The sequence below is a fragment of the Humulus lupulus genome, chromosome 3, assembly GCF_963169125.1.
Source record: "Humulus lupulus chromosome 3, drHumLupu1.1, whole genome shotgun sequence".
Classification (NCBI taxonomy): Eukaryota; Viridiplantae; Streptophyta; class Magnoliopsida; order Rosales; family Cannabaceae; genus Humulus; species Humulus lupulus.
Window position 1 is genome coordinate 233,932,661 of NC_084795.1, and position 72,089 is coordinate 234,004,749.

The following is a 72,089-nucleotide window of genomic DNA, read 5'->3' on the forward strand; positions in this document are numbered from 1 at the left end:
GGTCCCGTTGTGACTTTCCCGCTAACTAGCTCCCTAGGATCGCCTCAAGTCGCATACTACAAATATATTCACATAATAATGTGGTCTCCACAATTATAACATATAATCACATTTATGCCCTCAACGGGCTAAATTTATAGATATACCCCTTTAAGCTAAACAGGGCCTACACGCATACTAATACTCTTAGACATGCATTTCATATATCCGTATACTCATACAAGCATGCTTATCACAGAATCATGCATTAAACTATTTAATTCACACATAAACCAATCGTGCCCTCCCGTCACACTAATCAAGGCCCTTAAGCCTTATTAGTGATTTTTTGGGTCGTTACACTGTTCTTCAGGCGCTGCAGCCCATGTGTGTCGAAGAGGCTGGAAGCCTCTGTCTACCAAGCGTGCCGTGGCCCAAGGATGGGAATGTCGTGGCCCGTGTCTCTCATCAAGGAGGCTTTATGCCTTTGATTTAGGGCACACGTGCGGCCCTTAAGGGGCTGGGCCGCGGCTCAAGGTCTAAATGTTGGCTGATTGAAGGTTTTTGGCTCGAGAACCCAATAGTTAAGGCTCGGGAAGGATTTTACCACTTGGATTGGTAGAATCCAAGGTTGTGGGGGCTAGAATTATATCTCATAGTTATTTATTGAATTAGAGCTTAATGGATGGCTATTGTTGATGCGTTGTGACTAGGTTTTCAACGAGGCTTGGGTTAGAGGACTGTGCTCGGGATTTTGGTGCTCAGGAAGCTTGGGACACAGGTAAGAAAACTGTTGTATCCATAGAGTTGGGCGTAGCCCTATCGTTTATATGCAGGGCATGACCCTTTGGGATTAAATTGCAGGGCATAGCCCTATTGATTGTGTTTGGTATATGCTTATATATTTGTTGATATTATGCTATGTATTGCATTTTTGTGAATGAACGGTGAAGGCCAGGAAAGGTGAAGGTCGAGAACGGCAGGAAGCCGAGTACGGCTAGCGGCCGGGAACAACGTTAAGCACATGGAGTGCAAAGCCGAGTACGACAAAGGCCGGGAATGGCGCTAGCACGCAAAGTGCAAAGCCGAGTACGGCAAGGGGCCGGGAGCGGCGTTGAGCACGTGGAGTGCAAGCCGCTAGGGCGAGACCCCTCTCAGATGCTGGAGTCATCCTCACGGTGAAGACCGCAAACCCAGGGCCTGGTAAAGCGCCTAGGACGGCATGACCGCTATGTGTTTAGCCTGTTGGTTGTTTTGTTATATGCTGATTGATAGATATGCATATGTTGATTGTTTGTGTTGAGTTTTCTTGCTGGGTTTCGGCTCACGGGTGCTCTATGGTGCAGGTAGGGGCAAAGGAAAGGTTGACCAACCATGAGTACGGAGAGTGTGGAGCGATGGTACATGTTCGGCCTACTTGGTTGCCATGGCCAGGGGTATTTTTGGGAAATGTTGCGTATTAACCTGAATTTTGTCGCCTAGTCGACCCTAAATGTATTTGGAGTTGTAAATATTTTCTAAACAGTATTTTCGAATCTCAAATGTTTAACTTTTAGTGTTTTCAATGAATGACTACATTTTCATATTTAATGCCTTAAAACGACCTTCAACACATTTTAGCTATACTTTGAATCTAAAACCTCGATTAGCGAGTGATTAGTACGTTTTAAACTCACTTAATAACAACTCTAATGAAGTAGGGCGTTGCAATCATATTCCTTAAGATATGTTGAGTATTACCCAAAAAGAAAATATGTTGAGTATTGTTTGGTATAAAATACAAAGATTGTATTTTTGTATTAAAAAACTTAAAAATCCTAATTTTGAAAATTTGTATTTTTTTAAAGCCTTTCAAAGACTGAAAAAAAAAATCAACCTTTATTAAAAAAAAACATGCTAGGTTACCTTTCAAAAAATAATTGTAAAATTTACACCTATTTTTAGAAGTGTTCATCTAATTCAATATGCATTATTTTGATCATAATCAATTCAATCTGTACTATGTGTGTGTTGACTGCGTTTTTGGCCAACGACATGTAGACGTCCAAACGACAAAAACCTTCAAGAGAAATAAATGACACAGATGATTTTTATAGTGGTTCAGCCCTAATGTGTTGGTAATAGCCTAATCCACTTAGAGTTGTGATTATAGATCTGCACTCAAGATCAGATGAACCTGAGTCAACTGAGTTTCTTCTGTGCAGATTACAAGAATACAAGAATTCTCTCAAATACAAGTACTCTCTCTCTAGAAAATTAGAATTCAATCAAAAGTCCAAAAAAGTCCCCTTTAGGATGCCATAAGCCTTGTATTTATAGGCTTAGGATCGTACAGATGATATCCCCCATAATCAGGATATTTTGTTATTCTCATTATATTTAATTTACAATAATATTCAAAATATAACGATACACTATATTCATGGGATAAACTGAGAGATTCCTACACAAGCCAAGACCGATTCTTACTGAAGCCGTTTCTGAGATCTTTGCGTAGCCCTACTCTGTCTAGTCGATCCATATCACATTCAAGCTGGTCAGCCAAACCTTCACCGGGCGGACACGCACCTGACTAGGTAGACATGCACTTGGCTGGGCAGACATGCACCTGACTGGGCAGACATGCACTTGGCTGGGCAGACATGCACTTGATTGGGTAGACATGCACTTGACTGGGCAGACATGCACTTGGCTGGTCGGACATGGTCATGCCCGGTCGGCCAAGGTCATGCCTAGTCGGCCAAGGTCATGCCTAGGCAAACAAACATGTGACTGGTCAGACAAGGTCATGCCTGGTCGGTCATGACACTTCTCTGGCCAATCAAAATTCTTCACTGGTCTACCGGGCCACTCCTAAGCCAGGTCACCCAACCATTCCTTGCCATTTGTCATTTCTATTGCCACGTCATCGTTTTCAAATTTTGGGGATAACATTTGCCCCCAAGTTTATTATATGATGTCTCACATAATAAACTTTTTTCTCCACAGCTGACGTCACTATTAAAAAAAAAATCAACTGTTCATCTTCCCACCATGCAACAGACCACGACTCCACAAACCACGATCACTGCAATTAACTGCTCATAGTCATGGGGAGAAAAAATATTTAAGGAATTCCAAGGGTCCAAAAATAAGTGGCCATTCCCACTTTTTTTTCCTTTAAATAGACCCTTATACTCCCACACTTCCACACACACAAGAAAGCAAAACCAAAAATTTCCCTCATCTTTTTTTTCTTCTTTGGCCGAAATCCCACAAGCCTTCTCCTTGGCTGAAACTTCAAGGATTCTCAAGGAAAAGCTTCTCATTTCTTCAAGCATTCTCCAAGGTCTCTTCAAGATTGGGTAAGTCTTCTTGGTTTATCTTCACTTGTGTTGTTATTTTTTCCAAAATTCCATGAAAAATACATGTGCTGGCTGAAACTTCATAGGGAACTTTTTCTTGAATCTATGTGTGAATCTTAGAGATACAATGTATTTGGTGGTTGTTTTGATGTTGTTTAGGTTATGGGTAACTCAATTTTACCTTCAATTTCATAGAAATTTAAAGAAAATGAATCATTTTAACCTAAATCATGAATATGAGTTTTATGGGTAATGAATGGTATTTATGGTTTCAAGAACATTAGGAACTTTACAAATTCCCCATTTTGATCTTCTGATTGTGTATTTTGGGTGAAGAAATGTGTTTGTGTTAGATGGGATTTAGGACTTTTTTTCTTTTTAAAAATGGGTTTTGGTTAAGGTTCGAGTATGGGGTATGGCCGATTGGCCATTTCTCATGCCATTTTGAAAATTCTAGTCCGATCGGACTCTGGCCTTGGGCTCGGACTAGAGCCTCACCACTCAGACTAGGGGCTCACAGTTCGGACATCTATTGATGTTGATCGGATGCCTCACTCCGATCGGATGCACCCTAGGCTCGAACGCCTATGCTCAGACACTTGCTGCTGCTGGTCAGATGCAGGCTTGGCTCCTCAGACAGTAGACGTAGCCCCTCGGACCAGGCGCGCAGCTCGGATGCGACGCTGGCTTCTCCTTGGACCCAGGCGCAGCCCCTCGGACCAGGCGCGCGGCTCGGATGCTATGCTGCTCCTCGGACCCTAGGCGCGTAGCTCGGATGCGACGTTGGCTTCTCCTCGGACCTAGGCGCGCGGCTCGGACACACGCACACACGGACACGGGCGCTAGGCTCCTCGGACAGCCTCTTAGGCACGCGAAAACGGGCGCTAGGCTCCTCGGACAGCCTCTTAGGCACGCAACCCGCTCGGACATAGGCACACACAGCACCAAAATCTTTTGCCTATCACCATAATCTTTCTTCATGCATGCTAAATTTTACTACTTAAACAAATTTTTTCTAAGTAGAAAAATAAACACTGCTCTATCGATTTATATTTGTATGGTTACTCACCTCCCCATTTTTATTTTTTGTAGATGAATCACTTCGACTATAGGGGAGGTGACAACCACACGAATTCTGATACGTCCATCCCGCAGTCGATCGACACCCCTCAAAGCAGCGACTCCTCGTCAAAGTCTCCTAACAGTCGCACTCCGGAGGATCACCTCCGCTGCTTTAAGAAGATCCTCCCCCGTTCAGCTTTATACTTTCTTCACGAAGAGCAGTTCCTTCATCAAGCTAAACAGTCGACAATGAGGGTAAAGAAGTCCAACAGACTCTCGCAGGACCAGGATCCTCAAGTAGGCCGTAGAGCGGTACAGAAAGTGGTAGAGCGCAGTGAGGTCCAAACTGCGGCTTCTTCGAGACCACCCCGCCAGACGCCAAAACCAAACAAGCCTCGAAGAAAAAATACCCAGAAATTCGCTACCGAGATCCAGCATCTGGCTGTCCAAAAACCAAGGAAGGAAGGAGAAGAAACACCTTCTTGGTTTACCGCCAAGCCTACGAAACTCAACCCCGGGATGTTTGACAAACACATCCAAGCCTTGGGCTTGAGAGGGGTGAATGTGATATGTCCGCGCCCTCACCAGAGAGATAACAGGCCTGGCGGAATGTACTGTGCCTGGTCTAGGCACCATATATATGCAGGAGCGACTATCCCGCTACACCATTTCTTTCGGTCAGTAGCGGATTATTTCAACGTCTCTCCCTTCCAGATCGCTCCTAACGGGATTCAGGCATTGTCAGCCCTATTCATTCTTTACTTCATGCAAGGCTGGGATGAGCCTACTCCTCATGAGATACACTACTTATTCGACTTCATAACCAACCCAAGCCATAAGAACACAGGTTTTTTCCACCTCTTTCATAGGCATAAAGGGGTTAAATACCTTTGTGGCATTGCTCACAAGTCGAATCCTGGGAAATACTATACAGAGTATTTTTTCACGTCGGACATCAAAGCCAACAACCTGGCTTTTACGCATGTGGGCCCATTCCAGCAACCCTTGCCCACAAAAGAGATGTTTGACTGAGCAGAGGAGTTGGCCTACATGTGCATCGAGGAGAAGGATGTGAAAATTTTGGTTACTGTAGACAATCTTCAGATGGTGGGTCTGCTACCAAGTAACCAGAACATCACAGTGGAGAGCACTGCTGAGGAAAATAATGTAACTGATCAGTCCAACGCTGGCACTAAGGTAGTGACCGATCAGTTCTCTCCTGGACCATCTCCTCACTCCCGCAGACCAGGCAATCTCATCATTAGGGAGCCCCAGCCAGAGGACCAGTGCAGATCTACAATTCCCACACAGCCTGAGAAGGGGAAGGCCATCCAGCTTGAGAGGGACTTAAGCTCATCATCCGATGACGAGGATGACTTCCTCAACCAAATCCTCAACTCAGGTCTAGTAGTCATAGTGATATGTTTATTAACTTGGTTATATGGGATTAATAGAACTGTCTAGCAGTAGTAATATACTTATCCACATATTGCCTTATATATATGTATATTTTTACTAACAAATCTTGTGTTTTCTCCTTTGCAGATTCAGAGATGTTTAGGCATTTCAACGCCCCTCCTACCCCAAAGAGGAAGTCCGGAGAAGGAAGTGGCTCCACCCCTCCGAGCAAAGTCCCGAGGATAGTACCGCCCAGCCAAGGGAGACAACCCGAGGGGTCAGTTGCAATCCCGCAGTTGACCCCTTCCTCGCTTCCTCCCTCAGTGAGCCTAACCCCCACTCGTCCGACCGGCCCGAGTGAGGCACTTCGCACTGCTGGTACTATTGGGAAGGAAGTGGTTGATCAGACTCTTCATGACGCTTCAACAATTCAAAGCTTTGAATCCTTTCCTCGACTTAGCGTTGATGTCATCTTACAGAGAGGGCTTGCTCAGTTGGCGAATGTAAGTATTCTATCACAAGACAGTTTGTTATTTATATTTATACTTGCAGTAACCTCTTGTTTTTCATGCAGACGCTCATCACCATCAGTCATGCTCAGCACCGAGCAGTAGACTATAAGGAGTTGATCAAGGTCTTAAATGATCAACTAGTGGAGGCCCAAGCTAAGGTGGATACTCTGACTTCTTCAGAAAGGGATCTTAAATCCAAGCTGGAGCGGTCAGAGGAGACTGTGGCTGAGTGAGATGAGTCTCTTAGGGGGTTGGCTGATGGGAACGACAAACTAACCCAAACCAACAAGTCGTTGACTGATCGGCTAGAGAAACTGACTTGTGAGAACGAGGGACTGATTCGCGAGAATGAGGAGCTGAGGCGGGAGAAAGAAGCTGATCTTACTCGCTACGAGGGGATCTGCTTCAATTGCTTTTACCAGGTGTGGAAGCTAAACAAGCCTCTCAACCTCGACTTTCTCACAGAGGAGGTTAAGGCAGAAGAGCTTGCGAAATGTGAGGCCAGGGCTGCCGAGGAAGCAGCTAATCCTACCGGCACTACATCTGCTTCCCCCACGCTGTCATTCCGACCAGAAGGAGCAGCTGATGCTGAGGAAGGGGTTGATCAACCTGCCAGAGCTGACCAGTGATCTCTCATCCGACCAGACAAGTTGTCATCCTACCAGCTCTCTAGTAGACTTTTGTTTTGTATTTTGGTATATACTCTTGCTCGTATGGTCGAGCTGTTGGCATTTATACTTTACTTTTTCTTAGCTTACTTGAAACATTCTAAGTCTTTTTAGACTTAAAACATTATAAGTTTTTTGTGAATAGCAAAGTCACTCTGATGTATGCCTTATATTTTCGCATGAGTACTTAGTTTTCTAACTTAGAAATTCTAGACATTTCATAAGTCCATACTAAGTATACTTTCTCACACTCTTATTGCTCTAACATTTTATGAGCATAATGTTTATTGTCACACGAATATCTGCTTCTAACTTAAAAAAAAATTTAAAATTCCAAGTTACTTAAGCTTTGTCAAACAAGTTAGCTTAATGGCCTTTTTGGACTTCGAAAATTTACAAGTCAGCCTAAAAACAAATATCTTTGCTCGTGCTCTTATTGCCTGTGTTGAAGTGTACGCCAGTATACCCTATGTGCCCCCCAAGTGATTGAGGGTTGAAAAATCCTTGATCACTTGCTACTTGACCGAATTTGTCCGAGCAGTTATTACTCGTGAAACACATAAAATATACAAAAATATTTCAGCAATTAACCACTGCAAAAACATGCAACTATTTAAACGTTGGTCTTTCATCTGATGGATACCGACCAGTTGAACACTGCCCAGTATTTTTTTAGAAGACCTTTTTTTTTGTTTTAAGTTGTAATGATAGTTGAACACTGCCAAAGCAAGAATAATCAACACATATGCAAAATTTGTAGCAAGATTCGACCACGCTGCGCGTGATCTCTTTTATTACTCGTAAAAAAAAGGACAAAACGTGTCTAATTACGAGTCTCAAACAAAATAACATTGTTCACAATAACATGACTGGTTAGCAAATAGCCAGTTCACAAACAAACTTAAATAACAAGTTAAGCACTTGATACAAAGCTACTACTATGTAAGCAGTATTCGTTGATAATATTTCCTCAAGTGCTTGCCATTCCAATAGTTCCTGATCAACTCTCCATTTAACCGAGAAAGCTTGTAAGTGTCGAGTGGCAAGACTTGCTCAATTTGATACGGTCCCTCCCAGTTTGGTCCTAGTACTCCAGCCGCCAGGTCTCTGATGAACACCTTTCTGAGGACCAAATCTCCAACTTGGAACTTTCGATCTCTGACTTTGGAATTAAAATAGCGCGCCACCTTTTGCTGATGAGCAGCAACCCTCAAGCTTGCTTTTTCTCGTCTCTGCTCGAGGGAATCTAAAGATTCAGCTAGCAATTAGTGATTCTTCTCCTGGTTGTACATGGTCCTTCGATGAGATGGTGGGTCTACTTCCACAGGTAACATGGCCTCATACCCATATGCCAAGGAAAATGGGGTATGACCAGTTGCTGTCTGGGCAGTAGTCCTGTATGACTAAAGGACTTCTGGCAATTCTTCCGCCTAAGCACCCTTAGCTCGCTCTAGACGCTTTTTTAAAGTGTCCTTCAGAGTTTTGTTTACGGCTTCCACTTGCCCATTGGCTTGTGGATGGGCTACCGAGGAGAAACTTTTTGTGATGCCATGCCGAGTGCAGAAATCGGTAAATATGTCACTATCGAACTGAGTGTCATTGTCAGACACTATCTTCTTGGGCAGACCATAGCGACATATTATATTCTTAACCACAAATTCTAACACTTTCTTTGAGGTGATCGTGGCTAGTGGTTCGGCTTCAGTCCACTTAGTGAAATAATCCACAGCAACCACTACAAATTGTACTCCTCCTTTCCCTTTGGGTAATTTCCCGATCAGATCAATGCCCCAACTACAAAAGGCCATTGTAACGCCCTGGATAGCCAAGACCATTACACTGTGTGTTTATAAAGTGCTAGACATGCTAATCAAGTCGTTTAATTGAAAACGTGCTATTGAAACTATAAAGGAACTAGGGTTAAAATGTTTTGGTCTCAAAAGTCACATTTTTCATTAAGAAACATTTCCTGTTTACACGGGGTGATACAGACTTTTCTACCGCAAGTGTACGGTGTATTGCAATATAGTTTTAATTTAAAAGATGTCGAACCCACAGGGATTAAATATTAAATTCACTAATTACTATTACTATTAAGTCTATAATTTTAATTAGAAAAGCCAATAAATAAATCAAACAATAAAATGAAGAATATGAAATAACAAGATAATCAAATCTTATGCTCTTGAAAAGTGATTAAATAAAAGATAAATGTACTAGAGTAATGATTTCACTATTCAATTATGAACATGGTTTCTTTATTATCCTAATTAGTTCTCCTCATTTGTAATTTCTAGAATTCTAATATAATGCATTTATCTCTCTCAAGCATATATGCAATTAATCTCAATTAATCAATATGATATCTCTATTCACTATTAATTAATCAAGACGTCATTAAGCAATAGTTATTCTAAGCCAAATTCATAGAGTTCAAGGAATCTCTCAATCTCACAATCACTCTATGTCAAATCTTCTTATGTCCAATCTACGTTTATCTTTCTCAAGCATAAACCCTAGATTTCAATTCACAATAATGATGGCCAAACATTAATATGAGAAAATTAAATCAAGAAGATATGAACAAACGAGAAGAACTTCATAGAAATAATAATAAAAACCACAATTCAATAATCAAAATAGATTCATCTAATACTCTAGCACAAAAAGAGTTTAGTTCTCCATTACAAACATAAACATAATAGCAATGTATTTGTTCATAATTAAAAACTAAAAATGAAAGGAAGAAGAAATAAACTAGATATAATGGTGATGATCTTGATGATGTCTAGCCTCCTCTTCTTCTCCAAGCCTCTAATCTCTGATCTAATCTCTCCCAAAAACGTCCTTAGACCCTAATTAAACTTTTCCTTATATATCCCTTGCAAAAAGCCCTCTTTTGCCCTGCAAAAATCGCAATTTAAAATTTTCGTACGGCTCCCGGCGCTGCAGCCCCTTAAACAGGCGCTGCTGCGCCACAAATGTGCCAAAACGAGCTCTCTGTTTCAGACAGGCACTGCAGCCCTTAATGATGGCGCTGCAATAGCGATGCAGCCCCTGAATATGGCGATGCAGTCCTATTTCACGAATTTTTTATTTTTCTTCGTTTCACTTCCATTTTGTACAAATTTTGCGCCACTTTTCCTTGGACCCTACACAAACACAACACAAGCATAAAACCAAACAAAACACCCTAAACACCTACAAATTAGATATAAAATGACACTAATAAGTGAATCTAAAATTCACTTATCACGAGGTCCCAAAAATATTAAGATTAAAGACCGTTTACAAAAGTTATAAAGTTTGAATACAATATCAAGCCATATTAAGGCAAAACAAACAGTTAGGCAATCCCTGTCCTGATCCACTCCTTGACCATGGCGATCGAACAGTTGGCTATGTACATTCAACCCCGCAGCTCTCCATCTCAGGATTGGTCCAGCTTGCCTTTGCCTTTACCTGCACCACGTAGCACCTGTGAGCCAAGGCCCAGCAAGAAAACACAACAACAGAGCATAAGCAATCAACAGACAAATCAATATCTCATATTGCATCACACATTCTCAACCATATAAGCATTCAGTATAATCAAGTATTCCACAAACTAAACATATCAACTCATATCATATATCATTTCACAAATGATAACTAGGGCTAGCGCCCTCAGGCCACTCCCTCCGTTATTCTACTGACTCCGGCCCGCTTAAACCGAGCTCAGTGAATATTAAGCTGTCCTCGGCTACTAGTGGCCAAGCCGCGCCCTGTGCGCAAATATTGTGTATGGCACCCTTAGGCCGCTATCACATGTCCCATGGCGTAATACCATCATTGAGATAATACAAATATTGGGAGCACTTAGTCCCATCACAATCATATAACCATGTGCAGTTTACTTACCTTTCAATTCGCTAGCTTTGATCACTTGACTTCTTGAGCACGATCCCTCTCGAGCCCTAGCACTCACCTAAACACAACCATAGATCAAATTCATCACCAAACCTCAAGTCCAAAACCTATCTTCGGGACCAATCCTGAGCCCCCGGGAAGTTCTAGTTCCACCATACAAGGTGGTGGAATCAAACCCTAAACCCTTGGTAAAAAACCCTTGAAAATAACCCTAAAATCCCTTTCTGAAGACAGGGTAGCGCTACAGCACTCATTGGAGGGCGCTACAACGCTACAAGCAGAACCAAAACACCCTCAGCATGCATGGCCTAGCGCTACAGCGCCCAAAGGCTAGCGTTGTAGTGCTAGTCACAGCAGGCAACCTCCAAATTTTCCCTCCTGCGATTTCCTCGAACCAAACTCAACCAAAACTTCTCCAAACCTTCACCAAACTCAAAAACAACCTTATAAACACACTCCACTCATCCCAAGCACCCCAAATACCCAGAACTCAAGCACATGCATCCCTAATCTCAAAATTCACCATAGCCACTTCTAGACATCAAAACTCACCAGAAACCAGTTAAACATCAAAGTTAGAAGCTTAGAATTCATACCTTTAATGGGAATTCGATTTCAAGATAACCTCTACACCTCCTTAGCTTGCTCTTCCTCACCCTTTGGCTTGAATTCCCTAAAGTTCCCATCAAACTCAGCTCATACACATAGTTCAAAAACCAAAACCAGCAACAAAAGAAACTACAAAGCCTTGCCTCAAGTGTTAGGGTGTTCTTACTAAACCTCTGCCAATTCTCCAAGCCTAGCTTAGGATTCTTGATGCTCAGCCTAACTTAGCTCCTCCCTGAGCTTTGCCCCAAAAATACTCAAGAAACTGATGAAGAAAGCATAAATCGACCTTAGGAAACTCTTTGTTTTCTCCCTTTCTTTTTTCTTCATTTTCCTTATTTTCTTTCTTTCTTTAGCCTTCTACCCTTTTCTACAATTCCCACTAAGTATAAAACCAGCATATCTATCCCTTGCAAGCCAAATGACCTTACTGCTCTCCCCTTTAATCTCAAGTCCTTTAATCCACTTAAGGGCATTTTAGTCATTTCACCCCAATTCCCGCTGATTCCTCAAGTGTCTATAATATTTTCCGCTTACTTCCCAATACCTAATTAATCACCAATTATATTCCTCGATATCAAAATAGACTCCAATATACTCACTAAATTCCCATTTATACCCCTAGGCTCACCCCGAGTCGGGTATAAATCCCCGCCATGACTTTTTCGCTAATCTGCTCACTAGGATCGTCTCGAGTCACAGATCACAAATATATCCACATAATAATGTGGTCTCAACATTTATCACATATATCAATGCAGTTATGCCCATAATGGCCAAAATTACGAGTACGCCCTTCTAACCTAATCAGGGCCTACATGCATACTACTACACATAGTCATACATCTCGAATATTCAAATAGTCATATAACATGCTTTAAATCATAATCATGCAGTTTACCTATTAAAGTCACACATGATTCCCATTATGCCCTCCAGACACACTAATCAAGGCCCTTAAGCCTTATTAGCGAATTTTGGGTCGTTACAACCATGGGCTCTGCATTTGCTTCAAGACATTCGGAGGCGCCCTTGGCACTTTAGAAAATCTCTGGCATTTGTCACACTTCTTTACATACTCCATAGAATCCTCGTTCATTGTAGGCTAGAAAAATCCTTGCCGCAAGATCTTTTTAGATAGACTCTGCCCCCAGCATGATCTCCACAGAACCCCTCGTGCACTTCAGCTAATAAGTTTTTTGACTGGTCGGGTGCTATGCACCTGAGTAGAGGCAAAGAGTACCCTCTTCTATACAGCACCCCATCCATCATAATGTACCTAGCAACTTGCCTCATAATCTTCTTTGCTTCGTTACGATCATCTGGGAGGGTCTCTTGCTCAAGGTAAGCAATGATGGGTGTCATCCAAGTGTCAACTACTGTGATGGCCATGGCTTCTTGATCACTAATGCTCGGCTCCGCCAAGTATTCCACCGGTACTATATTCAGAGTTTCAGCGTCTTTGGCACAAGCTAGTTTTGCTAAAGCGTCTGCGTTAGAGTTCTGCTCCCGTGGTACCAACTTAATGGTGTACTCCTCGAATTGTGCTAGCAGATCCTTGGTCTTATTTAAGTATGCCATCATGCGTAGGCCCCTTTCCTGATATTCCCCTAAGACTTGGTAGACCACCAATTGGGAATCACTGTTCACTTCAACTGACCGGGCACGAACATCTCTAGCCAAGTGCAAGCCTGCTAGGAAGGCTTCATACTCCGCCTCATTGTTAGAAGCATTGAATCTGAATCTTAATGCGCAATGAATTCAGTGCTTCTCTGGTGTGACCAATATAATTCCAGCTCCCGAATGATGCTCATTCGACGACCCATCAACAAAAAGTTGCCAATTAGGAAGTTCTTTTTTCTGCCCAGTGACACGCTCTTGCTGGTCGGGAACATCAGCGATCCCAATACCTTCAACAATGAAATCCACCAAAGCCTGACCCTTAATAGCAGATCTTGGTTGGTACTTAATTTTGAATTGGCCCAATTCAACCGCCCATTTAAGTAGCCGACCAGATGACTCCGGCTTCTGCAAGACTTGACGTAGGGGCTGGTCGGTAAGGACTTTAATGGGGTGTGCCTGGAAGTACGGCTGCAACTTACATGATGCAAGTACCAAGCAATAAGCCAACTTCTCGATCACGAGATACTGAGATTCTGCTCCTATCAATCGCTTGCTAACATAGTACACCGGGTGCTGCACTTTATCTTCTTCTCGTACTAAGGCAGCACTAACTGCGTGCTCCGTGACTGCTAGGTACATAAAGAGGTCTTCTCCATCAATTAGCTTCGAAAGAACAGGAGGTTGGGCCAAGTGTTGCTTTATGGCTTGGAAAGCCTGCTCACATTCTATTGTCCATTCAAACTTCTTGCTACCTCTAAGCAGGTTAAAAAATGGGACACACTTGTCCGTTGATTTAGAGATGAACCTGCTTAGAGCTGCAATCTACCCAATCAAGCTTTGCACATCCTTAATTCTGGCCGGAGACTTCATTTCTGCGAGCGCCCTTATCTTTTCTGGATTTGCCTCTATTCCTCGGGAGTTTACAATGAACCCAAGAAATTTCCCAGAACTTACTCCAAACGAGCACTTGAGGGGGTTTAACTTCATGCTGTATTTTCTTAGTATTGCAAAGCACTCCTTCAAGTCTCGTACATGTCCTTCAGCTTCCTTTGACTTCACCAGCATATCGTCTACGTACACCTCCATGCTCTTGCCGATTAAGTCACGGAACATACCATTCACCAAACGCTGGTAGGTAGCTCCGGCGTTCTTCAATCCAAATGGCATGACCTTATAACAGTACAGCCCTATGTCCGTTCGGAAGCTGGTATGCTCTTCATCAAGAGGATGCATGCTAATCTGGTTATACCCCGAATACGCATCCATGAAGGACAATGTTTCATGACCAGAGGTTGCATCCACCAGCTGGTCTATTCTCAGCAAAGGAAAGCAGTCCTTTGGGCATGCCTTGTTCAGGCCGGTAAAGTCTACACTAGTCCTCCATTTCCCATTGGGCTTGGGCACTAATACTGGGTTTGAAACCCAGGCAGGGTAATATGCTTCCCTTATAAACCCATTCTCCTTTAGTCGCTCTACCTCCCCCTTGAGAGCCTTTGTTCGATCTTTGTCAAGCAATCTCCTTTTCTGCTGGATAGCTTTCATCCACGTTGAGCACGTGGCTGATCACAGTTGGTGAGATACCTACCATATCCTTGTGAGACCAGGCAAAGACATCTTGATTCCTTCGCAAAAATTCTATCAGTTGTGCTCTCACTTCTGCCTTCAGCTTTTTTCCAACCTTGACTCCTCTGGTTAGATCATTCTCATCTATTAGGACCTCCTCTAACTCCTTGGACGGTCCCACCTCACTTTCATAATCCCCAAAGCAAGGATCAAAGTGCCTTCCCTCGCTTTGGGCAACGCCCTATTTGGTGACTTCATCACCGGATGGGGCTTTTTGTTCTCTTAAACCAAGAGTGCTTTCTTGGCCAAACTCTTCTAACATCTCTTCTTGATCGGACACAACTGTGAAACTTTGGTCGACAGCCATCTCGTCTACCTCCTCTTTCTCGGTACATACAATCATGTTGTTCTCCTTGGACCCCTTCCTTGCTTTAGCTACTGAGGCATTATAACATTCCCTAGCCTCTCTCTGGTCTCCTCGGACGCAGCCTATGCCTGCACTGGTCGGGAACTTCATGGAAAGGTGCCATATAGAGATTGCTGCATGCAAGGTTGTGAGTAGTGGTCGACCAATAACCACATTGTAGGTGGACGGGCTGTCGACAATCAAAAACTCAGTCATCACTGTCTCATGCTTGGGAGCATCCCCCGTTGTAACTGGCAACTTGATCGTTCCAACTGGTGACAATCCTTCTCTAGTGAACCCATAAATGACTTGAGAGCATGGCTTCAAGTCATTGATAGATAATTTCATCCTCTCAAAGGATGATTTATAGATGATGTTCACAGAACTCCTTGTGTCAATCAAACACCTCTTCACCTTCATATTCGCAATTTGGACTGTCACGAAGAGATGGTCATTATGAGGATACCTCACGTGTCGAGCATCATCTTCAGTGAAAGTGAGGGACTCACTTTCGTATTGTGGGTTCTTCGGGGGCCGCTCCTCCACAGCCATAACTTCGAAGGTTGATGCTGCATCCAACTCATGATGAAGGGTGCGAGCATACCTCTCCCTTGCCTTATTGCTATCTCCAGCAAGATGTGGACCTCCACATATGGTGTCTAGAGTGAAGTCCACAGGCTCAGGTTGCAAAGGTGGGGATCGTTGCCGCTTGAACCCAGGATTGTTGTTACTTTCCACTCCTTGGGTCTTCTCTACTCGATACTTTTTCAGTTTCCCCGACCGGAGGAGAAACTCTATCTCATCCTTGAGATGATTGTACTCATTCGTGTCGTGACCATAGTCTCCATGGAAGCGACAGAACTTGTTCATATCTCTCTTACTCATCTCCTTCTTGATTGGTGGGGGTTTCCGGTAGAGGCCTCTTGATGACTTGCCAAATATATCTCCGCTCGGCTCGCCGAAAGAGTGGTGTAATTGGTGAACCGAGGTTCATACTTAGTTGGCTTGTCTTTTGATCCCGACTTAGCCTTCTTTTCATTGTGGCGGTCAGACCCGTTATTCCCACGTTTCTTACCACCATTTTGATCATTTCCACCATTCTTGGGAGGATCAGTCGATCTGCTCGGATTGTTCAGGCCCTTCTCTCCTTTCTCAATTGCATCATCCAATTTCATGTACTTGTCCGCCCGGTCAAGAAATTGTTGTAACGTTGAAATTGGATTGCGATGAATGTTGTCCCACAAAGGACTCCGATAGATTATGCCGGAAGAAATTGCCACCACCTTCCCCTCATCTCCAACTGCAGTAGCTCGGTTAGCTTTTCTCATGAACCTCTGTATGTAGTTCTTGAGAGACTCGCCATTCCCTTGTTTAATATCTGCCAAGTGATTGGCGTAAACAGGAGGGGTCCGAGCAGCACTAAACTGCCTGCAAAACTCCTTCCTAAAACTTTCCCAAGAAGTGATAGAGTTAGGCTTAAACTTCCAATACCACTCCTGGGCAGTGTCAGATAATGTAGTAGGGAAGACTCTGCACCGATAGTCATCACTCACTTCGAGCAACTCCATCTGATCTTCGAATTTCCCCACGTGCCTTATCGGATCTGCCTTTTCTGTATAAACTGGCAGTACCGGTGCTTTGTACTTCGCTGGTGGCTGGGCTGCTCTAATTCGAGCAGAGAACGGGCTGCCACTCCTGTGGTCTACTGGATCGATCGCGGATGGTCGTTTCGACAGACCCTGAACTGCTGCTGTCAAAGCATCAAGCTGGGCTTGGATGCTTGAGGCCACTGCTTGGGACTCATTTTCGAGACCGCCTGGTCGAGCGCTCCTACCCGACAGACCATCATCAAGTATTTCTACTTGACTGGTAGGTCGGATTGGATCTCGCCCTTCGACTGGGACGATCCTTCTCTTATCAGCAATGACGTCTCTTAGATCCTTCTGAGTGGTATGCTTTCCTAATCGATCGAACACCGTACTTCGAGTTTTCTCGGAGGGTTTGCCATGCGGAACGTGCTCCTTGTCACTGCGCTGTTTGGGATGCAGTGGTGGCCTTCCTGTCTGAGTTGGGCGATCTTTTCCTCCCCGATGCTTGTTATCATTCTTCTCCTTCGACTGGTCAGTGTGATGACTATCAGCTTCATCACGACCATGCCCATCTTTGAAGTGGGAAGTTTCTTTACCTCAAGGAGCTTTATTGTGCTCCTGCTCAGGTGGAGTTTTCTTGCTACCTGATTTATGACTTCCAGACCAGGAAGTCTCTAATCGGTGGCTCCTTGAGGGGGTTCTGGAGTTCCCCCTTTGAGTTGAGGCAGTGCCCGACCGGACCCCATCTTCCTCCCGACCAGGTGGGTTACTACCACTCCTGTTTGGCCCTCGAGAATGGGGTCTATCAGTGTTCTTACGACCAGCTTATGTGGTCCTTGCTCCTAGGGTGGCTGCTCCTCGTGCTGCAGCTTGGGCATTGGCCCGGGTGAGCTGCGTAGCTGCCTCCAAAGCGAGTGCAGCCTCGCGATGTCGCCTATCGGCCTCCTCCTGCTGTCGCCGGATCTCCTCACTCCTGGCGTCCATTTCCCGTCTTTGATGCTCGAATGCAGCCTTCTGCCTGGCCATTTCTTCAGCAAACGCCTCCTGTCTGGCGTTGAATTGTGCCATCTCCTCCTGGAAGGCCCCCATGGCTTCCTGGAGTTCTTCAACTTTTGGAGTCACGTCCTCGAGCACGACTCTAGGCTCAGTCTCATGGTCTTGAGGGCCAGGACCTTCTGATATGGCAGGTTCTTTAGAGGAACATGTCTTCTTGGAGGCAACATTGGTGTTCTTAGGCGCCATAATACTTCAGGGATCGTTTGTCTTTCTCTTCAGGCTCTCAATGAAAGCACCAAAATGTTGACTGCGTTTTTGGCCAACGACGTGTAGACGTCCAAATGACAAAAACCTTCAAGAGAAATAAACGACACAGATGATTTTTATAGTGGTTCAGCCCTAATGTGTTGGTAATAGCCTAATCCACTTAGAGTTGTGATTATAGATCTGCACTCAAGATCAGATGAACCTGAGTCAACTGAGTTTCTTCAGTGCAGATTACAAGAATACAAGAATTCTCTCAAATACAAGTACTCTCTCTTTAGAAAATTAGAATTCAATCAAAAGTCCAAAAAAGTCCCCTTTAGGATGCCATAAGCCTTGTATTTATAGGCTTAGGATCGTACAGATGATATCCCCCATAATCGGGATATTTTGTTATTCTCATTATATTTAATTTACAATAATATTCAAAATATAATGATACACTATATTCATGGGATAAACTGAGAGATTCCCGCACAAGCCAAGACCGATTCTTGCTGAAGCCGTTTCTGAGATCTTTGCGTAGCCCTGCTCTGTCTAGTCGATCCATATCATATTCAAGTTGGTCGGCCAAACCTTCATTGGGTAGACACGCACCTGACTGGGTAGACACGCACTTGGCTGGTCGGACATGGTCATGACCGGTCGGCCAAGGTCATGCCTGGTCGGTCATGACACTTCTCTGGCCAGTCAAAATTCTTCACTGGTCTACCGGGCCACTCCTAAGCCAAGTCACCCAACCATTCCTTGCCATTTGTCATTTCTATTGCCACGTCATCGTTTTCAAATTTTGGGATAACAGTGTGAATTTCATAATTTAGATAAATAAAAGACTATTTATTAATTTTAATACTTGTAACTAATTTTTGTAATTCACTTTTTGAAAAACAAAATTTCTAATCATCATTAAATTATATAACAAATACTTTAAAATTTACATATAAAAAATTCAATTAATAAAATTAAATATAACATCCACATTTACATTTGATACAACTAATCATAAAATTCACAAATTAAAAAATTAAGTATTATTTAAAAATAAATTTTTTTTTCTTTGAAATAATTTTATTATATTACTATTTTTTATTGTATCAAATACATAAAAAAAATTTGTCAAAAAAAAAAACTTAAAAATATTTAAAACTATTATTTTACATATATATATTTACAAAAGTTATCTATATAAATAAATTGCATATTGAATTGAATACATCTAATCCGCACAAATACAGAAATTAAAAATTTTCAATTTAATCTATTTTGCACAAGTGTAAATATCGGTATTTTGTGGATTGGATCGTATAAATTAGATTGGATTCGTCTTGAACAATCCTATCAGATATTTTTATTTTTTATGAAATTTATAGTTCACCAAAAAAAAAACACGAAAAAATACATCTACATCTTTCTATCTATTATACACGTCGTCTAACTAACCAAGAATATCGTATTATTGTTTTTTTGACAAATAAAATATCCTACTATTTACTTTTAAAATAAAACAGTTAAAAATTCATGTTAATATATACTTTTTCTTTGTTTTGATTTATTAATTTTCTTTTTGGGACATTCTAAAAAAATTTCCTCAGGGACATGCAAATACACGTGATAATCCAAATGTACACGTATAATATTCAAAATAAAAATGATTGAGAAATTAATAAAAATATAAAAAGAAGAAAATTATCTACAAAAATCTGTATTTATAATATGTATAATTCATTACTGGATTTGGGCGGTTTGTTTCGACGTGTTTTGTTAATATTTATTATTATTTTTCAATCAAAAATTTGAAAACAAAATGTAGAATAACAGAAAGGAAAATTCAACTAAAACCAATATGGCACCACCAAAAAAAAAAAAGAAACAATCAAAATAAAATACCGAAGTCGTATATCGTATAAAGCATAGCCTATTTTTCTCTCTCTTCTTCTCTCTCTCTAGAAAAGAAAAAGAAAATGCTTCCCTTGTATATCGGTATAGGAACGGAGCAGAGTCGACGACTGCTCTCATCACTTCCTCTGTAAAACCCTAATTATCGATCCTTCCTTTCTCTCTCTTTGATCCTTCCTTTCTCTCTCTTTGTTAACCCTAGCTTTCTCTCTCTGCAATTTTCGATCCCTCTTCTCCAATAGATCCACTTCAATCACTTTGCGAACGAAATCAGGACAAGCGTACTGCACTTTCTCTTTCTACATCTCTGTCTCTCTCTCTAGGTCTGACTCGATTTTTCGTTTTACAGAATCTTGGATTCTTTCTCTGACTATCTTTGCTGAAGCCCTCGATCCGTGGAGGTTTTGGTTTAGGGGAATTTCTATTTCTAGGGTTTTTTTTCCTTCTTTTATTTTCTTGGCTTTTTGGTGTACGAGCAAGGCTGGCGGGTATCAGGGATAACTAAATGGCGGATCCGCCAGGTATCTGCCAACAGGATTGTGGTGTTTTTGAAGAAGCTTCGCGAGTTTTTGGTGTTGGATTGGGTTTGATAGGTTCTTACCATTGCTGTGACGACTATAGCTCCCAAGAGTGAATAAAAGAAAAAGCATGCTGAGCGTGCTGCGTGTGCACCTTCCTTCTGATATTCCCATTGTAGGCTGCGAGCTCACGCCCTACGTGCTCCTTCGCCGCCCGGACAAGACCGTCACCACCGATGATGTGCCCGAGTCCGCCCCGCTGGATGGTCATTTCTTGAGATACAAGTGGTGAGTGAAAAATGTGTTTTGTTGATTTTGATTTCATTTTTTATGTTCAAGGTTTAGTTGGCCATCAGCGTGCTTTTTGATTAGGAGGTGGGTGTTGTTTACTGAAACATTACATGCCATATGGGAACTAGATTGCTACGTGAATTAGTCAATGAGACCTAGGAGTGAATGTTACGGTGATAGGGGCTGATGGTTGTGGGTGGCTATCATGATCCCGCAGCACCATGAATTGTTGTACTAGCATTATGGGAATTCGTTTTGACTTTATCCCTGTTGAACAAAACAACCACTTAGGGGTACTAGATTAATTTCCAACTTTTATAGGCTTAAGCAGTTCCTTCAAAATTCAATGTTAGTCTTAGAAGGATTAAATAATATATTTTGTGCTGTTAATTCCAATTAAAAATAATTCTGTCATAGATTTTACAAAATTTTATGTCCAATTGTCCATTGGATTTTAATGTTTGATTTGATATATATTGTTTTCTGATTCACTTTGTAGGTATCGTATACAAAGTGATAAAAAAGTTGCCCTTTGTAGTATACATCCATCCGAACAAGCCACATTGCAGTGTCTTGGTTGTGTCAAGGCAAAAATTCCTGTTGCCAAGAGTTACCATTGCTCGCCCAAGTGTTTTTCAGATGCGTGGCAGCATCATCGTGTTCTTCATGACCGTGCTGCAAGTGCGGTGAATGAAAATGGGAATGAGGAGGAAGAGTTGTTTGGTCGCTTCAATAGCTCATCATCTGGAAGTCTCAATACCAGCTTATCTAGTTCTGCATCAACCCCAAGCTTGACAAATGGTTCAGCACCTCTATACCCGGCTGCTGTCACAAGAAACGGTGGTGAAACATGGTTTGAAGTTGGGCGCTCGAAAACATACACACCAACAGCTGATGATATTGGGCATGTTCTTAAGTTTGAGTGTGTTGTGGTGGATGCAGAAACAAAAGTACCTGTTGGACATGTTAACACTATATTAACTTCCCGTGTCATTCCAGCACCATCTCCTAGTCCACGTCGCTTGGTTCCTGTAAGTGGAGCTGATGTGATGGGGCTAGAGGTAGATGGACGTATTTCATCTTCGGGAACATTTACCGTTCTTTCATACAATATTTTGTCTGATGTATATGCCACTAGTGAAATATACAGCTACTGTCCTTCATGGGCTCTTTCTTGGCCATACCGTAGACAGAATCTGTTAAGGGAAATAGTTGGCTACCGTGCAGATATTGTTTGTCTTCAGGAGGTATGCAATTCACTTTCTTGATTGTGCAGGGTTGTTGACCGAACATCTTGTGATTTTTAAATGAGTTAATTTGTTTGGTTGTGGGGCCTTTTTTTTTTTCCCTTTTTTCTTCCTCCCTTGGCTGATATTCTGATTTGAACAATTAATTTAACATATGAGCTCTTAACATACAATCATCCTTCTCTTAATTGCTTTAGTTTGCTTGGTTTCTTTCAGGTTCAAAATGATCATTTTGATGAATTTTTCTCTCCCGAGCTGGACAAACATGGTTATCAAGCTTTATATAAGAGAAAGACAAATGAGGTTGCTTGAGACTTTTAGTTTGTTATGGTATAACATCGAAGTTTTAAAATTCTGTTGCTACATATTTATTGTGCTTTTGTTGGTTTTAGGTCTACAACGGAAATCCACAAACAATTGATGGCTGTGCAACTTTTTTCCGCAGAGACAGATTTTCCCATGTCAAAAAATATGAGGTTTTTTCGGGGGGAGAAACTAGTGCCTTGCTTGCATAGTATAAGTTTAGTATTACTTATGCATTTATTCTTGTCTAATTTAAAATTGTGCCCTTTGCAGGTTGAATTTAATAAGGCTGCACAATCCTTGACTGATGCTATGATTCCAAGCACGCAAAAGAAAACTGCTTTAAGTCGATTAGTTAAAGTAGGTTGAAGAAAATTATTTTTTAAAACTACGAGTGCCAAATCTCTGTAATATAGGTTACTAAACTGGTGGTGATGTTCTCTTACAGGATAATGTTGCACTCATAGTGGTTCTTGAAGCAAAGTTTAGCAATCAGGGGGGGGCTGAAAATCCAGGGAAACGACAACTACTTTGTGTGGTAATGGGCCACTTTCTCTTTTTCTTTACTGTTTCATTAGCAGATGTCAATAACTTTTTTTTTAGAATTTTTTAAAGATTTGTAACACATTTCATTTATTCATGCATTTTTTTTTATAATAGAAAGTTCGAAACATAATTTTTGCTAAATTTATAAGTTTGCCAGATATATGCTTTCTGGTAATGTCTACTTGCAACTTTTTCCTTACTGCTCTGTTAGGTGATGTCTATTAGCATTATTTGAAAGTGTAAAAAGTATATGTGTGTGTGCTTCTTCTCCTTTTTTTATAAGGTTATTAGTTCCAGAATACCTCATGTGTTAGGGGTTTCTGAGCCTTGAGGCACAGGAAAGGTGTTATTCTTGTGAGTAACGAGTGTTTGCTTAGGGTATTAGGTGCAACTTGTGAAAGAGGAAGGTGATTGCTGTGGTTTGTACTATATGGGTTTTAATACAAATATTTATCCTTGATTATGGATTTTCTTGCCTTTATGTTGTTACCCCCTCAAAACTGCTGTAGACCAATTATAATAGTATAAATAATATTGGAGTTTGGAAAGGACCGATCATGCAAGATTTACGTATGCTTTGCAATAGCGAAAACAAAAAAAGAAATTTGTTGGACTGTTTTTGTTGTTTTTTTTTTAAATGTGAACTTGTACTTTTGATTATTATTAATTATGAGTAATTAAGTATTTTGAATTAGAACATATTTTAACCAACCGCATTTGAAAAATGTTCAACAATATTTCTGAATAGTATATATATATTTTCTCATGATTTAATTTACAGGCAAATACACATGTTAACGTCCACCAAGATCTTAAGGATGTCAAGCTTTGGCAGGTAGTTATTTTTTCTTTGCTTTCTGTAAGTGGTCGTCTAGTATGTCAGGTCTTTGTAACATCAATTAACGGTCATTCTTGTCATGTTAGGTTCATACGCTTTTAAAAGGATTGGAGAAAATCGCTGCTAGTGCAGATATTCCGATGTTGGTTTGTGGAGATTTTAACTCTATCCCCGGAAGGTTTGTTTTATTTTTCACCTATTATTTTTATCTTGCATCCAGAACTTGTTATCGAGTTCTTTGCTTTTTTGGAGGTGCTGATTACTTCTGTTACAGTGCTCCTCATGCACTTCTTGCTATGGGAAAGGTAGAACCTTTGCATCCAGATTTAGCAGTAGATCCTCTTAATATATTGCGCCCGCACAGCAAACTTATACACCAGCTACCACTGGTAACAATTAGTTTTTAGTTCGTTGTTTCTTTAGCATCTATAGGTTAAGCTGGTTTTCACTCGAGTAGTGTCACAGGTGAGCGCTTATTCATCATTTGCAAGACCAGGCGTTGGTCTCAGTTTGGATCAGCAGAGGAGAAGACTGGACCCTTCAACAAACGAACCCTTATTTACAAATTGCACTAGAGATTTTATTGGCACCCTAGATTACATATTTTACACAGGTAAATTTTTGCTAGACCATTTTGTTTTTTGAATTTTTTGTCTGTAAAACCATTTGTTTATCATGATCTGTTTCATTGTTTCAGCGGACTCTTTAACAGTGGAGTCCTTATTGGAGCTCTTGGATGAGGAAAGCTTGAGGAAAGACACAGCACTTCCTTCTCCAGAGTGGTCCTCTGATCATATAGCACTCCTAGCTGAGTTTCGCTGCAAATCTAGACCTAGACGTTGATACATTCAGATTGGTATTTAGTCTCTTTTTTCTTAATTCTAAATGAAAAATGTTGGATGATTTTTCAACGTTTTAATTTTTACCACATGATTTTGCATTATTTTAGAGCACTTGCTTCTTTCCATTCCTATCCATTCAAGAATTAGAGACTTAGCAGTGTTCATGTTTCTGCGCTGATGATGCGTGTAAGAAGGAATGCTTTTGTTAATTGGTGAATCTCAATGGTTTGTAGGCAAAGTTTGGGAGACATCCAATTATCCAATCCATCCATCCAAGGAAAATGGCTGAGAGAAGCCATTGGATTAAAGATAAGTTATTGTAAGAACGGTAGATCATGCTTTCATGTTCTTTTCCAGGTTTCTCCTTGTGTGGGATCCTTGGTTGCTATGATCTGCTTTGTATTATGATGCCACACCTATGTTTCATAGAAAAATTATGATTATGCCTTTTTCAATTGCTTATCTTTTTCCTTCCAATAGAAAATTTCCTAGAGAGATGCCAAGCCATTCAATATAACCTAGTTATAATCTCCATCTTCCTGTACTCATTTTTTTTTCCTTAGGCAAGTGGCCTTTCTCAATTGCAAATTGTTTTTTCATTTTCATATCGGGCTGTCCATGTTTCCTAGGATTTGGCCACGTTCCTTTATTATTTTTTATTTGTCTTCTTTGCGTCGAGGAAACTGGAGGAGAAATAATATTTTATCTTTTTTACTTTCACTCCCCACTTCTCATTTTCGACCACATTTTTATTAGGGAAGAAACTGCATTGGTTGGCATTTCTCCTATTCAAGCCAAAATGTAATGGTTAATAAAAAATGGGATGTGGCATATATTTATTAATTCTTTGTTATTTCAAAATGGATTGGAAATTTGGAATTTAAGTGCATATACGGCCGAGTTTTGGATAAAGAGGCGTTACGTGGGCGAAGGGAATTATGATGGGCAATTGAGATGTTGGCAAATACATGGGCTTTTGCTTGTTTTGTATAATAATGAGATGAGAAATAAATTTTGGCTTCAAGTGAGGAAACTTCGTTCATTCCCACATCGTTCTAATATGATGTGCACTAATTTGTTCCTTGATGGGCGATGAACTACCAAAATAGCAGCACCTAGGAAAAGCTTGCAACGATTTAACGAATTTAGAGGAAAAAAAATAATAAGAGTTGAGTTTAGTATTTTGGAATTATTACAAAACTATTGATATAAAGTTTAAAGAAAAGAAATATACAGTAATCGGGATGTAAAGAGAGATTGAAATATATTTAACTAAGAAGATTATGCATCATTGTCTACGTTCTATTTTTTTTTTAATTTATTTTTTATACTTACAAAAAGAAATTCTTATTGGGGTATATCTAATTCAAGCATATATCTCATATGTTTGAATTAGTAAAGTCCTCTTTGATTATATACATTAAATGAATCTAGAACAAAGCAGTATATTGATTTGAAGAGTTAATTTCAAAACTTATTTGATAATTAATTAGATAGGTAAATAATATTCTTAATAATTAGAGCATTTATTGACTAGATAGATTAATGATAATACAATAGGATAACTTTGATATTTAACTAAGGAGATTCTCCGTTATTATCAATATCCATATATATAATATTAATAACATAATAAATATTTTGGATTTATTAAATGCATCATCATCTTGATAGGTGTTGACACGGTTTTTCGCCAATAGTGTATTACGAAGATTAGCTGGAATAAACTAGTGCTTAAGGGTAAATCGTAAGGAGAATAATCACTCTTCAAGTTACTTATAATGATATATTAAGATCATTCGTTTCTTTTTACGTGATTCGGATGTTAAAATCTCCCTAGTTCACGAGTCAATATTATTACTATGTCTCTCTATTTTGACAGAATATTTGCATTACACAGAGAAAACCCCAACCCCTTTTCTATCTAAGGTCTTGGTATTTATAGGAGAATGATCCCTGGGTAGGTGTTGGGGTCATCCTGTGATCACTTGATCCCTCACATCATCCCTGCGACACTGATGATTAACGTTTACATTTTATATTGAAGTGTGGTCTAATCATTAGGTAAAATAGATCATGGATCGCATGGTCTAAATCAGGCGTGTGATGTCTGATCATGCACGTTTATATTGCGTATATGGGAATTTTGGAGTAAACAGACACGTGATGTCTGTTTATGCACGTTTATATTGTGTGGTCAACTTTATAAAGACCCTGGGGTACGTCAGGCCTCTGGCGTACCACGAGCTTAGCGTAACGTCAGCTCGTGCCTTTCGATGATATATTCCACAAATGGTTCTAGGCAGTAAGTTGCTTTGAACTCATCAGCTCGAGCTATTTATCTAGGGAATCATGCTAAATTTCCCCGGATGAAAAGTGAACATGTGGAACATTGGTTATAGCCTGTTGCTAGCCAGCTGTACCTGAGCTGCCTAAAAAGATACGTGCTGATTTTCAGGGCGTACAATTGCCCCCCAAGTCCCTGCTCGTGTTCTGTAATGCCCTACTACCTTAGAGCCGTTACTAAGTGAGTTTTAAAAGAAACTTTGTGCAATGAACTTGCTAACCGAGGTTTTTAAAACAAAAGTGTGACTAAGCAAAAGTTAAGGCTGTAATCTTTAAAAATGCGTTGTTTCATTAAAAACTTCCAGTATTTAACGTTTGGGATCCCAAAATAAGATTTGAAAACTATTTGCAACTTAAAATAAGTTTATAGTTGATTAATTAGTAAAATCACAGATTATTACAGCCATTTCTCGAATAAACCCCCAACCAAAGCAGTCGGGCAGGCCAAACATGTACGCGTCGCTTCACGCTCTCCATACTCATGGTTGGTTGACTCAATCTTTGCCCTTACCTGCAACACAGAGCACCCGTGAGCCGAAGCCCAGCAAGAAAACTCATATAGTTCATAACATATGCCAATTATACAGTTAACATATCAGACAGTCCACAGATAAACAGGTCATCCATCAGACTAAGCAAACACGGCCATGCCGCCCCAGAAGCCTTACCAAAGCCTGGGGTCTCGGTTCTCACCGTACGGATATCTCATGTATCCATTGGGTCCTACCCTGACTGTAAGCATCCTATGTGCTAAGTGTTACTTCCGGCATCGCTGCCGTTCTCGGCCTTTCGCCGTTCTCGGCTCCATTGTTGTTCTCGGCCTTAGCCGTTCATTGCACTATAATCACACATATAATACATTTCGAAATAATCATTCAAACATATAATAATTCATTTAAGGTTATACATTAGCACATAATACAATCTAGGGCCATGCCCTGTAATAACACTATGGGTCCATGCCCTAATCTCGAGTGCTACAGTTTTCTTACCTGTATCCCGAGCTTTCCGATGCACCAAGGCCACAAGCACGGTCCTCTAGCACGCCTCTCCGAAATCCTAGTCACAACACACATAAAACACTTTTAAATACTAACCAACCCAAAACCACTTCCCGGGACCAATCCCGCACTCTCGGGACCTCTAATTCCTCAAAACAATACATTGGAACCATCCCCCGAACCCCCGGAGCAAAAGCTCAAAAATGCAAATTTTCAAGTCCTGAAAATGGCCTAGCGCCGCAGCGCCCTGCCCAATAGGGCCGCGGCGCCCAGCAAGTCAGAGAGCCTCCCCTGACTGGAAACATCCTCGCGCCGCGGCGCCCAAGAACAGGGCCGCGACGCTCCATCGCGAACTCAGAATTTCTAGGTTTTTCTCCTTCAATTCCCTCATCCAAAACACCTCTAAACCAGCCCAAACACATATCTCAACCCCAAAACCACATTGAAACCTCAAATGAACCATCTAACAACCTATAGACACTATCATCAAGATCAAAAACACAATCACACCCAAAAATCCACACCTTTGATTTCAACTTCAGAAAATTTAAACCCATAGCTCAAAAATTAAACCATGCATAAATTTCTTAAACCAAAACAGAAACAAATCATAAATTTGCATAAAATCCTTACCTCAAGTGGAGAATACAACCTTAAGCTTCTTTGATCTCCTCCTAAACTCCCACTTCAGCCCCTTCTACTCTTCTTCTTCTTGCCCTAGCTTTCTCTTTCTTCTAGTTTTCCTTCTCTTCAATTTTTATCAAAGCCATCATATGACCAAGCCCAAACCGTGTACCCATTTTACCCAGCTGCAACATATCTAATTCCCAGCCAAATGACCATCTTACCCTTCCTTAAATTTCCCTTTCTAGCTAAACCTCAAGGGCCTTTTTGTCATTCCTACTTTCTTGCAATTCTACCACTTCTTTCAACCAAACTTGTTACTCTCAACAGTTACTAACAGTAACACAAATTACTATATCGCCAATTACCAATAACTCACAAGAACCCAATTACAAAATCCCCAAAATACCCCTAGGCTCCCTCCGAGCCGGGTATAAAAATCCCATTGTGACATTTGAGTTAACTAGCTCTCTAGGATCGTCTCGGCACGTGCATCACAATAATGACACCACCCTCACGTGGTCCAAATCACATAATACAATTATCACATAGATGCCCACAGCGGGCTAAAATCACCAATTTACCCCTATCATACAAATGGGGTCCACATGCATATTTATTTCACCTAAACATGCATACTAATCACATATTCATTAAATTCTCATAAATTAATGCAATATAACAATTATTGCCCTCCAGGCACACTAATCAAGGCTCCAAGCCTTATTAGCAAATTTAGGTCGTTACATGTTCTATGACGTCACTTCTGACTTTCACGGTAGGGACTTTTAAACTTCCATTGCGATTATCCAGGCCCTGCCCATCATTTGAGTACTGGACACGTGGAATGCTGTGATTAGCATCTGTTTGAGTTTCAAGGATTGTATTAAATGGCCTGGCCACCTTTTTGCCGCCGTTTCATCTTTCGAATCATGACCCTCGTATCTCGCCTTAACTTGATCGGACGATCCTCGTTTCCCTATGCCTTTTACGTATAAATAGGGCTGGCAATTTTCAATACTTATCACCTTTCATTCGAAATTTTTCTTCATTTTCTCTCTTCCGAGTTTCAAAAACTCTTCTTCTTCTTTTGATTAAAATCCCAGAAATCCCCATAATCTCGCCACAAAAACCCCTCAGAAGCCCAATCTTAAGGATTTCTCCAGGACTCCTTCTACGCGGCTTGCAAATTTCGTTTGGAGAACATATTGGTAAGTTTCCTGTGTTTTCGTGTGCTTCAATTTTCTTCCTTTTTCTTTGTCATGTGAATCTGTATTTCATAGTCACCAACAGTAGGTTGTTCCTGAATAACTTTGGTGCATAGGTTTCAATTTTAGGTGTATTGAGTAGATCCTAAAACATATCTAGGATTGTGATGTTCATAACTAGGTAATTTCTGGGTAAATTTAGGAAATACCCATTCAGGATATGAAAGACGAGAGGTTTTTAGGGTATAAAACCGGGTAGCCTAGGTCATGTTTCTTAGGCGGTTTTTCTTTAAAACCCTTTCCCCAAGGCAAGTAATGGCCTGACCCTGCTGACACACGGATCCCTGAATATCAGGGGTCTGTTGGAAACCCTAGGCGCGTAGCATAGGCAACGCGTGGCATCACATGGCGGGCTGAGATTCAGCTCGCGCGTTAGGACCCCTGGCCTTTGTTATTTCTCTTGTTCAATTTTTTTTTTTACATCGTCCACCAAAAACTCTGTCGTTCTTATTCGATAGGCGAGCTGATGACACCCAAGAAAGGCGCATCCAAGAAGAATGTAGCTGGCTCGTCGTCCCAGCAATCTTGCAAGGGAAAGGAGGTTGTCCCTGATTCCCTCCTGCCTGAGTTCAGACTCGTGGTGGAGAAGGAGGTCGCGGTCGCCCCTGATGCCTTTTTCGAGGCCAAGCGGATTGTCTCCAAAATAACGACCCAAGGAAGGGTCAAAGGGATCCTGTTGTCCCATAACATCGAGGCTGGGATGGGGGCTCTCATCGACCGACCTCCCTACGAGGGGGAGCGGAGCTGTGCACCACTCCAGGAAGATTTCGCGGCCTAGAGTGATGAGCACTTAAAGGCCGGGGCCTTTCTCCCCCTCGACCAGTACTTCGCGGACTTCCTCAATTATGTGAGGTTGGCGCCATTTCAACTTCCCTCGAACTCCTATTATCTATTGGCCGGGCTGAGGTATCTCTTCCTGAAGCAGATGTGGGAGGTTCCCACCCCTGCGGATATCCTTTATTTTTTCTGCCTCAAGGCCAGCCCAGATCAACGAGGACGAGGTGATGAGTTCTACTATCTAACCCACTTTCCAAATTCACCCGCAATCATCGAACTGCCCAGCCATCCCAACGACTTTAAAGATCAGTTCTTTTATGTCGAATGGGTTTCGCAATAGCGAATACCATTACTTCAACCGTCCTCATAAGTTTCCTTTCTATTCTTAGCTCGCAAAATTATTATTATTTTTTATTCTTGGATTTTTCGCGTGTATACTGATTAGAGCATCACCGTGCAACCATTTTTGCGAGGACGACCAGATTAGAGACCCTCGGGGGTCAATATGATACCCTGGCAGGGCTTCCACCTAGCAAGAAGGACTACCGCCAGCTCGTCTCTGTCGAGACGATGTTGGCGTGTAAATTGATTTCGGAAGGCCAGACTTTGGCCCTGAGGAGGACGCGGGCTACTTACATAGTAGCTCGCGAGCTGGCGCCCATCCCCAAGGGAGGTGCCGCGGTCGTCGACGGCGACAAGCACGAAGAGGAGCCCGAGGTTCCACTGAGAAAGAGGCGAGCTTCTGAGATCGCTTGGGAACCTGATGTGGACCGAGCTCAATCGGGGGCAACAGCCGGCCCCTCCAGCCAAGGTAACCCATACCCCTTTAGGGACCTAGATAGGGCTGCCGCCAACCTTAGGCTAGTTAGGTTTAACCCCAACCAGCTCGTACATCGCCATCCTAGAGACCCTGCCTATAACAAAACCTTACTTCAGTGCGTAGATCAATTAGTACTACGTCATGACATGGGCCATCCTAGAGGAACCGTAGTAGTAGACAACACCTTGTCTTTTAAGTCGGCCTTCTTTGAGGAGTATATGACCAACCTTAGGCTGTGGTCCTCCCTTCTCGAGGGTATAGTTGCTCCAGGACTTAGACAATACGTAGAGGAATCCAATCCTGAGGTAGATCCTGACCCGGAACCTCCCCTAATCCAAGAAGTTGTTGACCTAGACTCTCATTCCCCTATAGCAGTTCCGAGGCCGAAGGTCGTGGAAATAGACTCCTCCTCTAGCTCGGAGGGTAGGATTTTTTGTTACTTTATACGTATTTTCTTAGTAAACTGATGAACGTATATGCATACTTAGCACATTTCCCATTCTTTTTCAAGTGAGTAATGGCACAGCGAGGGGAACTTGACATTCGCTCGATGTTCCAGGATGGAAGATCCAGCGAGGGCCCCCTAGTCAAGAAACTCCGGCCTATGGCAAAGAAAACGCCTCCCTTGGCCGTGATCGCTTCCACATCCCGGCCAAGGGGAAAGGCTTGGGCTCGGAAGCTTTGCCCCCCGTAGCCCCGAAGAAGAGGGGTTCGGCAGCACCCCTTCCTCGCTTTCCCCCGGCTCTTACTCGGGACCCGGTAGCACCGGTTGGTCCCTGCCGCCATTATTCGCATCCCCGTCAACCCCTAGGATCTGGAATAGATTCCAGATACTTTTCGAGGGACCGTCTACGAGATGGCGAACTACTCGGTGGAGCATTTCTATAAGGCCAAGCCCAACGACCTGAGGGCGATCAAGGAGAGGAGGCCGGAGAATGTCATGGAATCCGCCCTGGGGATGAACCTCACAGTAAGCATTTTCCCTGACCTGAATTTTATTATTTTTTCTTGGTATGTGCCTAACTATTTCTTTGCTTTTTGCAGGCTGTCTTGGCTCAACATCGTAGCATATCTCGGGCCAGGGCCAAAAACGATGAACTTAAGGCCGAGCTCCAGACTGCTCAGTTCACCCTAACATCGGCCCAGGCTGCTCTCGCCGCCTCTCAACAAAGCGAGCAAAGTTCCAAGGCTGCTTTGTCGGCGGCCCAAGCGAGTGAACAGGCGGCAAAGATTGCCTTAACCACGACTCAAGAAGGCGAGCAGGAAGCAAAGGCTTCCGCGGCAGCCCTTCAGGCCGAGCTCGAGGGGGCCAAGGCCAAACAGTTGGAGGTCGAGGCGGCTATTCTGGAGGAGAAGAAGGCATCGACATCCTCCATGGAGAGCATGTTGTACCACTGCTGGGCCTTCAATTAGGACGTCAACTTCTCCTTCATGGCCTTCGACGTGTGGGGGCACTACCTCGAGAAGTTCAAGGCTCGGCTACAACAAGAGCTACAGTCTGAGACCGGGGAGGCCTTTGTCGCTGGCGAGCAGGAGATCGAGGAGGTGACGTCCTCAGAGCGGCCTAGAGGGTCTTATATTTTTTTTGCTTTTATTTATGTTATGAATTTTTCTTTTGTAAATGCTAAGCACGAGGTTATTCACCTCAAGACAATTTATATATTCAGTTATCTAAGTTTTATTTATTCCTCGGTCTCTTTCTCATGCTTTATGATGTGCACGTTTAAAGCCTTAGGAGATGACCCTTAGGTCGAGATCGATATTCCTGGTTGTAACCCAAAAAGATGATTTATATCTTACCTATTAAGTATCAGGCCCTGGACCTGGTTGTATCCGGGGCTTTTTAAATAAAAACCTAGTTCGCGTTAGTTTTATCGATACTTCACTTTTTCCTTAGAAAAAACATTGTTAATCAATTTAACCAACTTCTAAGTTTCGGAACCTGGTCGTGTCCAGGATATTTAATTAAAAAACTTAGTTCGCGTTAGTTTTATTGAATACTCCGCTTTTTCTTTAGAAAAAACATTGTTAATCAATTTAACCAACTTCTAAGTTTCGGAACCTGGTCGTGTTCAGGATATTTAATTAAAAACTTAGTTCGCGTTAGTTTTATTGAATACTCCGCTTTTTCTTTAGAAAAAACATTGTTAATCAATTTAACCAACTTCTAAGTTTCGGAACCTGGTCGTGTCCAGGATATTTAATTACAAACTTAGTTCGCATTAGTTTTATTGACACCTCGCATTTTTTTTAGAAAAGCACTGGTTAATCAATTTAACCAACTTCTAAGTTTCGGAACCTGGTCCTCGGGTTGTCTGCCCCCCAAGTAATCAGGAAGTGGACTTTCTGGGTTACTTTGAACTAACATGCATATGAAACCGTACAAAGATACAAATATACCATAAACCTCCCCCCCTTCCTCTTTTTTTTTTTTTTATATATATTTCTAAAATTAAATGGCTTTTATATTCAAGCCTTACATAGACAGATGGTTTGATCACTGATAATACTTTTTCAAATGTATAGCATTCTGGTCCGTGGTACCATTTCTCCACTAAGTCGGGCCAATTTGAAAGTTCCTTCCTATATGATTCCCACTATCTGATAGGGCCCTTCCCAGCTCGGGCCTAAGGCACCATCTTTGGGGTCCTTGCCTGCTAAGAATACCCTTCGGAGTACCAGGTATCTAACACCCCACGTCACTATGGCTGCTTCCTGGAATGACAACTGGCCCTACAAACCAACACGAGTCTTTCCAGCGTGCTTTGTCCTCACTTACACGCTTCCTGGGAAAACTTCCTAGAAGGTCACCCATCTTGAGATTACTCCAGGTCAAGCACGCTTAACTTTGGAGTTCTCAAGTGATGGGTTACTGAAAAGAAGATGCATCTTGTTGATATAGGTAGTACCCATCAATCCATTTAAGCCCTCTTCAACTGTGTAGTCCCATACCTACACACTTTTAGAATCATCACACTTGACCTTCCCTAGGCGATGTGGGATTGCACAGCTTTACCCGGTCTTTCCCCCTACTGATCACGGGATACTGACTGTCACAATCACTCACCGATTCGAACTGGACTCTCTCTCTTCGGTTTCTTTTTCATCAAAGGCGCCAACTACTTTGTCTCCCAAATCTTACGTGCGCTTCACCTTGTCTCTTCGGCCTCCCATAGGTGGTACCATGGATCCTCCTCAAAGTTTGCCTACCATGCTTTTCAATTTCGACCTCCTGTTCCTGCACAATAGCCGCAGCAATTCATTCCTGTGACTTCTCAGCATTTTCAGCCTATTGGGCGAGGTGTTCCACCCATGAACATTGCAATGCCTCTTGGTCCTCCTCAAGCTCCTCAGCCCTTCTATTCCCAACCAATGTAGCAATTCCCTTCTAGGGCTGGTCAGCTAGATCAAGATATGCTGCCACCACAGCCTATGACATTGCCAATTGCTCATCCAAATAGTCACCCCTTGCCAGTTGCTCATCCTCAGCCTAGTGCTAAAACTACAAACAACTTCACTCCTAGTATAGTTGGCCAAGGAACACCACTCTCTTCATCGTATACTTTTGCCCCTTCCTATGGTCAAATACAAAGAGGTTTCAGTGATGCCACCCAGTATCAATCAATACCTCAAATGCATCCGGCAAATGTTTCTTTTGATGGGCAGCCTATGTTATCAGCTCAAAGCCAAAGCAGTGTTTTTGTTACACCCCAACATCAGACTATTGAAAAGCCTTCAATGACAAACATCATTGCTCCAGTATCCAGCATTCAGCCTAACCTCATCCAATCAGAGTGGATAGAACACACGTCTCCTGATGGAAGAAAATACTATTATAATAGGAGGACAAAACTATCAAGTTGGGAGAAGCCTATAGATTTAATGACGCCCATTGAGGTACATGCTGTGCCACTCTGTTGAGAGGTAGGATGTGATGTGGGTCTTTGCTGCTTGCTCTACCCACTGTGTAGCCTTAATAGGGCAGATGCATCAACTAACTGGAAGGAATTTACCAGCCCTGATGGAAAAAAGTATTACTACAACAAAGTCACCAAAGAATTGAAATGGGTGATGCCTGAGGAGCTGAAGTTGGTGCGTGAGCAAGTAGCAAATGTATCTCACAAGGAACCACAAGAGAAAGAAAGTTGTTCTACCTCTGATATTGTTTCTTCTCCAAAGGTTGAATCTGCACCCCATGCAGATACGTCTTCCAAAGCTCAAGGAATGGCATCAAGACCTGTTTCAGTGGAACCTATTGCAGCTACTGGTGAACAGCAAGCTATGGCGGTTTCAAGATCATCTTCCTCCCCTGTTGCAGGTTCCACTATAAAAGCAAGTGCAGATGGAGATAATAACTCTATTAGCGTTCCTTCAACATCCACCGCTTTGATTGGAGGCATTGGTGCTGTCACCACTACAGTCACAGAACCAATGAATAGTTATGATAATTCAGCTCAGGATGGTACTACTTCAGTTGGAGTATCTGCACATAAAGAGGAAGCTTTGAATGATGTAACATTAGAGAAGAGTAAAGAAATTGCTCCAGAAGATAAAGCAGTTGAACCCGAACCATTGGTTTACGCAAATAAGCTGGAGGCAAAAAATGTATTTATGACGTTGTTGGAATCTTTTAATGTTGGGTCTGACTGGACATGGGATCGGGCGATGAGAGTAATAATTAATGACAAAAGATATGGTTCTCTGAAATCACTTGGAGAGCGAAAGCAAGCTTTTAATGAGTTCCTGAATCAAAGAAAAAAGCTGGATGCAGAAGAAAGACGGATGAAGAATAAAAAGACACGAGAAGAATTCAAAAAAAATGTTGGAGGAATCCACAGATATTACATCATCTACACGATGGAGTAAAGTGGAAAGCTTATTTGAAAATGATGAGCGGTTTGAAGCAGTTGAACGAGATAGAGACCGAAGGGAGCTGTATGAGATCCATATTGAGGAACTTCTAAAGAAGGAACGAGAAAAGGCTATGGAGCAACACAAACGCAATATAATGGAAAAGTTTTACTGAATTGGAAAAGTAGGAACGTGGAGTTCCAAGTAGGAGAATGTGTCTTTCTGAAAGTATCACCATGGAAAGGGGTGAGGAATTAAGGGCAAGCTAAGCCTTATATTATCTTGGTAGTTTGAATTATGAATAGGACTGGTTAGGTTGACTTTGGATCAGCCTTATCTTTGGCATTGTCAGTTGTATACATCGTTTCATGTATTTCCATGTAGTGGACATGGGTTAAGAGGAACTCATGAGTTGAGTTACAAGGATCTGAAGGTTAAGGTTAAGTATTCCAGTAAGGAATAGCCAGTTCAGATTGTAACAGAAGTAATAAGGTTCTGAGGAACAGAGTGTACCTTGGGTTAAGGTATGTTGCAGGAACAGTGAGGTCGAGAGAACGACCTGGGAAACTGGAATCAGTTGTGCGGAATGCTTATTCCGGGCTGTTTAGGTAAATTTCGAGGATGAAATTTCTATAAGGAGGGGATAGTTGTAATGCCCTGAATTTCCTAATAAGGGTTAGGACCTTGATTAGGAGGTCGGGAGGGCCATAATTGGTTTATTATGTTATTTGGTGATTATATGCATGTTTATGTGAATTATATTATTATATGATGATAAATGCATGCATATGGGTGTATTTATAATTATAAGGGCATTTTGGTAATTTGGCCCGTTGAGGGCATAATTGTGTATTTTCGTGCATGTGGGTGAGTTATGAATGGCACCACATTATATGTGGATTTGTTCGAGCTTTTCGACATGAGACGATCATGAAATACAAGTGTTCGGTCTGGTCATAACGGGTTTAAGTTCGGGGCTCGAGGTGAGTCTCGGGGTGATTTTAATGATTAGAGCATTACCGAGAATTAAAGGGTAATGGGATATAATTTATTGGTGTTTGAGAATATCGAGAATAGTGGGAATTGGAGAGCGTTAATTATGATTAACGAGATAGGTGGGAAATATCGATTTTGCCCTTGGGAGCCTTTAGAAACCCTTATTAGACCTAGAGGTATTTTGGTATTTTCACCCCTAGGATAGATATAAGCCATTAAGGTTGTAGAAAGAAGAGGAAAACAGAGTCTCCTTTCTTCTTCTCTCCCGATGGTTTTTCTCCCTCATTTCTCCTTGAATTTTCAAGCTATTTTTGAGGAATCAAGCCAAGGAACCAAGCTGGGATAAGCTAGGGTTATGCTCCACCATTGAAGAGGGTGTGTTGCTGAGATTGAGGTGAGTTTTTAGCCATTAGAACTCTTGGTTTTGCTCTGTTTTCTTAGTTAAGTTTCAATTGGTTTTTTAGTTGAAAAGTTGGGAATTGATTGGAGTTTTGGCTAGGGTTCTTGTGGTTGTGATGCTTGGGGCATGTGAGGATGGTTTTTGGGTTCATTTGGCATCAGAAATAGGGTTTGGAAGCATTGGAATCAGGTTGGAATTGAAGGAGTCGAAGAAGGAGGTTTCAGGGGAGGTTCAGTATGGGGGTAGCGCTACAGCGCTCATCAGAGGGCGCTATAGCGCTACACAGGTTTGCTGATGGGCGGTTTGTGGTTCTGAGAAGAGCGCTGGGGCGCTAGGAGGGTAGCGCTACAACACTACCCTGTTTCTTCAGAACCTCGTTTTGAGTGTTTTTGGCTCGGGGTTTCAATCCTTAAGGCCCGGGATCGAATCTACTCATCGTGTGGGCATGTTTCGGGGTCCCGAGAGTGGAGTTTAGATCAAGACCCTATCTTGGTTGATTTTCATTAATCGGAGATTGTTTTTGGTTATGACTAGGTGATCGCTAAAGGATTAAGGATCGATCGTTCTCAAGGGTCGTTCTTGTTCTAATTCTCGCTCGAACCAGAGGTAAGAAAACTGCACCCTGTGTATATGTGACATGCATGGTTATTCTTGATGCATGTTGAATGTTTAAATGTAATGCACGAGAAACATGTGATTGGGACATGCAATGTATACTGAATATGATATTGTTCAGAGCTTGAGCCTCTGTGTTTATGCATGATCCTAATTGTGCTAGTAATTGTTAAGTAAGCATGTTGAATGCCCTGTATTCGGATATTGGTTATATGATATATGTTTGGTGGCATTGCTTACTTGTGTATGGCACTAATTAGTTAGGGACAGCACTGGTCGCGTATCACTGACCTAAGAGTCAGAAACGGCATAAGCGTCCTGAACGCAGGGCCGAATGAAGATTAGATCTAATCGATATCAGCATTGAATGACTCATATGGGGTATTAATGCTGGACCGACTCTAAGGTCGATGAAACTTATAAGCGCTTGTCTAGTCTAAGACTAGTTACTCAGAGCCAAGGCCAAAGACCTAGGTGACAACTTGTCACATGGCTAGGGGGCAGTACACCATGGTTATGACTCTATGGTCATGAGGAAGGTTATGTTGGTGACTAGTCATCATGCACCTATCTTATTTAAGCTAGTGAAAGGATCACTTATCTACTCGATAGGTTTATGTTGGTGACTATTTCACCAGATACCTATCTTGTTAAGCTAGTGAAAGGATTGCTTATCTACTCGATAGGTTTATGTTGGTGACTATTTCACCAGATACCTATCTTGTTTAAGCAAGTGAAAGGATCACTTATTTACTCGATAGGTTTATGCTGGTGACTATTTCACCAGATACCTATCTTGTTTAAGCTAGTGAAAGGATCACTTATTTATAAAGGGAACGGAACCCACCTTAGTGACTGTACCACTGTCACTCTTCTATTTCGGGCTAAAAGCCCTAGATGGTTATTATGATCATTGGTTGATGTGTTATGCTCAACCTTATGTGGACTCATTCGCTTGCTTGATTAGGGCTATATCTGCTAGGCGTGTGCCTTATGATTTGATGACATGTTATTACTGTTCATGAGCATATTAAGTTTTCTTGCTGGGCTTCGGCTCACGGGTGCTATGTGGTGTAGGTAAAGGTAAAAGAAAGCTGGACCATCCTTGAGCTGGACCGCTTAGGTGACGTCGTGTACATATGCAGCTGCTCGACCGCTACGACCTGTTTTGCCGTGTACATATGAAAGAGGAACTAGGGTTAAGCCCTGTTTTGCCGCTTAGATCGGCCTGTTGTAAATATTTTCTTGTAATAGACCTTTAAAATTATATTTTTGGGATCCCAATGTATATAGTAAAAGTTCTAATGAAACGTTATATCTTAACCAAAAAATTTAATCCCTAAACCGCTAATCATACTTAGTTACACGATTTTGGCCAAACGACTCGATTAGCGAGTTTAGCACTGGTTACAAGGCACACTGTAACGGTCCCTGGAGTTTGGGACGTTACAAGGTCTCCTAAACCAAAAACACGCTTTTTGACCTTTGAATTAAAATAACGCGTGATTTTTTGCCGATAATGCGCGAGCTGTAGCTGTGAATCTTCTCGTTTCTCATCAATTAGGTCAAGGGACACGCTGAGTAGTTCGTTGTTCCGCTTCGGGATAAAGGTCTGGAGCCTATGTGTGGCTACCTTTGTTTCGACAGGGAGGATGGCCTCACTTCCGAAAGTTAAGGAGAAAGGGGTATGCCCCGTGGAAGTTCGGTGGGAGGTCCGGTAAGCCCACAACACCTGGGGGAGCTTCTTGGGCCATACTCCATTGGCCTCGTCCAACCTCTTTTTAAGGCTTGCTTTGAGGGTTTTGTTTACAGCCTCGACCTGTCCGTTGGCCTGCGGGTAGGCCACTGAGGAGAAGCTTTTGATTACGCTGTGCCTTTCACAAAATTCAGTGAAGAGATCGCTATCGAACTGTGTCCCATTGTCTGACACAATCTTTCTTGGCAGTCCGAATCGACAAACAGTATTCTTGACCACGAAGTCGAGGACTCTCTTTGCGGTGATTGTGGCCAAGGGCTCCGCCTCCGCCCATTTTGTGAAATAATCGATAGCCACTACTGCATAGCGAACTCCTCCCTTCCCCGTGGGCAGGGCTCCAATTAAATCGATTCCCCATACTGCGAATGGCCAGGGGGATGATATCATTTTTTGCTCGACCGGAGGAGCTCGGGCAATGGTGGCAAACCGCTGGCACTTATCACACTTTTTGACATAGGAGATGGAGTCCTTTGACAGCGTGGGCCAAAAATACCCCTGGCGTAATATTTTCAACGCCAGGTTTTGCCCCCCAGCGTGATCCCCACAGAAGCCTTCATGCACCTCCTGCAAAATAGTTTTGGCTTCCTCTGGCAGAACACACCGTAGTAGAGGCAAGGAGTGGCCATGTCGATACAGTGTCCCGTCTATGATTGTGTACCTTGGAGCTTGATAGAGTACTCTCCTTGCATCTTTCCACTCGCCAGGCAATTTTCCTGTCGTAAGATACTCTATTATGGGAGTCATCCAGGTCGGTCTGATATAGATCATCTCGACCTCCACTGAGCTTTCTGCCACGCTCGGACTTTCTAACAATTCCACTGGTACTATGCTCAGAGTCTCGGCTTCTCTGAAGGTAGCGAGTCTAGCCAGAGCGTCGGCATTGGCGTTCTGCTCGTGAGGAATCTGCTCGACTAGGCTATACTCAAACTCGGATAGCTCCTTCTTGACCTTGGCCAGGTAAGCTGCCATTTGGGTCCCTTGAGCTTGATATTCCCCAGATACTTGGTTTACCACGAGTTGGGAATCGCTGTAGTAGTGGACGACTCTGGCCTTCAACTCCTTCGCCACTCTAGGCCCGACCAGCAGGGATTCGTATTCGGCTTCATTGTTGGATGCCACGAATCCGAACTATAGCGCAGAGTGGAAACGGTGCCCTTCTGGGGATATTAGGATGATCCCAGCTCCGGACTAGTTCTCATTAGATGACCCGTCTACGAAGATTCTCCATAATTCCCGCACTGGTTCTCTCAAGGGCTCTTCCTGGAATCCAGTGCATTCAGCCATGAAATTAGCCAAGGCTTGGCTTTTTATTGTAGTTCGGGGTACATACAGTATCTCGAACTGGCTGAGCTCAACCGCCCATTTCAACAAACGTCCCGATGTCTCAGGTTTCTACAGCACATGCCTTAATGGCTGATCTGTCATGATGTGGATTGAATGGGATTGGAAATATGGCCTAAGTTTCCGGGAAGCCGTAATAAGGCAGAACACCATCTTTTCCATTAGAGGATATCGAGATTCTGCTTCGAGAAGTCTCTTGCTTATATAATATACTAGCTTTTGAACTCGGTCCTCCTCCCAGACCAACACGGCGCTGGTCGCATTTTCGGTCACGGCTAAATAGAGGAAAATATGCTCTCCTACCATTGGTTTAAATAACACCGGTGGCTTGGCCAAATGTGTCTTTAGGTCGATGAAAGCCTGCTCGCACTCCTCAGTCCACTCAAACTTTTTGTTCCCCCAAAGCAAGTTGTAGAATGGCAAACACTTATCAGTGCATTTAGAAATAAGCCGATTGAAGGCCGCCACCCTTCCTGTCAGACTCTGGACATCTTTATGCGACCTGGGCGAAGGCATCTCTAGCAGCGATCTGATTTTGTCTGGGTTCGCCTCTATCCCCCTGGTGTTGACTATGAATCCCATAAATTTTCCTGACGCCACTCCGAAAGTACATTTCTGGGGGTTTAGCCTCATATTATACTTCCTTAGAATTCCAAAACATTCCTTCAGATCGGAGACATGGTTATCGACAGTCTTTGACTTGACTAGCATATCATCAACATACACTTCCATGTTTTTTCTGATCTGATCAGTGAACATTCTGTTAACCAACCTCTGGTAGGTCGCCCCAACATTTTTCAGCCCGAAGGGCATGACTTTATAGCAGTATACATTGGTTGGAGTCATGAAGCTAGTGTGTTCCTAGTCCGCAGGGTTCATGGAGATCTGGTTATATCTAGAGTACGCATCCATGAAGGACATGAGCTCGTGCCCTACGGTGGCGTCCACCAACTGGTCAATCCTTGGCAAGGGGAAGCAATCCTTGGGACATGCTTTATTTAGATCAGAGAAATCGATGCAGGTCCACCATTTTCCATTTTTTTTGGGACTAGGAAAGGTTTGGTGAACCAGATCAGATACCTAGCCTCGCGGATAAAGCCGCACTTCAAAAGCCTAGCTACTTCTTCCTCCAGTGCCTCAGCTCGAGTCGTACCCAGACGCCTCTGTTTCTGGGATTTCATAGGCATGCTTTTGTTCAAATTTAGAGTATGCATGATGACACTCGGGCTGATTCCTATCATGTCTTCATGGGACCAAGCGAAAACGTCTAGGTTTTCCTGTAAAAAAGTAATCAGTTCCGCCTTACTGTCGGCGTCAAGATTTTTCCCGAGCTTAACGACCCTCGAAGCATCTTTGGGATCAATGTTTACTTCTTCGAGGTCTTCGATAGCCTGGAGCTCGGGTCTATCTTCACCTATCTGGGGATCAATATCCTCACTCGGGGTGGTTCCCCTGCAACTGACCTGCTGAGGTTCTTCCATCCCAGGATTATCTCTTACTTCATGGGATTCCTCTCCTTGATCTTGCACGACCATAGTCTGCTGCCCGGGTTATGATTTTCCCTTCATGGAAATGATATAGCATTCCCTAGCAGCGAGTTGATTGCCCTAGACAGTACATATTCCCGTGGATGAAGGGAATTTGATCACGAGGTGGCGGACGGAATTTATAGCTTCGAATGCCATCAGCGTGGGCCTACCCAAGATTGCGTTGTATGCGGTCAGACAATCCACGACCAAAAATTCGAGTAGCTTAGAAATAGTTCGTGGTCCTTCACCTAGGGTTATCACGAACTCGATCGTTCCGATAGCTGTCGACCCTTCTCCGGAAAACTCATACAACATCATGGAGGTTGCCCTTAGTTCGGCCACAGAAAATCCCACTTTCTCCAATGTGGACCTAAAGAGCAGGTTCATAGAGCTCCCGTTGTCGACCAAGGTCCGCCTAACTCTCTGATTGGCGAGCTGGACGGTTATGACTAGAGGGTCATTATGCGGGAACTGGACATGACTAGCGTCTTCTTCAGTAAAACTAATAGGGTTGTTTCTCCAATCATTGATGTTTAGACAAACGCTGCTCCGGGACGAACTCAACTCCATTGTGAGACCTCAGCTCGTTGACATACCTTTTCTGGGCATTTCTGCTCGTGCCTGCCAGATGAGGGCCTCCAAATATGGTGGTTGTTTCTCCTCCTATTATCAGAGGAGGGGTATCCTGACTCACCTGGGCTCCGGTCTGATTTGCGGGGGCTTCCAGAGCTGATTGAATGTTTTGCCCAACGGGCTGATTAGGAATGACTCGGTTCCGGGCATACTGAGCTAGGGGGTTGGCCCTGATGAGCGTCTCGATCTCATCTTTCAAATGCCTGCAGTCATCGGTGTTGTGACCAATGTCATTGTGGAATTGACAAAATTTTGAAGGGTCTCTCTTCGCCCTTTGATTTTTTAGAGGCTCGGGCTTCTTCCACGGAAGGCGAGCAGAGTTCGCTAAGAAGATGCGCTCCCTGGTATCTGTGAGATCGGCTAAGTCGCATAGATCGGTTTGAATTTCTCCATGAGCTTATTTTTCTTTGAACCATTCTAGCCGCCTTCGCCATTTCCCTTCCTCTTGCTTCTTCCCCCGTGGTTATTCTGCGTAACGGCTTGAGCCGTAGCTGCCACGTCTGTTTCCTCTCCAACGGGCTGGGCAGGGACTTGGCTAGTTCCTGCGATCGAAGCTCGCGCCTCTTCCAGGTTGATCCATCTCTGAGCCTTGTTCAAGAACACATCCACTGTATTGACGCCTTTTCTCTGGATCTCTTTCCACAGGTCGCCTCCGACAAGGATTCTTGTTCTTATTGCCATAAGCCTGGAGCTTTCATCCGCGTCTCTAGCTCGCGCAGCGATGTTGGGAAACCTACTCAAGTAAGCTTTCAGAGGCTCTCTGCGCTGCTGCTTTATGTTTAATAGGGAGTCTGCCTTTATTCGAGCTGCTTGAGAAGCCCGGAATGCCCTCTTGAAGTCAGCAGAGAAGCTCTTCCACAAGCTGATAGAATGCTTCTTGTATTGCTCGAACCATTGCCAGGCCGGTCCGACCAGAGTGGAAGGGAATACTAAGCATCTTAATTCGAGTCCGATGTTATGGGCCATCATTAGGGTATTGAACATCTCCATCTCCGTTGAACTTTGTTAAATGGGGCATCCTGAAACTTGGTGGGTATGATGTTGCTGCGATGTTGGGGGCGAAAAGCTCGAGCTTGTCCCCTGAGTCGTACTCATCTTTTTCCTTTTCTGATAGGAGTCTTTTCACCAGTTCCTCCATCTGGTCCAGCCTCTCGAGGGTTGGGTCCTTTGTTCCCTAGGGTTGTTCAACAACTCCCATTTAGCCGTACGCATTTGACGGGTTATTGTCCCTCCAAGCTCGAGCTTGGTTTGGTGGGGCATTCCCGTTGTCACGTACTTCGGAAAGACTTCCCTCGTGGTGAGTGCTGCTGGTTCCATCGCGAGTCGGATTGGTCCTTTCTGAGTTTAGGCGATCTCGCACATCGGTATGTGGATCAACCCGAGGGTTTTGAGCTGAGCTCAGTTGATTCCTCAATTCTGTGCTGGTTCTACCACTTTGACGATCCTTCGTCCAATAAATTCCATTAGAGAAGCTCAGAGCTTACGGTCGAGGATGAGGATCTGGAGCATTCCTGCGTGCTCATGGGACATGAGCAGGGGCAGTGGGAGGAGGATTCCTCCTACTGTTTCTGTAGGTAGGGATGTCTCGAGCAGACCGAGGTGGGGACGGATGCCTGATCGGTGATGGAGGGTGTCTGATTGGTGAAGAAATTCTTGTCCCATCAGGTCGGATCAAACTAGCCCAAGGTTGCTCTGCTCCACCATTTTTGGTTCCCTGTGCATGAGGATCTGATCGTGGTACAGGGAAACCGGTCGGGACACGCCATCTTTGCGAGTTTGTCCTAGACCGTTTGCGTGGGTTGCCATGAGCATTCGACGGTGGCGTTGAACTCGGAGTCGAGGTTCTGACCGACCGGCTGACTCGTTGGTGATCCTGGAAAAGCCACCAAACGGGGTTTCTTGGTGATTGGGCGACACGGGAGTAGAACTTGGAGTTGATGTTCTAACCGATCGACTTGGCCTGGGTCGACTATCTCGGCGAGACTTACGAGTCCTGCCTTGCCTCTTTCCGACGTTAACGTCGGTTGCAAGAGGGGGTAACCGAGCCAAGACTTCCTCGATTTGCTTATTGGCCTTGGCTAGATGGCTCCTCAACTGCATGTTCTCCATCTCTACTGCAGTCAAGTAATTCGGGTTCAGATTCGGCGGTAGAGGTGCTGAACTTCCGGTGGCGCTGTGGCCCATCAGTTGTTTTCCCGATCGCTGCTGGATCTCTGGGCCTTGTTTGTCAGAAACAGTGGTACGGTGAGCCTTCTGTCCACCATGCTGATCCGTTTCGTTACCGTGCCTTGAATGAGTGACTACCATGATGAACTTTTTCCTGAATTTTTTTCAATGGCACAAATTCGCAGCTCTCAATGAAAGCACCAAACTATTGATACGGTTTTTCGCCAACAGTGTATTACAAAGATTAGCTGGAATAAACTAGTGCTTAAGGGTAAACCGTAAGGAGAATAATCACTCTTCAAGTTACTTATAATGATATATTAAGATCACTCGTTCCTTTTTACGTGATTCAGAGGTTAAAATCCCCTTAGTCCACGAGTCAATATTATTACTATATGTCTCTCTCTATTTTGACAGAATATTTGCATTACACAGAGAAAACCCCAACCCCTTTTCTATCAAAGGTCTTGGTATTTATAGGAGAATGATCCCTGGGTAGGTGTTGGGGTCATCCCGTGATTACTTGATCCCTCACATCATCCCTGCGACACTGATGATTAACGTTTACATTTTATATTGAAGTGTGGTCTAATCATTTGGTAAAATAGATCATGGATCGCATGGTCTAAATCAGGTGTGTGATGTCTGATCATGCACATTTATATTGCGTATCTGAGAGTTCGGGACTAAATAGACACGTGATGTCTGTTTACGAACGTTTATATTGCGTGGTCAACTTTATAAAGACCCTGGGGTACGTCAGACCTCTGGCGTACCACGAGCTTAGCGTAACGTTAGCTTGTGCCTTTCGATGATATATTCCACAAATGGTTCCAAGCAGTAAGTTACTTTGAACTCATCAGCTTGAGCTATTTGTCTAGGGAATCATGCTAAATTTCCCCGGATGAAAAGTAAACACGTTGAACATTAATTATAGACTTTTGCTAGCCAGCTGTACCCGAGCTGCCTAAAAAGATACGTGCTGATTTTCAGGGCGTACAATAGGTTATAGTGATAGCCCATTATTTTAGATAATGAGAAAAAAATCAAATAAAACGAGTCATAATCTTGATATGTTTTATTTAAGTTTAAATTTCTCTCTTATGAGTGGTTCCACTTGTGAAGACTCACTTGCTTTACATTATTAGATTGGACCTAATCAATTTAATAACGATCAATAAAACGAAGGTTTAAATTCCCGTCTTTAGCGTTATGTATGGAAGTTAGGGGGCCTTGTAGTGGGAACGACATACTGGACTCAATCCTCCTCCATGCAAGCCCAAATTGTTAAGACCCATTTACCTAAGTTGAACTTGATTGTATTAGGTTAATTATATTTGAACCTAAATTAAATGATTAGTAACACAGTAATTCTAAATATTTAAATTGGATTTAAATGGGTATTTTAGAATTAAAAAAAATTTATACTAAGGTTTATTAATTATTTTAAATAATATAGAAAATCTAGTTTTATAAATTTCACAGGGAAAATACTAAATTAAAATAATGAGCTTTAAATTTTGAAATTCGATCTCCACCGTTAATTTAACAAGGTTAGAGTTTAGTAAGGCCTTATGGAGCTTTGATTATGTCTTCCTACGGATACTGTTCATTGGACTTTTAACAAGGTTAAATTTCTTAGGATAGATAATTATAGATCAAACCCTTATAGACTCATCCCTGTAGTGACTATGAGAAATAAGTCTATAATAATCAAAATCGTGGGTCTAGCTCATAAAGTTCGAAATAATTGGATATCGTGACTTTGATCGAATATGAAGGTTATTAATAATAGTTTTAGACCATTATTAATTGAGATATTTTCTCTATTTAGCTAAGTGAATTTGTGAATCTCGCCTACCGGGACACATGTTTCATGACTAGTTAAAATATCTTAGAAATAGTAGATATGTGTTTTTTAGTATTTTACATATCTATGAATATTTTATATATTTGAGTTATTTCTAAATATTTATGTGATTAAATGTTTGTTAAACAACACATTGATTTCTTTTTATTGATAATTGCAGCTCTATGTCGAATCTCATTATCTCCATTCTCTTCAAGGAACTTCTCACTAGAGAGAATTTTCCAAAAGGGAAGTCAAACATTAACATTGTGTTGATCGACGACAACTCCAAGTTTGTTAAGACTGAAGTTTGTCCTGACGTCCCTGGTGATTTATCTTCAAAAGAATCAAGGGAGAAGTACGAGCATTGGCTCGCTGTCAACAACAAAGCCAAGCCATACATGCTAGCTAGCATTTCAGACATGCTAAGGACGAAGCTGGAGGATGTCGAAACTGCCTATGAAATCATGGAGTAGCATCAAGAAATGTTTGGACACAAATCTGGACAAGTATGTTGATGCCAGGATGGCGCCTGGAATGCATGTTCATGATCACTTCATCAAGATGACAAACTACTTTTAAGAGGCAGAATTGCAAGGAGCCATGATAACTCTACAAAATAGAGTTATTTTACCACTTTTTATGTGCTAATTGTTGCTTAAATCTTGAGTTTTTAATTGATTTATTAAGTTTTTAATTAATTTTGAATTTATTAGTCTTATTTTGATTTTATAGATTTTTGTGTGTTTTTATAGTTATTTTGTTGTAAAATATTGTAGTTAATTATTTGAATTATTGTGGTTTAGTTTGAGGTAAAAATATTGTATTATTGAAATTAAATGTTAAATATAAATTAAGTTATAATTAATATTTTCAAAGAATTAAATTGATTTATTTTATAGTTGAAAATATTTTATTATGATTTATTTTATGTTTATTTTGTAGGGAATTTATGGTATTTTTGGGCTTTGAAAAGAGAAGAAAATAAAAGATATAAAGCTGAAAAAGAGAAGAAAAAATGGCATTTTTCTAAGTGCAAAACAGCCCAAGCACCTCCATGGCCCAGCCGTGCCCCACGCATCTTTTCACACCAGCACGCCAGGTGGCGGCATGCCAGCGCGCCACGCGTTCGCCAACCCCCTGCTCCCATTTGTTCTAGCCTCAACTCCATCCAACCTGCCAGTCCGTTCCCTTCAACTGCTTCAGCAGCTAGCAACTTCAATTCAGCCAAGACCACCTTCAGCAATCAAACCACCAAGGCCCACGAAGCCCATTCCAGCTGCCACCCTTCACACCAGCCACGCCTAGCTCTTCAACACAAACCAGTCTGCTTGGCCCATGTCAGCTTCAATAGCCCAAATGCCCCATATGCCACAAGCTGCCAATAGCCACCAAAAGGCCAAAAAAATCACATTTTTATTCCCAATATTTTTCACTCAAATATCAATTCACTTTTCCCTATTTTTCTCACCTAAATAAACATTCCTAATTCATTTTTTTTACCCTAGCTTTTCATTAATATTTTACCCAACCAAACATTTCATCTTTCCAATACTCTTACACTTACTCTATTTATCCTACCACTTCCCAACACAATTAAATTAATCAATTTATTTATTTTAATTTGATTAATTTAATCTCCATATTTTGCATATAAATAGAGTCTTGTAAGACCATTTGGGGGGCTCTTCTTCTTCATCTTTTTTTTCAACATCTTCTACACATTTTTCTCTCTTCTTTTCACTAGTTTCTCTCTACCATTTTCATCTTTTGAAGAGCATGTCAAGTATGTTATTTTGTAATTTTTATTTCAATCTAGTTATGAGCTTCTAATCTTTTTCAAAGGTTATTAAGATGATGATGAAGCAAAATGTAACTAGATAGTATTTTTTTTATTGTATGTTGATTTCCCATTTGTGTAACATTGTTTATGGATTTTTCTATCAAAGATATGCATTTTTCATCTATTATTGAGTGTTAAAGCATATTACACTTAGTTCTTCATTATGCAAAAATATGATATTCTTTGATTAAATGTTTTTCATTAAATTGTTCACATCTAATTCTTAGAGCATAAGTATCATATTTTGCCTAAACATAATCTCTTTGATTTTTTGTAGTTTCATTAGGTTGTAACACAACTAATGCTTATAAATTATATCTTATATAAGTGAAGAAAAATCCTACATTTTTGAAAGAGTAACTTGTGCTTGACTAGAAAATATATTTTGGAAAAATATATAGTGTGATTTATTTCAACTATATCAAAACTTGGGAATCAATATACTTATAAATACTATTGAACTTGCATTTTGTGGATTCTAATATCTTAATAATCTTATTTTACTTATCTTATTTGAAAACCATTTTTCTATTTAATCTTAAATCTTTTTATTACTTGTCTTTTATTTTTCTAAAACAAAATCTCATCAAATATTTGGAACTAGGTTAGAATATTATTGCTTTGTTTGAAATAGTTTCTTTTGATGTTATTCAACTCCCATGGGTTCGACCTCGTACTTACATGAACATTATATTCCGAAACGATTCGTGCACTTGCGAGTTTAAATTTTAAAACATACCTCTTTTGGGATTCAACAAGCCACCATACACGAGGAAACTCAAGTGGGGCTTATTCTGAATAGTCTTACTCCCGGTTTTCTTCCATTCACCACCAACTACTTACTAAACAAACTGAAGTACGGAATGACTCAACTCATGAATGAGCTTCAAATATTTGAAGGAATCAATGGTGGACCAAGTAAGGGACATGAAAAGAAGCCTGCTACTACTACTGAGGTCGCTCCTGGAGAAGCTAACTTAGCTTCATCCTCGAAGGGCAAGGCCACAACTACTGCAAAACCAGCTAGAGGTGCTGCAAAACATGCTAGGGAAAAACCCGCTGCTAAGAAAGCCGAAGGAGCATGTTTCCACTACAAGGAGACTGGGCATTGGAAAAAGGATTGCCTAACTATCAAGGCTAGAGAAACCCAAGGTAATTGTCAATCTTTTGTCTTAAATGCATTTGTTTTGGAAGATGATAATTCTTTATGGATTATAGTGTAACGTCCTGCGTTTTCGGGTACCTTTAAACGACTCGGGTCGGGATTTTTCCCCGAGTTAAGAATATTATTTTAAATAATATTATATTTGTTTGGAAATTATTCCATGAGTTATTGCTAGCCAAATTATGAATTTTGTGATTTAAAAGTCAAGATAAGACTTTCGGTCCTAAACTGACACAAAAACCCTGATCGGGTAAAAATCTCAAAAAATAAAATGAAAAGCTATGGAAAATATATTTTGGGCATAAAATACATTCATAAAAATTAATGTTTGGTCAAAAATAATAAACCTAAGAGAAAATGGAAATTTTAGGGCATTTTGTGTTAAATGCTTAATTTTACCGAAATGAGGAATTTTATTCCATAAATGGACCTTAGGTAAAATTTTATTGTGTGATTAATTAAATTAAATGTGAGAGACATTTAATTTAATTATTATGTGTTAAGTTTTGTTTTTAAAACTTAAATAGAGTAAAAGGTATAGAAAGTCAATTTGGACTTTTCTTCTTAGGAAATATTGATTCACCTTTAAAAAGTATATATATATATAAATGCATACATAGGAAAGGTTGGCCGGCCATGTGAAGATTTAAAGTGGTTTGAACAAAAATCAATTAACTTTTAAGTTTAATCCCATTTTATTTAAATATTAGGGTTAATGTCAAGTGGGCAAGTGGGTAGTAAAACACTCAAGTGTTTTAGGTGATAATTAGAGTTGTATAAACCTTGTATAAACACTCAAGTGTTTTAGGGTTTGAAAGTTATTAACTGTCAAAATTTGAAAAAAAAAAATAAGGACTTGAAAATAAGGTCATTTTTTACCTCATTGTTGGAAAACAAATTTCACCAATAAAAAAATGCTCATTTTGACCTAAGATTTTACAGAGACCTAAATAGCATATAAAAAATAGAATTGAAAAATTTTGGTAACAATTGGGTAAGTAAATTTAAAGTTATGAACTAACAAAGTATGTAGTTAAAAATGTGGAAAAAATAGATTTTTCACACTTAGTGTAAAAATGAGATTTTGGAACTTAAGGTAAAAGGTAAAATTTTGCTTATTGCAAGATATAAACCTTGTATGTCTTGAAATCATATTTTCACTAAAATTACCACTTTGATTTTAGTGTGAATTATTTTTATTAAAGAATTTTTATTCTTTTTAAAAATAAAAGATTTAATTTATTATTAGTTAATGAATTAAAAGAGGGTTTAAAACCCTATATTTTGAGAAAATGATCAAGTGAATTATTTTTCTAGTAAGTAAACTTGATTAATTGATTTTGAAAAATTAACTAGTCAAGAAGGGAAATTTTTAACGGTTCTCTTAATTAAAAAAAATTAGGCAATTTTCTTAAAACAGTTTTTAGAGATTAAAACCTTAAGAAAAATAAAAGGAAAATTAGGAGTTTATTTTCTTGAAAAAAATTTAAGGAATTTAATTAGTATTTTCTGGATATAATACAGTCTAAAATCTTCCATATATTTAACTGACTTGTTGAAAGTATGGGTCAATAACGATGTGTTTAAAGAACAAGATTTTTAGTGGATTGTGGGAAAATACTATTTTGAGACCCGAGCCTAGGTATCGAGACCATAGGATAGGTCTCCCCGAGACTTAGGGTTTAGTCTCAAATATTTTTGTATGAATTTCCTTAATGGTTTAAAAACCAAATAAGGATAATTAATCCTTACAAATGACTTTTATTAAAATGATTAAACTGCCCAAAATAATAATAATTAATGAAGAGTGTCATAATTAATCCGAGTATACTGTATGGATAACTACAGTATTGGCTAGTGTAACTGGATTGAACGTTGGATGGTGAAAACCTGCTGAGTGCTAAGGACTCCAAGTAAGTCAACTTATATTGTGTGGTTGCAACATGAAACGATTATTGTATTGTATGTTAGTATAGGGACACATGCACATATATACACTGTCGTAGAAAGTTTCTTAGAGACATTAGTCTAGTGAGTGCTGATTTAGAAAAAATATGAACGGTAGATATCCATCATATCCTAGACGGCTGATCCTCGTCACACTGCTTGAATTTATTATGTCCGGTTCAGTACCACGACGAGTGGCCAAGAGGTGAGGATTGCTAGTTGAACCTAGGGGCGCCAAAATGAATGGGACCTAGGGGCCCTCATGCTTACTTAATCAGTGAACGGTTAGAACCCGAGCAAGTGCTCTGATAAGTTATTCCCGAATAGCAGCTATGAATATTGGCCATTCAGTGAGAGTGCCCAGAGATACTAGGGATTGCCAAGTTTGAGTGAGGCTGAACACCCTAGGGGCAACTGCTCATCAGCACCATTGATTACTCTTGGATAAGCAGCGATGCCCTAGGTAACACGATAGTTACCCTTGATGGGGATATTTATTCGCTAGATCTTAGTGTTGAGACTCGTTTCTCTCTTACATATTAGCATTTATGTTGGAGGGCGTGTTATGCCCGAATTGTTGGAAGTTGTCGAGCATTGGTTTTGAATTATATTGTGATATATTATATATGCTTGCTCTGGGATTTTCTGAGCGCAGGGATATATTTGTTGATAAGATATAGTTGGGATATAATATATCTGCTTGCTCTGGGGTTTTGCTGAGTGTAGGGATATATTTGTTAATAAGAAATAATTGCGATATAATATATCTGCTTGTTCTGGGATTTTCTGCGTGTAGGGTTTTATCTGTTTATAAGAAATAATTTATCATTGGTTATCAGGCATGACCATAAGTTTTCCAGGACGCTTTTGCGTTCTTGAAATTGATTATCTAGGGTCCGGATGGATCCAGGACTCTAATTCTCTGCATGCTTTGCTTTAAGGTTGAACTTACTAAGCGTTTTCGCTTACCTAGTTGTTTCATGTTGAAGGTAAGACCAAGGGCAAGGCAGAGCAGTGAGCGCTGGAGTCTACCTTGCAAATGTACATGTGGACGAACCTTTTGGGAAGTCGTTTTATTTTTGGAAATGTTGTGTAATTTTCCTAAACCAGGCTCACTCTACTCGTTATAAAATATGTTTGTAAATAAATGTTAAGTATGGACATATGACTTTTTAAAAAGTTTTTTTTATACGATTTTTTGAGACATATTTTTAAATGAAAATATTTATATTTCCGCTTTATCGAGTTTTGAAAATTCTGGTCGTTATAGTTGGTATCAGAGCTCGAGTTGAGCCGGTTTTGTAGACAACCCATATGTACATTTCGCAAAGATAGACCGGCACTCACTGTAAGTATTGTCTCTTCTTTTAGTGTGTTGTTTTCTTTTTATTTACCTCCATTCTATAAATTGTAGGTTATGGTCGATATACCTGAGATAAGTGACCCAGTGATAGGAAAACATACCCATGATCCCTTCGCCTAGAATCGATTTTCTATAGACTCTTTAACGATGTGAATTCCTTGCAACTTCAAGTACGAACGACGTCATCAGCATGCCATTTGGAAATGTATGCAGTACATGACGGAAGTCTTCGGTAGAGCCAGAGGAGGATCCCAAGCAGTCAGACGAGGATACTGACATAGAGCTGGATATGTTGATGGACAACTTAGATTAGGTTATGCTGTGAGGGTCTTGTTAATACTTTTAGTAAAGACCTTGCAAACCTACTAGGTTGTAGGACTTTGGTGTAGTTGTAGCTGAGAACCTGCCAATGGAGGAAGTGGCCGACGACGAACTCGGCGGCGGGGGAAATTTCTTATGAAGAGTCGATGGACCATAATGAGGAAGATCTCGAGGAGGATCCTGAGGAAGATCCCGAGGAGGATTCTGAGGAAGGTTCTGATATGGCCACTGGCAGCGACACCGACTAGGTGTTAGGAGTTGCATAGGTGTTAGATACCCACCTACTTTTGAAAACTGGTCTAGCAGGGATATAGTCCGTTTTTTAGGGCTAATTTTGTAAATCCCTTAGACTGGCCGACCCAAACTTAAAACATTGTTGTATATAGTATATGCTATGAAATGAAGTTGCTAACTTTTGTTAAAAAGTGATGATTGCTTGTTGTGCTTGATATCCTTGGCGTGCTTAATTAGGTTAATTAACTATTTGTGTCGATATTAACTTCTCGTCCTTATGCACTTAGAAGCTTTTGATTTGAAAGAAAACAAATGGCAAGGACAAGAGCTCAAAGAGGAAGGGGTGTTGTTGGCCGAGGCCAGGCCGCACCTGCTGATAAAGCTCAGAACGCGCCTGCCGCTAGAGCTTCAAACCAAGCTGCTAGAGTTCGCGAGATAGCCGAGCATATGAATAATTTGTAAAGGCTAGTGGAGACGCAGGGAGCCCAAATAGAAAGAGGGCAAAAGAGACAGGAGGACGTCGATGCCCTCCAAGCAGAGAGGTTTAACACCCTATTGGGATGACTCCCCATGCCATCCAACAATGCTTAGAACAACGAAGTACCACCCGAAAACAATGTAGAACAGAGCCCTGGGCCGCAGGTTATCATTGAGCAACCTGTACAGCCAGTAGAAGCATCAAGAGCTGCCCAAGAAAAACCTATATTAGAATATTTCGACAACCAGAATCCACCTATATTCGAGGGGAGCAGTGACCCTTGAATGGCAGAGGAATGGGTTAGTATTTTGGAAAGAATCTTCGAGTTCATTGGAACTACCGAGAGAGAGAAGGTAGTTTGTGCGACATATATGCTGAGAAAAGATGCCCACATCTAGTGGGACGCAGCCAAGAAAAGGCATAATATTGCCGAGATGGAATGACTAGAGTTCTTGACCTTGTTCAATGGAAAGTACTTTAGTAAGGCAATGATCGAGCACAAAGTGAATGAGTTCACTAATTTGAAGTAGGGAACGTCAAGTGTGCAGGACTATGTTCAAAAATTTGACCAACTGTCTAGGTTCGTGAAGAAGCAGGTGAGCACTGAAGAGAATAAGACCTGGAGTTTTATGAAGGGCCTACGCAAAGACATTGACATGTGTGTAGACACTGGTAGAACTAGCCCGGAGACGTATGCTGAAGCTGTGGAACGGGCTATTCGCTAAGAGTCTTGGGCCGTGTCAGACAAGCCAGAACCACAGAAGAACGAAGACAGGAGGTACACTCCCAACAACCCCAGACAGTTTCAAGCCAATCAAAATGGCTAAAGGGGAAAGTTCAACCCGAGGTTTGGCCAGAACTCGGGGCGAACAAACAATCCAAGAGGCACAAGACCGATTTTTGGGAGAAATAACAAAAGAAAAGGGGGACCTCCCAATCAGGAAATGGCTAGTCACAACAAGCAGCCACGATGTGAGTTTGAACAATGGCCACTGTGCAACAAGTGTAACCGACGCCATCGGGGCGAGTGTGGGGTATGTTTTAACTGTGGAAAGCCAGGGCACTTTGCTAAGGATTTTGAATGCCAGCCAAGGGCAATGGAAATGACCAACAGAAACAAATTGGAGATTCGCCTCGAGTTTATGCGCTTACACAAAGCGACAAAGGAGCTGGCCATCTGATATGGTGTCAGGTCAGATTTCTATCGCCCAAACCTCAGCATATGCATTAATGGATACTGGTGCATCACATTCTTTTGTATATGCATCCTTTGTGGAAAAATTAAATAGAAGTCCTGAGCCTATGCCTGTTATTTGTGGGGTATCCTTGCCTTCAGGAGAGGATATGTTGGTGCGAACATGGGTTAGAGCGTACCAGTTTGGGTTGAAGGTCGTGAGCTGACGGTGGATCTGTTAGTCTTGGACCTACATGAATACGACGTCATATTTGGGATGGATTGGTTAACCAGATATGGAGCCATTATCAATTGCAAGCGCAGAAAAGTGGTCTTCACCCCAGCAGGAGAAGAACCATTCGAGTTCAAGGGCACGTCAAGAGAAAAGAAGTGTCCTATGATTTCTGCAATGAAGGCGAGAAAAATGTTGAGTGACAGATGCATCGGTTTTATGGCAAACATAGTGGATAAGGATAAAGAGACGAGTCAACAACCATCAGATGTACCAATTCTGTGCAAGTTTCCCGAAGTATTTCCTGAAGATCTCCCAGGGATTCCACCAGACTATGAGATCATGTTTGAGATAGAGTTAATTCTGGGAACTGCGCCGATCTCAAAGACTCCTTACAGAATGGCACCAGCTGAAGTCAAGGAGTTGCAGTCGCAACTACAAGAGTTACTGGACAAGAAGTTCATAAGGCCAAGCCATTCTCCGTGGGGAGCCCCGATCTTATTCGTGAAGAAGAAAGACGGCTCGATGAGAATGTGCATTGACTATCGAGAGTTGAACAAAGTGACGATCAAGAATTGATATCCATTGCCCAGAATTGACGATCTTTTCGATCAATTACAAGGGGCATCAGTATTTTCCAAAATAGACATGCGATTAGGCTATCATCAACTTAAGGTTAAGGAGACGGATATACCAAAGATAGCCTTTAGAACGTGCTACGGTCACTACGAGTTCTTAGTGATGTCCTTTGGACTAACCAATGTACCTGCAGCATTCATGGATCTCATGAATCGCGTGTTTCACGAGTATTTGGATAAGTTTGTCATCGTGTTCATTGACGATATTCTAATATACTCAAAGAGCCAGGAAGAGCATGCAACGCATCTGGAACTGGTCCTCCAGTGTCTGCGAGACGAAAAACTTTACGCTAAGTTTTTGAAGTGCGAATTCTGGCTAGAGAAAGTAAGTTTTCTAGGGCACATTGTGTCGGGAGACGGAATTTCAGTAGATCCCGCCAAAATAGAAGCTGTTAAGCAGTGGAAACCTCTGAAAAATGCTCATGAGGTTAGAAGTTTTCTTGGGTTAGTGGGATATTACTGGCGATTTGTGGAAGGATTTTCCAAAATAGCCGCACCAATGACTGCCCTCACCTGCAAAAACATCAAATATGAATGGACTGACAAGTGTGAGAAGAGTTTTCAGGAGCTGAAAAAAGATTGACGACTGCCCCAGTGCTGACAATCCCTAATGGCACAGAGGGATATACTATTTATAGCGATGCCTCAGGCCGAGGGTTGGGAGCAGTGCTGATGCAGCACAGAAAAGTAATTTCTCTCGACAGCTAAAGAATTATGAGAAGAACTATCCCACTCATGACCTGGAGCTTGCAGTAGTGGTTTTTGCACTAAAAATATGGAGGCACTACCTGTACGGGATACACTGTGACATCTACACTGATCACAAAAGCCTGAAGTATTTCTTCACTCGGAAGGAATTGAATATGAGACAGCGCCGATGGTTGGAACTGTTTAACGACTATGACTACGACATTCTGTACCACCCGGGAAAAACAAACAAGGTGGCAGATGCATTGAGTCAACAACTAAGTGCGTACGTGATGACAGTGAAGGAGATTTCGCCGTAGTTATAAGCCAACCTTGCTACCTTGGATTTAGAGATAGTAGTTGGTCAATTGGCTAACCTCTCTATTGAGCCTACCATTATGGAAGCTATAAAAGGCGGGCAGTTAGTCGATCCTTGGGTTCAAGGATTGATGTACGAAGTGAGGAACGAGGGGCGACTAGGATTCCATATCTCCAAAGATGGAGTATTGGGGTTCAAGGGCAGAATATGTGTTCCGGACGATGACGAGATCAATAAGTAGATCTTTTTCAAGGGACATAATGCACCTTATGCCATGCATCCGGGTACCACAAAAATGTACCAGGACTTGAAGAAGTACTTTTGGTGGCCAGGGATGAAAAAGGAGACGACAGAATATGTGGCACACTGCTTGACTTGTCAGCAGACAAAGGTCGAGCATCAACGACTAGCTGGATTGTTACAACCCTTAGAAATTCCAGAATGGAAGTGGGAGATGGTCATTATGGACTTTGTTACAGGTCTACCAACCACTCCTAAGGGGCACAATGCCATTTGGGTTATCGTAGATAGGCTGACTAAGTTTGCTCATTTCTTGTCGATCAAGGTAACTTATGGGGCACATAAATTAGCAAACATTTACATTGCAGAAATAATGAGACTGCATGGTGTACCCAACTCCATCGTATCAGATCGCGACGAACGTTTTACCTCAACATTTTGGAATAGAATCCAAACGAGGTTGGGTACTAAACTGAAGTTTAGCACTTCTTTCCACCCGCAAACAGATGATCAAAGTGAACGAACAATTTATACCCTGGAAGATATGCTAAGAGCCTATGTGCTCGACTTTCAAGGGTCATCGAATGAGAAGCTTCCACTGATAGAGTTCGCTTACAATAATAGCTATCATGACTTATGAGGCTTTGTACGGAAGGAAATGCCGATCTCTGATTCACTGGCATGAGACCGGTGAAAGAAATTTTCTCAGATCAGATGAGGTTGATCAGATTACCAAGGACATCCGACAGAAAAGGCAACACTTGCAAACTTCGGTTGATTGACAACGCAAATATGCCGAACGACGCAGGAGACTCCTGGTGTTTGAGGATGGAGATAATGTGCTGCTGAAGGTAGCTCTGCTGCGAGGGGCTATGCGGTTCGGGAAGAAAGGAATGCTTAGCCCAAGGTTCGTTGGACCTTTCGAAATCATAGAGAGGATCGAGGAAGTAGCTTATCGTTTAGCTCTTCCGCTTGCCCTGTCTAAGGTGCATGATGTGTTTCATGTATCCTTGTTGAGAAAATACATGCGCGATCCCTCGCATGTAATCAGCTAGGGGCAGCTGAGCGTAGATCCTCAACCAGTCTATGAGGAGAAGCCGGTGATGATTCTAGACCGAAAGGAAAAAGTGTTGAGGAACAAGATGGTGCCGTTGGTAAAGATGCAATAGTGTAACCATGGCATTGAAGAGGCAACCTGGGAAACAGAAGACAAGATGAGGGAGCTGTATCCTCATTTGTTTTAAGTTTCGAGGACGAAACCTTTATAAATTGTAGGTATTATAATGTCCTGCGTTTTCGGGTACCTTTAAACGACTCGAGTCGAGATTTTTCCCCGAGTTAAGAATATTATTTTAAATAACATTATAATTGTTTGGAAATTATTCCATGAGTTATTGCTAGCCAAATTATGAATTTTGTGATTTAAAAGTCAAGATAAGACTTTCGGTCCTAAACTGACACAAAAACCCTGATCGGGTAAAAATCTCAAAAAATAAAATGAAAAGCTATGGAAAATATATTTTGGGCATAAAATACATTCATAAAAATTAATGTTTGGTCAAAAATAATAAACCTAAGAGAAAATGGAAATTTTAGGGCATTTTGTGTTAAATGCTTAATTTTACTGAAATGAGAAATTTTATTCCATAAATGGACTTAGGTAAAATTTTATTGTGTGATTAATTAAATTAAATGTGAGAGACATTTAATTTAATTATTATGTGTTAAGTTTTGTTTTTAAAACTTGAATAGAGTAAAAGGTATAGAAAGTCAATTTGGACTTTTCTTCTTAGGAAATATTGATTCACCTTTAAAAAGTATATATATATAAATGCATATATAGGAAAGGTTGGTCGGCCATGTGAAGATTTAAAGTGGTTTGAACAAAAATCAATTAACTTTTAAGTTTAATCCCATTTTATTTAAATATTAGAGTTAATGTCAAGTGGGCAAGTGGGTAGTAAAACACTCAAGTATTTTAGGTGATAATTAGAGTTGTACCCCCCCCCCCCCCCCCCCCCCCCCCCCACACACACACACACAAAAACCAACCACTCACTTTCTCTCTTTCACTATCATCTTTGTGAAAACTCTCTCAAGTTTTCTCTCCACCTTCAACCTCAAGAACACTAAGGAGGCTTGGAATCATTTAAGCCTTGATCTAGGAAGGATTTTCCCTAAGGTAAAGTTTCCATAAACTAGACTTTTGTAAAGTTTTAACCATAGATTTTCAAATAGCTAATTATCTATGTTGTTGGGGGGGACTTGGTTAGGGTTTTTGAAAGGTTTTGAAGGAGTCAAAGCTAATAGGAAGATCCACACCTTAAGCAAAAACACCAAAGAGGTAAAAAGTTTACTTTTATGGTTGTTATTGTATGATTTTTAGTTTTAAGCATTATTTTGTATAGTTAATGCTTAAAGTTTCTTATGGGTGATGTGATAAGGTTATGGTAGTTGTTTTATAATTTTTATGATGCTTGTGTATTGATTTTTGAAAATAGGGACCAAAACCCCCAAGGGTTTTGTAGGAAACCTTAAAACAAAATACATGTTTTGAGATGTGACTTCCAAGGGGTCAAGCATCCATTGTATATTGATTTTGTAAAATTTAATTGTCCTGTGATGTTGTTGAGATTTAGTACATAAAATTGAGCTTTTGAAACACTAAAAAATGTTTAAAAATGAGCGAGTTATGCTATTTCAAAGTTTAGGTAAAAAATTGTGTTTTTTCGTATTCTTAATTTCGGAACCAAGTTTGGATAGCTAATGTATAGGACAAATGAACCCAGTTTTTTCTAAAGTTAGGTGGACATATTATTGGAATAACCTAGTATTCCACTGTAAAATTTGGTAAGAAAATACTGAACGGTTTGAAAGTTATTAACTGTTAACGTTTGGAAAAAATAAGGACTTGAAAATAAGGTCATTTTTTACCTCATTGTTAGAAAATAATTTCACCAATCAAAAATGCTCATTTTGACCTAAGATTTTATAGAGACCTAAATAGCATACCAAAAATAGAATTAGAAAATTTTGGTAACAATTGGGTAAGTAAATTTAAAGTTATGAACTAACAAAGTATGTAGTTAAAAATGTGAAAAAAATAGGCATTTCACACTTAGTGTAAAAATGAGATTTTGGAACTTAAGGTAAAAAGTAAAATTTTGCTTATTGCAAGATATAAACCTTGTAAGTCTTGAAATCGTATTTTCACTAAAATGACCACTTTGAGTTTAGTGTGAATTATTTTATTAAAGAATTTTTATTCTTTTTAAAAATAAAAGATTTAATTTATTATTAGTTAATGAATTAAAAGAGGGTTTAAAACCCCATATTTTGAGAAAATGATCAAGTGAATTACTTTTTTAGTAAGTAACTTGATTAATTGATTTTGAAAAATTAACTAGTCAAGATGAGAAATTTTTAACAGTTCTCCTAATTAAGACAAATTAGGAAATTTTCTTAAAACGGTTTTTAGAGATAAAAGGAAAATTCGGAGTTTATTTTCTTGAAAAATAATTAAGGAATTTAATTAGTATTTTCTGGATATAATACCGGCTAAAATCTTCCATATATTTAACCGACTTGTTGAAAGTACGGGTCAATAGCGATGTGTTTAAAGAACAAGATTTTTTGCGGATTGTGGGAAAATACTATTTTGATACCCGAGCCTAGGTATCGAGACCATATGATAGGTCTCCCCGAGACTTAGGGCTTAGTCTCAAATATTTTTGTATGAATTTCTTTAATGGGTTTAAAAACCAAATAAGGATCATTAATCCTTATAAATAATTTTTATTAAAATGACCAAACTGCCCAAAATAATAATAATGAGTTATGAGTGTCATAATTAATCCGAGTATATTGTATGGATAACTACAGTATTGGCTAGCATAACTAGACTGAACGTTGGAGGGTGAAAACCTGCTGAGTGCTAAGGACTCCAAGTAAGTCAACTTATATTGTGTGGCTACAACATGAAACGATTATTGCATTGTATGTTAGTATAGGGACACATGCACATATATACACTGTCGTAGAAAGTTTCTTAGAGACATTAGTCTAGTGAGTGCTGATTTAGAAAAAATATGAACGGTAGATATCCGTCATATCCTATACGGGTGATCCCCGTCACACTGCTTGATTTTATATTGTCCGGTTCAGTACCGCGACGAGTGGCCAAGAGGTGAGGATTGCTGGTTAAACCTAGGGGCGCCAAAATTAATGGGACCTAGGGGCCCTCATGCTTACTTAATCAGTGAACGGTTAGAACCCGAGCAAGTGCTCTGATAAGTTATTCCCAGATAGCAGCCGTGAATATTGGCCATTCAGTGAGAGTGCCTAGAGATACTAGGGGTTGCCAAGTTTGAGTGAGGCTGAACACCCTAGGGGTATTTGCTCACCAGCACCACTGTTAACATAGAAGTCTCTATAAAACCGTGTAAATTCAATTACACTCTTGGATAAGTAGCGATGCCCTAGGTAACACGATAATTACCCTTGGTGGGGATATTTATTGGCTAGATCTTAGTGTTGAGACTTAGTTCTCTCTTACAGATTAGCAGTTATGTTGGAGGGCGTGTTATGCCCAAATTGTTGGAAGTTGTCGAGCGTTGGTCTCAAATTATATTGTGATATATTATATTTGCTTGCTCTGGGATTTTCTGAGTGCAGGGATATATTTGTTGATAAAATATAGTTGTGATATAATATATTTGCTTGCTCTGGGATTTTCTGTGCAGGGATATATTTGCTAATAAGAAATAGTTGTGATATAATATATCTGCTTGTTTTGGGATTTTCTGCATGCAGGGTTTTATCTGTTTATAGGAAATAATTTATCATTGGTTATCAAGCATGACCATAAGTTTGCCAGGATGCTTTTGCATTCTTGAAATTGATTGTGCAGGGTCTGGATGGATCCAGAACTCTAATTTTTTGCAAGCTTTGTTTTAAGGTTGAACATACTAAGTGTTTTCGCTTACCTAGTTGTTTCATGTTGTAGGTAAGAGCAAGAGCAAGGCAGAGCAGTGAGCGCTGGAGTCTACCTTGCAAATGTACATGTGGACCGACCTTTTGGGAAGTCGTTTTATTTTTTGAAATGTTGTGTAATTTTCCTAAACCAGGCTCACTCTACTCGTTATAAAATATGTTTGTAAATAAATGTTAAGTATGGACATATGACTTTTTATAAAGTTTTTTTTTATACGATTTTTTGAGACATATTTTTAAATGAAAATATTTATATTTCCGCTTTATCGAGTCTTGAAAATTCTGGTCATTATAGTTGGTATCAGAGCTCGAGTTGAGCCGGTTTTGTAGACAACCCATATGTACATTTCGCAAAGATAGACCGGCACTCACTGTAAGTATTGTCTCTTCTTTTAGTGTGTTGTTTTCTTTTTATTTACCTCCATTCTATAAATTGTAGGTTATGGTCGATATACCTGAGATAAGTGACCCAGTGATAGGAAAACATACTTATGATCCCTTCGCCTAGAATCGATTTTCTATAGACTCTTTAACGATGTGAATTCCTTGCAACTTCGAGTACGAACGACGACATCAGCATGCCATTTGGAAATGTATGCAGTACATGACGGAAGTCTTCGGTAGAGCTAGAGGAGGATCCCAAGCAGTCAGACGAGGATACTGACATAGAGCTGGATATGTTGATGGACAACTTAGATTAGGTTATGCTGTGAGGGTCTTGTTAATACTTTTAGTAAAGACTTTTATACGGGTTTTTGAGACATTTTGTTACATGAAAACATTTATATTTTCGCTTTATCGAGTCTTGAAATTCTGGGTCATTAAATATAGATTCTAGATCCACTAACCATGTATGCACTTCTTTACAGCTACTTTGCAATTGGACACCAGAAAAGGAAGGGGAGCTGAAGCTTAGAGTCATAAATGGAGCATTCGTGAACGTTGAAGCAAGAGGAAAAAATCGTCTAAATTTTGGAAATAAATATTTAGTTTTAAATAATGTTTATTTTATTCTTAATTTTAGTCGGAATTTAATTCAGTTTCTCTATTACATCAACAACATTTTGCTGTAACTTTCACAAGTTGTAATATATCAATTTCATTGAATGGATGTGAATTGTGTGTTGGATTTATGGAAAACGGGCTATATCTTTTACGACTTATCGAACCCTATGCTTTTAATAACAAGTTATTTAAGGCAGCTAGATCTAGGACAGCCAAACGACAAAAGATTGATAACGATAACATGACGTATCTTGGGCATCTTCGACTTGGTCATATTAATAGGATCAAAAGACTAACAAAGGATGGGACTTTGAGGGAACTCACAATGGATGACCTACCTGTCTATGAATCTTGTCTCGAGGGTAAAATGATCATGCGTCCATTCTCTGCAAAAGGAGAAAGGGACATAAAACCATTAGGGTTGGTTTATTCAGATGTCTGTGGATCGCTGAATGTTCAAGTGAGGGGTGGTTATGAGTATATCATCACTTTCATTGGTGCATACTCGAGATACTCGTGTCTTTACCTAATGCATAGGAAATCTGAAACATTTGAGAAGTTTAAAGAATTCCTTGCAATGACTCAAAACCAATTAGGCAAAACGTTAAAGATCTTGCAATTTGATAAGGGTGGAGAATACATGGATATGGAGTTCCAAGATCATTTAGCTAAACTTGGGATATTATATCAACGTACTACCCCAGGTACGCCGCAACAAAATAGTGTTGCGGAGCGTCAGAATCGCACGTTAATGGAAATGGTTCGGTCCATGATTAGTTATTCAACTCTTCTGATCTCTTTTTGGGGACATGCCATATAGAATGCGTAGGAAATTTTAAATGGCGTGTCATCTAAATCTATCTCCAAAACACCCTTAGAACTATGGAATGGTTGTGAAGCTAGTTTGCGTCATTATAGAATCTGGGGGAGTCCCAATCACGTCCTGAGGAAAAAGGAAGGAAAACTAGAACTGCAAACTGAAGTTTGCTTGTTTGTTGGCTATCCTAAAGGTACCCGGGGTGGTATGCTCTATAGTCCACAAGAAAAGAATTGTTTATTTCCACAAACGCTACTTTTCTTGAAGAGGACTACATATCTAATTTCAAACCTCGTAGCAAGTAGTCTTGGCAGAATTGCAATCTAACTTAGATATTCCTACTATTCCGATTCCAACAGCGCAAGTTGATGAAAAAAAAAATTCCTACTGATCTTCCTCTCAAGTGACGCAAGTTGAGATTAATGAGGAAGAACAAGAAACCACAGTCCCAGTTCAGACAGTTACGATGCCTCGTCGTAGTGGGAGGGATTCTCATACCCCGATCCATTATCGTATGGATGGTGCAACCAACATGGTCGTTGGGGACACACATGACGATGATCTATTGTCTTTCAAACATGCAATGGTTAGTGTTGATAAGGATCTTTGGCTTGAAGCCATGAAATAGGAAATGAAGTCCATGTACTCTAACTTCATCTGGGATCTTGTAGAAGCACCTAGTGAGTTTAGGGCCATTGGGTGCAAGTGGATCTACAAGAAGAAGAGATGAGCTAATGGAAAGGTTGAGACTTACAAAGCTCGACTCGTGGGAATGGGTTATACCCAGAGAAGGAGTTGACTATGAGGAAATTTTTTCTCCGATTGTCATGCTAAAATCTATTCACATACTCTTATCCATAGCTGAAACTCTTGATTATGAGATTTGGCAAATGGACGTCAAGACAACGTTCCTTAACGGGAACCTAAACGACACCATTTATATGGATCAACCAGAAGGGTTTAAAGTAACTGGATAAGAAAAGAACGTGTGCAAGTTGAATAGGTCTATTTATGGACTTAAGCAAGCTTCACATTCCTGGAATCTAAGGTTTAATGAAATCATTAAAACCTATGGTTTTGAGCAGAATGTTGACAAGCCCTACGTTTACCAACTCAAGGGAAACAACATTAAGGTATTCTTGATTCTCTATGTGGATGATATCTTGCTTATTAGAAACAATATCAAGAAATTATCAGACATAAGTAACTAGCTGGGAACTCAATTCCAGATGAAGGACTTGGGTGAAGCAAGTTATGTTCTTGGTATCCAAATTTTGAGGGATAGAAAGAACAAAACTTTGGCTCTATCTCAAGCAGCTTACATAGATAAGGTGCTTGAGCATTTCTCTATGAAAGATTCAAAGAAAGGACATTTACCGTCCTGACATGGAATCCATCTTTCTAGAAAGTAGTCTCCATAGAATCCTGAAGAGGAAGATGATATGAGAAGGATTCCTTATGCATTTGCAGTTGGAAGTCTAATGTATGCTATGTTGTGCACTAGACCAGACATCTGCCATGCAGTGGGAGTTGTGAGCAGATATCAGTCAAACCCAGGAAGGGAACATTGGATAGCGGTCAAGCACGTATTGAAATATCTTCGATAAACTACGGATTATATGCTAGTCTACTTGGGAGGAGTTCTGAACCCGTTAGGCTACACCAATTCTGATTTTCAGACTTATGCCGATGATCAGAAGTCAACTTTTGGAATGGTGTTTACTCTTGGGGATGGAGCTGTGATATGGAGAAGCATTAAGCAATCCACGATCTCATATTCTACCATGGAGGTTGAGTACATAGCTGCTTCTGAGGCAGCTAAGGAAATAGTCTGGCTGAGGACGTTCTATTTAGATCTTGGTGTTATTCCAGAAATGGATAAACCCCTCATTTTGTATTGTGACAACAATGGGGCAATAGCCAATTCTAAAGAACCTCAGAGCCACAAAAGAGCGAAGCATATAGAGAGGATGTACCACATCATCATAGAATATGTGACAAGGGAAGAAGTGAAGGTCATGAAGACTGCATCTGAAGACAATCTTGCGAATCCCTTCACAAAGACATTGGGAGAGACAACTTTTCTAAAGCATATAGAGGGAATGGGTTTGGGAGAAATGCCACATTTGTTTTAAAAGTGCAAGTGGGAGTTTGTTGGGTTTTATGCCCTTATAAAACTATTTTTCTTATGTAATTCATTCATTATCAATAAAGTAGTAGAAATCATTTTGTTCAATCAAATTGCATTGTTTACATGTTTTATTACATGATTAATGATTATTAATACAAACGTTTATAAAATCTCGAGCATATGTATAGTTACAATTATAGTGACTCGGTCACAATGGATTATAATTGTAATTATATGTTCAAAAGCATTTTGTCCTAAGATTAAATCAGTACACTGGATTTTTACTGAATGGGTAATCTACGATAAGATCTACATACACATCTGGTGTGATGTCATATCCAGGACATTGACCAAGTAGATAAGATCGAATGTATTTTGTTACATTGGATTGGACCGATATTTATTATTGGCAAGATAAGTAAGTATCGTTATTATATAATCTAATCATATCACAACGTTGACCATAGGTCAATTTAATATTAATTCTGAGTGATTAATATTATGGTAATTGTATTTGTTGACTGACAACCCGAACACAAAGGTTTTTACGTGGTTCAGGCTATAAAAGAGTCCTAATCAACAAGTCTATGGTATTAAGAGGAGTGGAAGCTTGTTGAGGCAAATTCCAATGGTGTATTCTTAGGCAGGATTTAGATTGCTCTAAGTACAAGGTTTTTTTCTCTCTAAAAAATGGAACCCTTTACAATGAGACTCCCATCCCTATTTATAGAGGTTGGGGGGAATTAATATTAATCATTTGTAATTAATACACATTATTCCCATTATTGGAGAATTAATACCAATTTAATGCATTGGGCTGCATTGAATAGAGACCACGACCCAAGCGAGATTCGTGGGGCTCACTACGGAAAAGTACTTACTTTATGGGGAACATGCCCCAAGTACTATCAGGGCGTGCTGTAAGAATCTTCATGTTAAATGGCGTAGTGGGAGTGCGAATCGTTGAGTTGTACACTCGAAAACACTGTGGACGGATCACCAAAATGGTTTTCGGATGATCCTTTGGCGTTGCAAACCCGCGCTGGCTGACACCTGGCGCCTATTTTAGGTCCGAGAACCAGAAACTCGTACCTGGGGGACGACTAAGGGAGGAGAGTTATTGTCGTAGTTGCCTCACCTAGAGAACCTCCATCTCCGAGGGTAAACTTTGGAGGGTAATCTACCTCTAAGGCACCCACGACCAACTAACTGTCAAAGACATGACCTTACCTAAGAGGACCCTTGCCTCGAATAGAGGCCTCAGGGGGTAACATACCCCAAAAATGTTTGTGAGCATCCCAGGCAGTCACTGTGAGTTGCCACATGTTGGAGGTGAAAATACGGACAAAATTTGCCCCCCAAGTCGCTACTCGCCCTCAGGCAGTAAAGACTTAAATTAAGAGCGATTTGAAAAAGTGGATGGAAAAAATTTGGGCTTTCCTCTGACATCACTCTGAGGAGCAAACCCACGTGGCAATGCCCCATTGCTAGTTCTGTCAATTCATGCATTTAATTAGGGGTCAGCTCTGCGATCCCAAACGTCCACTCTGCACCTGAGGCGTCGTTTCCCAAAGGAACAATGATTGTGATCCACGCCTTTTGAACCCTGACCGTTAGATCACCCTTGTGATCTTACCAGGATAAACAATCTGATGGTTGTAGGGAAGTTGCTTCCCTCCTAAGTTTTACTAGGTATAAAGCCCAGAAAAACCATCTTCAGTCTCACACAGTAATCATACAAAAATAAAAAACCCTCTCACATATTACTCTCTTCTCTCTCGCACGTCCCTTACCTCAACCCTTTTTTCCAGGAGCTCTAGAAGATTGGCATGAATCATCTTACTTCTGGGCAGATGACAAATGATACTTCAGGGTTAGGAATCGCCTCAGCACCTACCTTTGTTTCATATTGGGTAAGTGCCTTTGACCTGCCTTTATGTTTTTGTGTATGCTTGGGGATTTTTGATATATGCTTAGGAATTCCAATGGTATGGCATTTGAGAGTCTGTTTCTAGTTTTCACGAGTCATTTTACGCATAATTGACATAAAATATTTAGAGCCCGAAAGAGCACACCGCAACGTCAACGTCTTGGGCGCCTGAAGCCACGCCCATCTGATGGCAGGGGCTACCCTACCCCTCAAACAATATTTTGTGAACTTTTTGAAGTTCGTGGGGATATCCCCTTTCTAGCTTTCCCCAAACGCCTACAGAGTGATTGCGGGGATGTACATTCTATATTGGAAGCAGAAGTGGCCGGAGCCTTCACCGGCAGAGATCCTCTATTTCTACAGCTTCAACACCACTCTTAGGAAAAAGAAAACCAACCAAGATGGGTACTATGATCTGGAAAAGTATGCGGCCTCGTCACTCGACTACAAGGCTCCTCACCATAACGAGAATCATTCTCGGGACTACAAGGATGCCTTATTCTTCACGGACGACTTCCCGACTCGCAGCAACCTGACCCTGATTCTTGACTTCGCCAGGGTTGGTGAGTATCTTCCCAACCATTTTATCTTTCATATTTTTAGTGCTCTTTTATGTTCAATACTTAGTCATTCTTTTGAATAGGCCCTTTTCCCATTACGTCCAGCTCATTGAGGATCATTGTAATGCCCCACGTCACTATGGTTGCTTCCTGGAATGACGACTGGCCCTACAAACAAACACGAGTCTTTCCAGCGTGATTTGTCATCACTCGCACGCTTCTTAGGAAGACTTCCCAGGAGGTCACCCATCTTGAACATACCTTTTGATATGCTTTGCTTACTAGGTGCCTTATATGCCCCCCAAGTGATTGAGGAGCTTTAGGTCCTTGGTCACTTGCCTTGACCAAAACCTGTTCGAACATTACTGCTCGTAGCAAAGAATTTAAAACGATAATACAGAAAAACAACACACGTAATGAGAAAATACTTGTAATAAATACAATAATTGGCAAGAATGACTGGTTGCGCACAATCCCTTATATTTCTTGTAATAAATGGACAAATCATGTCCGTACGAGTGATCACCGAAATGATCTTACACTTATAAGCGATCAGTCACATAAAATGGCCAACCCTTTTTCATAACTTGTAAAAAGTAAAATTTATACAAGCCAATTCTTTAAGAAGAATTTTTTATTGATAGTACTTGCGTGGGTGTTCTCCATTCCAATAGCGAGGAATGAGATCTCCATTTAAGTGAGCAAGTTTATAGGTGCCTGGATGGAGGACTTCTTCAATCTGGTATGGTCCTTCCCAATTAGGTCCGAGTACTCCAGCAGCCTGGTCGCGGGTGTTAAGGAAAACCCTTCGAAGTACTAGATCTTCGACATTGAATTTCCTTTCGCGTATTTTAGAATTGAAATACTGGGCGATTTTTTGCTGGTAAGCTGCTACTCGAAGTTGGGCTTGCTCACATTTTTTATCGATCATATCCAGGGACTCCATTAATAGCTGGCTATTAGAGCCTTGATTATACGTCATTCTCTGATGCGATGGGGGATCTAACTCAACAGGTAACATACCCTCATATCCATAAGCTAGGGAGAATGGAGTATGGCCTGTTGATGTTCGATGGGAAGTTCTATACGACCAAAGGACTTCAGGCAATGGCTCTGGCCATGCCCCCTTTGCTTCCTCAAGCCTTTTCTTCAGAGTATCCTTTTTACTGCTTCGACTTGTCCATTTGCTTGAGGATGAGCGATTGAAGAAAAGCTCTTGATAATTCCATGTCATTCGCAAAAATGCATGACCAGATTACTATCAAACTGTGTGCCGTTGTCCGAGACAATTTTTCTTGGCAATCCATAGCGACACACAATGTTTTTAATCACAAAATCTAGCACTTTCTTGGTCGTTATGGTTGCGAGTGGCTTGACTTTGGCCCATTTTGTGAAGTAATAAACGGCAACCACAACGTATTTGACGTCGTCCTTTCCTGTGGGTAGAGATCCAATTATATCTATACCCCAGATTGCGAACGACCACAGACTTTGCATCTGTTTTAGCTCATTAGGGGCTGCTCGTGGAATTTTGGAGAACCTCTGGCACTTGTCGCACCTCCGCACGAAATCCATTAAGTCTTCGTTCATCGATGGCCAGAAGTATCCTTGCCTTAGGATCTTTTTTTATAAGCTCGACCCCCCAGCACGGTCCCCACAAAAGCCTTCGTGGACCTCTTTCATCTTTGTCCTTCACTTTCGAAATACATCTGGGGAGTGGCATTGAGTATCCCCTTCGGTACAAAATTCCATCGACCATGATATACCTAGTAGTCTAACATTGAAGGGTCCTAGATTTGTTTCTGTCCGTTGGTAACACGCCTTGCGTCAGGTACTCTATGTAAGGTGCCATCCATGTGTCCGCCGCCTGGATCACCAAAGAGGTCTCCTCTGTTTGGATGCTTGGTGCAGAAAGTTGCTCAATTGGCACTATGTTCAGAGTGTCAGCGTCCTTCATACTTGCTAATTTGGCCAAAGCATCAGCATTTGAATTATGGTCGCGAGGTACTTGCTGAAGGGTGTACTTATCAAACTGCGCCAATAGATCCCTCTCTTTGTTTAAGTAAGCAACCATTTTTAAGCCTCAGGCCTGGTACTCTCCCATGGTCTGATTTACTACTAGCTGAGAGTCACTGTAGATGTAAAGTGCCTTTATGTTCATGTCTCTGGCTAGCCGTAATCCTGTGAGCAGTGCTTCATACTCGGCTTCATCGTTAGATATGGTGAAGTCAAACCTGATTGCGCAATGAAATCGATGCCCTTCAGGCGTTATCAAAATCACTCCTACTCCTGCGTGATGCTCATTAGAAGAACCGTCTGTAAACAACTTCCAAGAAGGAGTTTGGCTTTGAGAGTCGGGCTCTTCAGACCCTTCACGCTGCTCGCTGTCTAGAAGCCCAGTGAGTTCTGCGATGAAATCTGCCAGGGCTTGCCCTTTTATCACTGCTCGTGGTAAGTAGGAGATTTCAAACTGCCCAAGTTCGACTGCCCATTTCAACAATCTGCCTGCGGCTTCTGGCTTCTGTAGAACTTGCCGTAGAGGTTGGTCGGTCAAAACTGTAATTGGGTGAGCTTGGAAGTAAGGCCGCAGCTTCCTAGAGGCTAAAATTAAGCAATAAGCTAATTTTTCAATAGGTGGATA

At 41.1% G+C, this 72,089-nt stretch overlaps 2 protein-coding genes and 1 pseudogene across 3 annotated transcripts; all 3 read left to right on the plus strand.

The window, feature by feature from the left end:
* Positions 1-19,822: 19,822 nt before the first annotated feature.
* Positions 19,823-24,855, plus strand: LOC133823474 (carbon catabolite repressor protein 4 homolog 1-like). 2 transcript variants are annotated; one of them, XM_062256277.1, is made up of 12 exons: positions 19,823-20,621; positions 21,124-21,871; positions 22,088-22,174; positions 22,264-22,347; positions 22,448-22,534; positions 22,623-22,712; positions 23,502-23,555; positions 23,645-23,736; positions 23,833-23,947; positions 24,024-24,171; positions 24,256-24,414; positions 24,508-24,855. In XM_062256277.1, exons 1-11 carry the CDS (start codon positions 20,464-20,466, stop codon positions 24,399-24,401), a joined length of 1,809 nt encoding a protein of 602 aa, XP_062112261.1. In that variant the 5' UTR covers positions 19,823-20,463; the 3' UTR covers positions 24,402-24,414; positions 24,508-24,855. The 2 variants fall into 2 exon arrangements, with proteins under 2 accessions (XP_062112261.1, XP_062112260.1); XM_062256276.1 differs by having other exon boundaries at positions 19,825-20,621; positions 24,634-24,855.
* Positions 24,856-34,101: 9,246 nt separating this feature from the next.
* LOC133823476 (pre-mRNA-processing protein 40B-like) lies at positions 34,102-35,159 on the plus strand. The gene has a single exon (XM_062256278.1). The coding sequence runs from the start codon at positions 34,651-34,653 to the stop codon at positions 35,155-35,157; it is 507 nt and encodes a 168-aa protein (XP_062112262.1). The 5' UTR covers positions 34,102-34,650; the 3' UTR covers positions 35,158-35,159.
* Positions 35,159-36,284, plus strand: LOC133823477 (pre-mRNA-processing protein 40B-like; annotated as a pseudogene).
* The last annotated feature ends 35,805 nt before the right edge of the window (positions 36,285-72,089 follow it).

What these genes read in the sequence shown, in the direction of transcription:
- LOC133823474 (XM_062256277.1), top strand. Translation starts at nt 20,464, where the DNA reads ATGCTGAGCGTGCTGCGTGTGCACCTTCCTTCTGATATTCCCATTGTA. An exon ending in AGGATGTCAAGCTTTGGCAG is followed by an intron (nt 23,556 to 23,644) that starts GTAGTTATTTTT and finishes TTGTCATGTTAG; the next exon opens with GTTCATACGCTTTTAAAAGG. An exon ending in AGATTACATATTTTACACAG is followed by an intron (nt 24,172 to 24,255) that starts GTAAATTTTTGC and finishes TCATTGTTTCAG; the next exon opens with CGGACTCTTTAACAGTGGAG.
- LOC133823476 (XM_062256278.1), top strand. Translation starts at nt 34,651, where the DNA reads ATGCTGCCACCACAGCCTATGACATTGCCAATTGCTCATCCAAATAGT.